The sequence below is a fragment of the Orbicella faveolata genome, unplaced genomic scaffold (assembly GCF_042242905.1).
Source record: "Orbicella faveolata isolate gen_17 unplaced genomic scaffold, um_ofav_v1 contig_14, whole genome shotgun sequence".
NCBI lineage: Eukaryota > Metazoa > Cnidaria > Anthozoa > Scleractinia > Merulinidae > Orbicella > Orbicella faveolata.
The window spans coordinates 10317501-10376694 of record NW_028301541.1 but is presented as its reverse complement, the minus strand read 5'-3'; the positions used below and the strand labels follow the sequence as shown (position 1 = coordinate 10376694).

Below are 59194 nucleotides of genomic sequence, written 5' to 3'. Positions count from 1 at the left end.
TTAATGCCATGCCGTGGTATATTTCCACTAAGTTTCCCCCAAAAGTCAACCTAATTAAATGCAAATTACGCATCGTGGAAAAGTTTGGCGTGCCGGAGGGCGTCCGTAGGCACTAAATGAATTATTTCCTGTCCAAAAATGGGTAATTATAGAGCCTTTCATGTCTTGATATGGAGAGCGGACATAGCCACGTTTCTTTAAAGAGTCATTAACTACAACTTGTTTGTCTTATCTAAATTAATACGCATCCGCTGTGTTTGGCTAATGGTGGACTGCTATAAAGTTATAAAGTAACTCCTCTTTTGTGCCTTTTCACATAATTTAAAGATCAGATCACGCGAAGCTTTGGCAAGTTAAGACCAAACTGAAAGAAGGTAGGAACGTCTGAACATTCTGAAATCTGCTGTACGCCAGATTCCGCTTGATGGAACTTTCATTCCTCTAAAACGCTCTCAAACTTTTGAACGTTATTTTATGATCCTTCCTTTCTTGTGATGACTACTAATTTAGGGACGTCTAGGGTTTGTGGATTTATAAAAAGTTTAACAGAAAAGTCCAAAATTAAATCGTTTTCAGACAACTCAGCTAACAATAGAATTACTTTGATATTCTTAGAAGATCATTTTCTTCGGTTGTAACTGTTTCTTTTTTTTTTTTTTGGTTTTGTTTTTGTTTTTGTTTTTTTCTTTACGAAATGTCAACGACCAAACATTGTCAAAATAATCCAAGGAAAATTTCATGCACTGGCACTGATCTGGCTAATTTTAAATATTCCTGACTCTCCCTCGCAAATAATTCACTTAAAGAATATTTTACGTCTTGACTATCCGTAAGTTTGTTCTCTTTTTTTATGTAGAACTTTCACTGACTAGCATTTAAAGGAGCTACGTCACGGTTTGCTCATGTTGACAAGTTTAGCCTAAATTTTTCAAGTTCGTCGTTTGTAATCGGTGTTAATCTTCTCCATCCTTAACCATCCCTGTTCCTTTTTGGTTTATTATTATCTCTTTGGTGTTTTTCTATCTTAGTAAACTATTATTTTCGGGTTTCCTTCAATTTAAAGGTAATTTTGTACGTGGCCAAAATAACTCAAAATACTGTTACTGAGCTCGGCCTTTAAGCTTTCCTTTCTTCACACAGTCTCTGGTAAGGTCAATATCGTATGAGCGACTCAGTTCTGTTTAGACTTTTCTCGTCTTCGTAGAATTGGCACATATTGAATGACTGTACGCGGTTTCTTTGCGAATTGTTAAGGTTAGGTCAACTCTTCGACAAGGTTTGATTAATTGTGTGTTTGTTGAAAATAGATTAGACACCTCACGCGAAACAAGATGACAAAGAAAATGTCGTCAAACAAAAGGCGTATTGAGCTCAATAATGGGTTAATACTCGCAGTATGCATCTTTGTACATTTCGTAGCCGTCCTTTGCAAATCAACAACTTGAAACGACCAGTTTGCAAGATTTTGACGTGAATCACTTCAGCTAATTGTTCGTATTGCTATTTTGGAACTGAACACATTTGCAGCATATTCAGCAGGGGCAATTTTTCAGTTATACCGACAGGCATACTAAATAGATCTAGGTAACTGCGAAATTCAGAAATTTCGAAGTAGAATAGAAATACATTTTCTGATAGGCGTTGTCCGTGTCATCGCCGTCGTATAAGCGAAGGTCCCCAAAATATGTTTAGCACGACGGTTGATTAGTTTCTAGGCGGTCGTCTTTTGCTTTTGTAATTTTCAAAATCGGTATACACCTTTCTCAAACTCATTAATAATTCATCAAGTTTAAACAAAGGAAATCATGACGACGTTTGGATATCTGATCTTCATAAGCATAGATTTTTGCGAATTTCTCCGTTTTCTTCTTAGTATTAGTTTTGATTGAGAAGATGTATCAAAATTCAAGACAGTGTTCACTACATTTCCAAACACCTCGAAGTTCGTCAAAAATACGGATTCCGCTACGCGTCGTATTTTCAACTCTCTTTTCTGTGTTTGGAAACGTGGTCAAACACGGTCTTTCATGTTTGATATATTACGTAAAAAGAGAACAGCCAAAACTGAAAGTAACCGTCTTTTTTGAATGTGGCGCCACGCTTCTAATATGCCGTACATATTTAGGATCTAAAAACCAGCCCAGTCAAATTCTTATACCACAAATACGGTAATGAGCTAAGGCTGGCGACTTGTCACGAATCACAACTGATTAGAATGTAAGGCCAACTTGATATTCATAATTATATTGTCATAGCACTAATCAAAATATCTCCTCGCTTTGTCGGCCCTCCGATCAACCACTGAGCTATAGCTAAGGCAGCCTTAAGGCCACGGTATCTTACTTTGAGCATGAATGGCAAAGCGGCAAATTTTGCCCGGTAAACTATTGTACATTGTTGATCATGGCTTTAAAACTTAGCTGCAGGTGAAGTTTAGGGAGGGAGAGTTAATAACCTGTTCCATAAAACGACATGTTCCCGTCTACGGCACTCAAAGCTTTTGCATTGATTTCCTATCCGACACTCAATCCTCGAAAACGTCGATTTGCTGCGGCCGAAAACACCCCCCAAAAAGCGGCAACACCACAATACAAGAAGAACAACGACAACAATGAAAAACCAACTAAAATCCAAGATCGGATCAGAGAAATCAACACAAAACGAGGCAAAACACAGACACGCTGTCCTTGCGGAGAATGAGAGTAGATTACTTGAGCAGGCCAGCTGGTAGATCAAATTAATTGCTCCGTTATTAGTATACTTATCTTGACAAAGGCTGTTTGGTCCTCTTTTCAATTATCTTGACACAGCTGTAGACAAATACCGTGACAGGAAAGCAAAAAGATTTGTCAGTGTCAGAAGGAAATTCAGCTCTTTGTTTGAACATTGGACAAAGGTTGGACCGTGTATCATTTCTGCAAGTCTGTGAATTAAAACGATATAGCATAATTGCGTTTTCTTTAACACCGAACAATGTTTTTTGTCAGCGAATTTTTCTTTAATATAGATGCTTCATTAGCAAATCTGAACACTAGATCTTAACAGAGGAAAAACAAGAAAAAATTGTTCGCGCAGTTGTCATTAATTCCTTCAACATCCCTGGCCGGTCATTCACCATTTCAGCTCGGCCATTCCGCTTGAGCCTGGCCTTTCGGTTTTCGCACTGCATGCCTTTAGGACCACAAAATGACCTGCAAAGACAAGGTCTTACCAGACGACAGAGAGAAAATGATACTCAATACGAGAGCTGAGTTCGATTCAGGCCCACAGGCCAATATGACGTAATGCGAATGTGCCTTCAGGGATGAAAACCGCGAGTTTAATTACTAGGCCATTTCCGAGTTACCTTGTGCCTCTGTTCCAAAACGAGTCGTCGTGCCAAACCTGTCATATGGAAATGAGTTTGATTTGCATGAGAATAAACGCGTGGATGGAACGCATTTTCATATGAATGGTTTCGCAAAACGATTCTTTTTGAAACAGAGACAAAGGGCAACTCGAAAATCGCCTATTCTTGGAGCACAATGTTGCCATTAGCTCATACTTGTCAACTCGAGTATCTCGATCGAGGTGTATAAATAATTACTGGTAACAACGGCCTATTTTCAAACATTTTAGTATTGAATGAGTTTTTGTGATAGGAAGATAAAGGTTGAGTTAAGCTGCTACCGCTTACTTTATTTAATCTGGATATCATAGATATGGAACCAGGCCTTCAAATAATTGTCTAATAGCTATAGATTAGATTAAAAGAAAATACAATGGACATAAAATCTAACAATTGTTTTCTTCTCTCGCCAGCTTAGACTTCCTCTTTACCATGACCAAAGCACTTCTTACTGTTCTTTTGATCGTGCTTGTTACTGGCGATTTCATAAATGAAATTGACGGGCTACTCCGTGCGGGCAGGGACCGTATTGAGAACCTACCACGTGGCCTGGATCAGTACGAAAGAGAGGCTGACGAAATACGTGGACCCTCAGCTTACTTTAGACGAGGTCAGTGCAAAAGAGTTCCCACCTATAATTTCTTTAAGTAGTCTACAGGCTAACTTTAACGGCCAATATTGACTTAACGAGTCGACAAGGTTAAAAAGCTTTAAAAATCTGGGAATTCTTTGTTAATAATGAAATTAGGCAGGCCGGATGGCACTGTGATCTATTAAATCGCTATTATTATCTTCTTAATTAGTAACAAATCTACCAGCGTTAAATCACGAATAACCTTCTCACTTTACTCACTATCTATCCTGTTAAACTGAGAGCGCGTAGCTTAAGGCCCAGTTCAGACGCCGAACTTTGAACCAAATACATTGAATTAAGTACATGAAAAGTTCGGCGTTTGAATCAATTAAGAACGACTATTTGAATTTGGAACGGCCCAGCCATTCTTCCCACCTAGCTCAGCCGAGAATTTCGGGTTTGGAACAGCTTTGATTTAGACGTCGAACTTTTTATGAGCCGAACCTAACGCATAAATTATTATAACGTATTTTACAAGCAGTTTTCACTTTGCCTGAAAATCGCTGACATTCCGATGTGATTTGGTTTAAACTAAATAAAGTTCGGCGAATTAAGTTCGACGTATGAATCAACAGGTGTAGTTTTGATAATTTGGGTCGGTCCACATTCGAATTAAGTTCGGTTCATAAAAAGTTCGGCGTCTGAACTGGGCTTAACTGTGTGCTGTGCGGTTGTTAACAACTGAAATGGTGGCGGCTTCTTTCCTTTTTCATAATCTCGTCTCAGCCGTTATTCTATCGCCGCGTAAAATCCTTTCCCAAATGAAATTAATCTTACAGAACTAAGCTTTTTATTACATAATTGAACCTTCTGCAACGAAAAACACTCGCACGTGTGTGTAAAGTGACCTTCTACAAATTATTCCCTTCTCTTCCATACAGCCAACTTACTTTCAACAAAAACATCAGTAAATGGCTTCCTTGCACTAATAGGCAAACATGCCCAGTTGACCAATTTGTCAAAACGGGTGGAAGATCTTCGACTGGTTTTGTTCAAATTTTTTATTGATTTTCACTCTTAGCTTGGATCTTCACGTTTAGCATATGGGAGGGCTAATCTGTTGTTTGATTGATCGATTAACTTTAATAAAAACTTTTAGTAGGGGCAGGGGTGGGGCAGTTGTGAGAGAGCTCGCAACTCACCTGTCCAGTTTTCCGCCGTGTGGCTCGGGTTCGAGTTCTCGACCCGGCGTCATGAGAGGGTTGAGTTTGTTTTTGGTACTCGTTCTTGACCAAGGTTTTTTTCGGGGTTCTCCGGTTTTCCTCCCATCCGCAAAACCACTTTATAATGAATTCAAGAGAGCTGTTCCGTGTTTTGTGGGTAAATAACTAAATACATTTTTAGTTTTACATTTTAATTTTACATTTCATTTCCTGAAGAAGTGTACATATATGCGATACACATCTAAATTTCCACACAGGTTAATTAATCATACAGAAAGTAATTTATCAAGAACATCCAAAATATGAAGCAGTGTTACACTGTAGTATTCCCTTTGCGGCTTACCTTTTTCGAGCGAAATGACAGGCAAGGAGAATGACGGGAATAGTAAATCCCTAATTAATGATTGAACAGGTAATACAGGTGACCTTTTAGTCGTTTCTGCAGTTCAAGGAAACTAATAAAATGTCTTTCCGTTTGGATTACATAACTTTTCAATTAAGTGCCTGTATTTTGTTTTTCTTCACAGACAGGGTCGAAAGGCATCAGAAGTGAACAACAACTCAAATGAAAATCCAGCAAAAGAAGTAAAATGGGTGTGCTTGCAATTGTTTCGTTTGCATGTACTTTAAAGTTTAAAAATCAGAAATACGAAAGATGTATCAGAAATACGAAAATAGTAAAGACAACGAGATCTTCGCCATGACACTAAATGTGTGTTTGAAAGGCCATTTTTAGCTAAATAAAAGCTTTTAGCTGAATAAAAAGCTTTTGAAGAATATTTATATTTTAAGTTATTGATTTCATTGAATGACTGACGGACTGACTGACTGACTGATTGATTGATTGATTGATTGATTGATTGATTGATTGATTGATTGATTGATTGATTGGAATCGTTCGCAGCTTTATAGACATACTGATTGTCAGATGATGCCGAAAACAATCCTATTAGTCAAAGTAACTTACCATTGCTGTTGTCGCAATATTGTCTATTCTATGACTAACACCCTGTCAAACTGCCCTGTGATTAAGGCAAAATATCATATATCGGGGATGTTATCATTTTGATGAACATAATACCCTTACACAGGCAAACATTCAGTTGTTAAATTTAGTTGCATCCACACAAAACAGCTAGATTGACAATATATAAGTACGGTAACTCATAGCCAGAAATTCCGAACCATAGCAGGCGTGACATACGTCATTATATCCAATGTGCTGATTGGCTCACGGCTGTCAAGAAAACAAGTCACGCCAGCGCGGGCGCTGACAAGCCAACTTTCAGCCAAGAAAATAAAGATTATCCGGCAAATATCATCTCTTTTCTAAGAAGATTTCACTGAAATAATCTCTTTAGAAACTCTACTGATACGTTTCTGTTTTCACCGGTCCGATTTCGTACAATGAGAAGCCTTTGCAAGCGGTTTTGAGCCGCCGTAAATCACATCGAGAATAATTTTCGATCCGTGGCCGATATGTCACGCAGCACGAAATTCAAGTCCCAGGCGCTAAAAATCGTCCTTAAAAACGCCGAAAAGAGCCTGGAGAACAGCTTGAACTATTTTTCAAAATGGTGGCTAGATTTTGTGATGAAAACAACACATACGGTGAAGAAAACAGCTCGCGTTCGTCAAGAGTTTCATCCGAGCGATTTTGAAAGTGTGCAGTCAAAGATGGACAATTTTTGGGAGATTTCGGGAGTTTTATAAAGCAAAAACCGCAATGAATTCAACTCGAAGAGAACCAAAAATTGTCGAAAACAAAAGTATTGGATGTGGTCTTCAAGTTCCGCATGGGGATGGAGATTCTAATCTTCAGCAGGAGAGAGCAACCCAAAGCAAAGGTCAGTGGTTTGCGTAAACAAGACATAATATACAAAGGTTAGTATGGCAGATCCTTGTTAGCATTCGTAAAATTTTCAAGTGGAAAAAGCCGCAAGAATTTTACTTCGCTAAGCTACAAAACCCTTTCCAATTCAAAACTATTACCACAACTGAAGAAATTTTCATCGGGACAGTGAAATTCAAGTACCTCGTTCTTTGCAGCGATCGACTGAAATACGACATCTATACATTTTTCTTTTAGAGACCTGAGAGCACATGCAAACACAATTGTCACGCCTCGTGGGGGGTCGTGGTTCGGAATTTCTGGCTATGTTCAAAATAATTGACACACGTCACAAACCTCAGGGCAGGGCACGCATTGGTTCTGCTCCTTGAAATACATGAATCTGCTTCTCAGCCAATTTCTTACTGACTGGGAAACCCAGTACACCGTCATTAACCGAACCCCAATTTTGATGGTGAGGTTGATTTTCTGGGAAGCAGCTAGGAAAAAGGGACAGATCTAAATTTGCCAGTAAAGTTAACTTGAAAAAAGCTTTAAAAAAGGTTATCTTTTCGTTACTTTTTGACCCCTAACGAATGCTGTCAAATTGTCTCGTGGTATTCTCTTAGTACAGGTTCTCCTCTATCAACATGAAAACTAAATTACATTCTTGCAAGTTTCCGATTAAAGTTGGTATTTTTGGACATTGATTAGACATGGTCCTTAACGAGTTGTTATTGTCATCTTTTCATTTGCCTTCTCCTTCAGCATAGTAATAGAGACTGGGCATAATGAATTCTTGTAAACATTAACTGCTGAAAGACGAAAGATTGGCTGTTAAAAGTCTGACTTTTTTCTAACAATCCTAAATATTTTTTTCCGTTTTGAAGAAGATTAACGTTTTTACAGTTCTAAAACAAATTGGTCGTTTATGTTCACAATAAAAAGAACAGCGAAAACAGAAAACTTATGATTAATATTTCTTAATCAAGTTTATCCTTTTCAGAACTAGTCAATCGTGACCATTTGCACTGTTATCTTGAGGTTTCTGTATTTGAAGGCAAATTTGGCATCGAAAAAAACACCCTTATCACTCTCATGGTTTAGCACCTTTAAAGGTTTAAGGAGTATTTAGAGTTCCGTAGAGATTGCCGCAGACCTGTGCACCCTCTGTAGTTGCCATGAGCACTGGACTGGACCTCAGGATTAGAGGAGAGTAGCAAGACCGAGGAAAAGTTACATCTGTGGAGTAAGACTGAGCGCAAGGAGCCAAACATCAACTGGAAGGCGAATCCTGCTTTATACTTGGCGTGTTTTGGGACAGCAACTCCTGCGTTTTTCTGCTCTTTCACAATACAAAGGGATAACGGGTGACTGTTATAAGATATATCATTCAATATCATGCTTAACGTGTAGTGTGTCTCACTGATGTAGCAAAATCTATTTAGCTGACAGACAGTAATTGTTCTTTTTTAGTGCAAATATGAAGGAATCAGGCAGGTCAGCACGTCTGAAAAAGACCAAAGAGGGCCAAAGGGAAAATGAGTGGCACACAATTTCCTGATCTTTGGTGGCAGCTCAGGAACATATAAGAGGTATTTTTCAGTTTCTAATAACACACAGTTTGTTGTTCTGACTGCTGCTCAGATTTTGCATCCAAGAGCTGTTAAAATATATACGAGGAAATTCGATGAACCTTTGCAAGACCACAACATGACACCAGGTTTACCGACGCCAATGCAATTTCATTTTTGGTGTGTGTTTACTTGAAACTATTAACATAGCGCGTTTAGAAATCATACTGTTATTCACAAAAACTTCAGTTCTCTGCCAAACATCATTCGAAGAGTTTCCTAACTATAGATCACCAAACGTTCACGAAAGAAATTGGAATATATCCAGAAGTTAGTTAACATTTTCAGAATGGTTTTACAAGGTTCATCAGTCTCCTTAGTTATTGTATAGCCTGTAAACAGTTCATCATTGGATGTGCATTATCAGTAGGCAATCTCATAATTTTTCTTGCAATAAGAAATAAACGGGTCACTTTCGATATATTAAAATTCAGCTTGATAGTGAGACCTAGAGGATACAATCAAAAGAAATGAATAAACATGGTCATTCAACTCCCTTTGTTTGTGTCCTCCAGGCCTCACTGCCAAGCTAAATGTTACTATATCGAAAACAGTCTATTGCTCACAGGTACCTTTGCTCCTGAATATTTATTTCAAATTTTATGTTATTATCTACGCTGACATGTATTCCAGAAAAAAATATACAATACCTACATTTTAGCCTGATTGAAAATTTATCAAAACGAAACAACTATCTTCTTGTCAATTTTCTGACCACTGTGTTCACTTATCTGATAATCAGAGATTCAATATTTGCTGATGTCACGCTGCCGCACATTTTACGAGATTTGACAAGTTTGCAAGTGATAAATAGGTCATTCAGCGTGGGCTCTTAAACCTAAACCAACGAGAAGATCGAGAAGAATACACCCTTCCGTCCCTTTTACATTGACTCCATTTTATTCAAAAAATCGTGGGGAAACCTGGCTGTATTTAAAAAAGGCTACATCGGAATTTATCAACAGATGTTGCATAAAACCCTGTTCAAATCAAAATCATAATATCAGAAGTGTTTATACAGTAAGCTGTTAATTAAAAACTGCATGTTATAACGAAATATGCTTTATATTTCTAAAAGTGTTTTACTGATTTTGTTGGCTTGAGGACTTCTTAAGTAGTGTTACAAATGAGAGCTAATGTTCACTTCGAGTACAATTCTAAATAGTCGCCGATCGACGTCTATGTAAGTCTTAAATAATCGATTCTAGATTATTGAAATGGTTTGAGAACGGTGCACTGTACGTACACTGAACGAAAATTTTAACGATACAGGAAAAGCGCTATCTAGGAGGCAAAACCGAACGAGTGCAGGGATGGTTTTCACTCAAAGTGCTGTGGAAGACGTAGAACGTCATTATGAAATATTCTAAGCTTAAATTTTCAAGATGCTGTAACGTAAATGCCTTCTACAATAAGGAACAATAGAACCATGAACTCTTTAATTTTTGGGGGGTGCTCATAGAACGACGGTTCTTTAGATAATGTACAAGGCTGGCATTTTTACAATGTAAAAACAGTAAACACTCTTGTTAATATGAAGAACCTTCATTATATTGACATTGAAAAATATTTTTAAAAAATGGTTAAAGTGTTCACGGTTCGAGTGCCCTCACTATAAGATATTATTATTATAATCATTGCGTTTCTAAACACAACTCACATTGAGAATGAAATCAGCTACCTCTTTTGCTTCACGCCATGTTGTTTTATATGTATTAATTTTGGCAGCTTCTAAACGCGTTTCCAAGATCACAATATCATTGTTAGCTCTTATTTCGAATCAAGCTGTTTGAGAATAATTGTAGCATACATTGCACAATGGAACAAACTGTTTCCAATTTTGTTGATAAATTAAGCAAATGGTACATTCCCGAAAAAAGATAAAAAATGTGTTACGAATCAGCTATGAGTAGTTGGTGTAAATTTACGGGAAGTAAATGGTCACTAAAACTTTAGATTGACCTGCTATCTTTTTTCTTCTAAGTGTGAAAAAAAAAAGAACCTGACGGCTTAAAAATAGTGGCATGCATATAAACAATCATAATGTCTCCTCGGAAAAAAAAAAGTTCAATCAATCAAGAGACACATTTTTCAGATTAAGTCAACTGTGCTATTCCACCAAAATATTGAAAGACTAATACTGATAATAATAAAGAGTACAAAGTCACTTTACTAGCGTAAAGTGAACTGAAAGTGGTTTTAATTAGAGTAGTTATCGTTTGTGAGACAAATTTGTTTTAAATCTCGCTAGTTAGTCAGTGCACGGTATACTGGGGCGTGATGTTTTTCAGAAGGCAAAATTCAATGTAGTTTTCGCTGTCATTTTGATTGGCAAAACCAAAAGTTCCCAAATCTTTCAGATTTTAAGAAAACGTCGCTTTCAACAAACTAATTGTCATATGATAACTGTTTGAAAGAATATGAAAACACCCATGAAGTCTCCTTGTCTCACGAAGTATAACCTTTGAATATCTCAATTACAAAAAATACTTTTATTCGTGTAAAACACCATGATGAACTTTTAAGGAAGAATTAGAAAATTAAGTTGACAGGAAATTGAAAATTTGAGCCATGTTTCGGTTTCACGATACGTCTTCATAGCTTGGACCCAGTTTGACTCGGCTAAGTGGTCATAAGCAAAGCTATTGACCAACCGCTGTCATCTCATCAAGAGACCAATCAAAACTTCTTTATTCCTATTGCAATATTGTTTACTGGCTACTTATTGATGTCATACATTAATTGTAACTTGACACCAAATCGTGAAGGTATTGGATCACTTAAGGTGAAGAGGTCTTTGCAAAGGGAATCAAACGAATCATAATGGCTGAAATGTGATGTATACAATAATTTGTTTAACACATGAATAAATACAGCGATATTTATAGATTTTTGGTAAAACCCCTTATCACGTTCAAAGTTGTTCGATTTTTTTTATTGATCATTATCTGTGACAAAGTCTCAGCTACGCTGAACAATGAATAGTCAAACAAGGTGGATAGTTCGGAAAATTTTACAAATTTCAAGCTGGAATTGAGATTAAGAATGTCCCCTGGCTTGGTAAACGGAAATATGTATTTGGAGAACAGTTTAATAAATTGCTGTAAATCTTTTTGGTAGATGTTTTAAAATCGTGGCGTAAGACGCGTATTAAGAATTTTGTACGTCGCACTCTCGTCTACTGTAACAAAAGTACAATTCTTTAATTCAGCCCGATGAAAGCTTACTTTCTTTTCAAGAAGGAATTAAATGTAAGATTGTCGAAGATTCCTGCAATAACTTCATGTTACTATACATTAATATCAGCATAGAAATACTTCCTCTTATTCTGTCGAACTGTATAGATTTCATTGTTGTAACTGAGAAAATATAAAAACACATTTTTAGTCATTATCATGTCTTTACAGTTAATAGCTTAAAGCCGTAAGGTAGGATAAGCAGTTCTAAAATTGACGCGCAAGTATTAGGAAGGATGTATTTTGACAAATCTCTTAATTCACCAAAGCCTTTTTAATACAAGCCATTTGCACCTCTCATCCTGTCCTTCTGTAGATGAATAATACTTTAATGTAGCCCAAGTTTAAGTTTTATTCCATACCTTCGTTTCAGCTTACCCGCTTTGCGAAAACAAGTGAAGTAAGGTTGATTTTATTTTATTTACTTATTTTTTTTCTAACGCACAATGAATTTCATCCTTTATTCACTGGAAGTTTTTCCTCAATTTCCGATGGGAAAAATCTGCTCTTAAGTTTAATATCCGTCACACCTCTGTCTGGCACAAAGGACTAAGCTAAAGATTAATGGAGGATGTTATCAAAACGGCAAAACCTAATTAGAGCATCCAAGTTTTGATTAATCATGTCGCGACGTTGAAAAACATTTCTCAGCCATTTCTTCAATTGCATTGAAGTTTAAACTTTACAAAATTATAGTTCGAAACGGTTTCTTTCTGTCAAAAAAGTGAGTATCTTAATCAAGTACTTGGCGAAGAGTTTGTCCAAATAACAAAACGTGGAGGAACACAAAATTATTTCGAATGAAACTTAGATTTATCTTGAACTCAGTGAGTTAGTTCCGCTCAACGATTTTCGTTCATGTTGCGCTGAGCGGAATAAATCGTAATATTATAATGATGTCTGCAATAAAAAACTGACATTATCTTCTCTTTTTGTCGTAAAATCAAAGAAGACTTATCTTATCAAAATTGAGCCTTGGCCTCATTTTGGGCTGCAAGAAACCGACGAGAATATCATTAACAGCTTAGCGAAACCCATTTATTTGAAAAGAAAGAAAACAGGGAAGATTATAGAAAAATAGCAAAAAGGAACCTGTTAAAACGTTAACTCTATCTGATTTAAAGACATTATCCACGATAAAGTTCTAAAAATTGATGAAGAAATGAAAATATTTCATATGACATAATGCAGAAACTTTTAACATGTATATTTTTCGCCAGTGGGGCGTCTGCAATAATATGAAAAATAAATTTTAAAATTCCTGTTCAAGAGATAGCAGAGCAGCAAACTTTTGCATGTTTGGATATGGAAAGTGATCAGATTCTTAAAAACCTTTTATGCGTCTTATCTAAATTTGTATCATTCGCTCTACGTATGCATCCGTTTGTTTTCAGCAATGATGCAGTGCTGTGTGGCTATAAATTAAGTCTGCTTGTTGCTTTTCATACCTTACAGATTACAGAACTCTTTGGAGAGGACCGAATTCGCAGAAGGTAGGATAATGTCGACACTTAAGCATCTATTGCTTGCTGAATTGAGTTTAAAGTGGTCTTTCATTTGTAGAAGTGGTTATTTTTTATGACAGTTTCAAACCTGTATGACGTTTTTCAATCTTGAAAAGGAAAAAAAAAGGCTTTGCCATACTGTTTAATATCGAAAAAAAGACTGAAATTAACCTTAAAACTAAACGTGATACATGGTTGGTGGTTCTAAAAGGCTACACCATTTCTGCTAATCTAGCAAATGCTATATGGTAAACTCACTTTGGACATCGCGCAGTAAAATCTTAGCACCTTTGTTTTATCTTTTAATTTGTTTTTTCGGTTATGTGATATATATATTGGCATTAAAACCCTTGAGCAGTTTTACGCTTTTGCTAATCGTGAACGTTTTGTAGCGAAACTTTTCATCTCATTATTCATGTGCTCAAAATAAACTTAACATCAAAGTTCAGACGAGTTCAAAATGTAAACATCCATTAGCCATTTCCTTTGACTTAAGAAAACAAAACTTGACCTCTATATGATACTAATAATTGTAATTCAACGATCGGAAGTAACAGTTCATTTATATTGGAGTAAATATAGTATATGTTTAATTTTTCTTTACAATAACATCTAAAATATGCTGTGTATAACTAAGCGTTTTGCGTCTAATTTTCACTAAGTCTCATTTTCTTCATTAATTTTGGAATCCATCCCGAACTCTAAAACTAACGCCCCCCTTTTTCTACTCTTCATAAATATCTTCAACAATCCAAAGAAAGGACAAAAAAAAAATGATGAAAAACAAATGCATATTTAGGCTGCTTGAAAAGAGACGAAAGGCGAATAACGCTAATCATATTGACCGCATTTGAAAAAGAAAATAGTCAAGTATAACACCCCATTAATATCAAAGCTCAAAGTAGATTAAGTCATTCCTTCGACTGATTTTGACGGTTAATGTTAAATTACCGCCTTTATTAAATTTGTTATTCGTTAATGGTTATTTCTTTTCCATGGTTAAAAAGACAAAACTCCGTTGCTCGCTTATTAACAGATAACGTGGGCCATTTCAGTTTAGGTAGACTTTATGTTGCTTTTAATAAATTTAACCCATTATCTTGTTCAAAGAAGTCATAGAATCCTGTACAATATTTTGAAGTGTTAGTAAAAGTGGGGGCTGACTTTGTGCACAGTTTTTCTGCTGAGCTCTTTTTTAACTCATTTGATTTATTCTCCATTGCTTTTATACTCGTTGATGCAGCCCAAGATAACAAGCAATATAGTCTGCGCTAAATTGATTAATATATATTTTATGACTTCTGAAGGTCGAAAATTAATTTTTATTCAGAATTAGGCAGACATTAATTCTACAATCATCCTAACCCAAATTTAGCACGCAATTCAAAGAGTATATCGAGCTAAGACAAAAGCGGGAAGTAGCAATCCAAATTACTTTGTTCTTTGTTCAATTCGATGGGGTTTGTAGCAAGTTTGTCTAGCTCAACAGCAAAATATGAATGGACAAAATTGAAACAGCTTTACCGTAAAAATCCTATGGTGTTGGGCGAGTCAATGCTCAATAGATGCTGAATGAAACACGAAACTTCGGCTTCGTTTTTAAAAGTCAACAGAAATCTTTCTTTCATTTTCCTGACAATGATTGTATTGTTTTAAGCTTGAGGCCAAGAATTTATCACGTTTCTTTTTTATATATGCAACTTTCAGATGTTATTCTCATAAGATGGTATTTAAGTAGATTGCCCTAGATTCGATTTAAAGCTGACTAATGTTAAAATTTGAAAAAGCCGTGAAGAGAAGCGTAATAACATAAGAGGCGCTTTCGTTCTGATCAAAACATTGCGGTTTGAATTTCTGGAAATTTCCATTGGCGAATGGAACAGCATTTCTCGGAATTTCCGGGGGAAAATGGACAGTCTCGCGAGGTATACCTAAACTACCAGGAATTTCCCTCCCATTTAATTTTCCTATCTGAATTTTCGTAATTCATGATTAAATGGTTAGAATAGAATGAATGGGAAGCGCGCCAAATTATTAACTTGTGCGCCATTCTAACTTTGGTCCCTCAGATCTGACACAGAAATCCATTCACCTTCACGATGAACAAGACACTTCTTACAGTCCTAGTGATCGTGCTAGTCGTTGGTGTTTTCACGGAGCAAGGTGACGCTATACTTCGTGCTGGCAGGGATCGAATCGAGAAGGCACCAAGTGACTCTAAAATGCAGCAAAGGGAGACAGAAGATGTGGTTGACGTACCTTACTGCATTATGCCAAGTAAGGAGATTTGAGATGTAACGTAGGAATATTTCCGTTTTATGTCATTTGTATAGCTAACGATATAACAAAAGCTGGTTCTGTGTGAGGTCAGTATAATAGCACGTAGAAAGAGACAGCCCTACATTACGTTTACGGCTTCGTCAATTAGCGGTCATTTGTCGAGTCCCATATCCCATATTGTTATGTAAAACAAGCGAGGTATATATTTTTTTAAATTGATCTTTGAAAGGGAATAAACGTACTATAACATAATAATTTCCCTGATAGACTTTTCATTCTGTAATATTATGACCGGATTTCAATTCGAGGAGAAAGACACGCTTATTGCAGACTTTTTAACCAAAAATATAAATCTTATATTTAATAAGGGTATCCTGGCCTGCCATCCAGCAAAATATCTCAAGCATATAATCCTCCGATCATGGTGTTTCAAAGGAACCAAGTAATCCTTGCCCAGAGTCCATTCATCGGTTCCTTTGATGCACCATGATCCGAGGGATCTTGTATTGATCTGTTTAGTAAAGAAAAGCAAAATCTGTTTTTCAGTTTAAGAAGCCAATCTTGGATACCGCACCCCCCCCCCCCCCCTTCCCTCCCCTCCTAAGAAACACTCCTTTGGACGATGGCATCAAACCCCGGCCTTTGCTCCTCCACAATATTATAGTTTTGTGGTTGATGTCAATTGTGAACGTATATGCGTATAAGGATAAATCTACAGGTTTCGAGTCTGTTTACTAAGGAACTATATGTCACAATAATCAGTTAATGCCACAATGCTGTTCTTTCAAGAATTTTCTATTTGTTTTAAATTTGTTTTATTTCGCCTATTTTTTTCGTAGACGGTGAGTGGAGAAAGAAGTGAAAAATCTCAACGATGATAACCAATGCCCAAAGACGAAGAAGCTAACTATCGTAGTCGCTAGCTCGATGGTTCAGGAGAAGAATCATGTAAAAGTAGTGATTAACTGATAAAAAATTAGAAAATCTGAATAAAATATGTGGCTATGACAACATGCACATGCGAAATGATTATTGATTAATGATAGATTAATTGATCTGCTTTCTTTCCTATCTTTCTTCCTTCCCTGCCTCCTTAAATATCTATTATTTCTTCATAGCTTGATTGGCTATTGCCCAAATCGTCACCTCAGTAATGTTCTGTATGTCGTCCAACTGTGTATTGTAAATGAGAGATAAACAGGTAGGTAGACCACAAATTATTAGGAACACATTCAATTTTTTTTTGGTTATCCTCCGATATCTTCGGGCCTCTTCTGCTTCGGAAATGCTTAGAAATTGATCGAAAACATTCAGAAAACTTTGGCAAAAAATTTTATGAATCTTTGAAAATTTTAGGTAGATCAAACTTATACTCTAGAAGCTGTGTTCACATTAAAGCCGAAACATGATTAGAGTAAACATGTTTCAAGGAAAAATGTTTCGCCTAAACATGTTTGTTATTGCATTGCTCACATCAGTTGTCAGTTTCAAACACGTTTCATGCATGGTTGTATAATTTATGCTGTTCAGTTCATGGTACTCGCATAAATTTTTTACACTTCATTAAGTTTTGCGGCAATGTTCTCCCAAATATTCTGCTTTCTACCCATCGCCGATAATTGCCAGTTGTATTTCTTTATCGGTTCGTATTTCAACTAGACATTTGGCCTCATAGCCACAATTTTGGTTCTTTTGGGCAATCGCCTCCTCTCTGCATCCAACCGCCATCTTTAACGTGTCTGGTCTGATCATGATTAAAACTACCTCGCGAGGTTGTTTTAATCATGGTCAGAATAATCATATTTCAACCATGATTCGCGCAATGGACTGTCTGATGTGAACACTTTCCATAACGAAACATGTTTCATTCGTGATCAGACTAATCATGTTTCGGCCTGGTGCGAACACAGCTTAGAATACTCCCCTCGTGTTCGGTTATAAGTAAGAGGTTAATTGCTGGTTTTCACTGTCATGCCATCAAAAATAAAATCGTAACCCTTCAAAACATGAATTAAAGAATCTGGGATGTGGTAGATTATTGATATATAGGCAAGCTCGCAAAGAGTTCGGAATGCGTGATTTTTCATAGGTACGTTATTCGGAGAAATGTAACTGAATTGTCTCACCCTGATTTATAGAGTTTTGCAAGGTGACGCCATGTTGTCGGAGGGGCGCCAAATTGGCGGCCACAAAGTAGCACAAACATCTGTCACTGATTTTTGCAATTAAAACGACAAGTTATAACTCTAGAGCTCCGACACGTTGAATCAGTCAGCAGAAGATTTAAGGTCCGGTAATACGGGCAGCATTTTTCTTCAACTTGTCTCGCAACATTGTTGCATTGCAAGTTGAAAACCTCTGTTGCGCGTATGATATATAATACCAATGACATCACATTCTTACTAAACGTAAGTTCGTTGTAATTAACGTACACGTTTATACAACATAGCGGCTTTTCTATGCAGTATAGTTCGCCAAACTGAGATAAACTATGATTTAATTTTATAGCATCGAGCGTCCTTTATGAATTTAACAGCCGACATTGGCTACAATGTGAAATTTTCTCTCTCCCTCTCCGTCTCCTATTTACACAACTATCTGACAGTGATTTTATTGCATATAATAATCTGCTTATGCGTAGTTGCTTTCACTTCTGTGATAAAAATGGCAGCTCAATTTCCAGCGTTGTCGGCCGGAAAGCAAATATGCCTACTAGACCAAAACAGCGAGAAAGCAACTGGACTCCAGGCCCTTACACATTCTGCCGGTAAAATTTCGAGCCTCAGGAGCACAAAATATAATACAAGGGGCATTAAATGTTTCATTCACAAGGAAAGTCAATTTTGAGAACATATCCGGTCCTTCCCATGGAGAAATTTCCCTCTCTTGCAATACCCAGAAGTGCGATAATGTTGCAACAACTTATTATCCAATTTTCGCTCTATTATCTGTCAAGTGGTCGCTAACGGGAGGTTAAAAAACAAAAGGATTTTCAAACTTTTAGCTCTAAAAGTGGTCGCAGTCGCTTACGAGAGGTGGTCGCTTACAAGAGATTCCAAATATAGTGATTTGACTTGGAAACTTTCGGTATCTTGGAAAACTGGTCGTCGGAGTGGTGGTCGCCTACGAGAGGTGGCCGCGACTGGACCTTCGACTGTAGGCCATTTTTGGCCCTTTTGCATATTCTGGGGCCTGGGAACGAGTCTGAGAGGGAGCTGGCACGGGCATCCGAGCAAAACAAGATGGCGGAACCAAACCCGGAACTGGTAGAAGTCACTGACCACGAGGAAAGAAAGACAGGTCATCAATGCTCTATCTTTGTTAAGGGCTCCAGAAAAGTATGACCTTGCCCGTAAACGAAAAATTAGTTCTAATGATTCTTGCAAAAATAGGAATACTCGGTTTGTACACGCTAAGACTGCAACTGACCCACATGCCTCTCCAGCAGCAAGAATCCGGGAATTTCCAGATGAATGCTTTCTGTCTCAGGCTCTTTAGATTATTACAAGTTATTACCCATGTTAATTTTAAGGATTAAATAATAAATGCGCATATGTTGGTTTGGCCTCAACCACAAGTTGCTCGGCATCTTTTTTGCAACTTTTGCTGTTTGGAGCATCTTTCTGGCAACTTTTCTTATTTAGAGCAACTTTTGAATTTGGGGCAACTTGATGAAATTTTGAGCAACTCATAGGAATTACCAAGTCCTATTATACTGTTTAAGCCTTGTTAGGTATCCTTATAAGAAAATTTCAGTTCTTTAATATTATAGATAACATTTTACAACGCGCTAATTCAATCTTGTGCCCTTCCCCTCAGTTGGACTACCCGCAGTTTGAGGTCAGCGGTTGGCAAATAAGACCACGTTTTTCAAAATGGCGACGAACAACGAAACTGAGGAAGAAATTTCCATCTCTTCCTCGAATGAAAACGACCCTATCAGAGAAGCCAAACAGCTCGGAGCAAATGTTAATAAACCTATTGCCTCTGTCAATATTTGTATGTTTGAAATGTTATAGTATGTATTCTGATTTTGCAGGAAAACAAATGAAATTACACAGTTGTACATTTGAAAGTCACCCGCAGTTGTTGCGTTGCCAAGAAAAAAGGCAAACAAGACATTAGTTTTAAATTGCATTATTGTACTTCACAGTGGCACTTGGAAAGTAAATAAAGGCAAAACTGGTTGTCATTTTGATTTTATTTTACGAGCAACTTTTAAGCAACTTCAGGCAACTTGTAAAGAGTTTTGGGGCAACTTTTTAGATATTTTGGAGCAGCTTGTGGCTGAGGCTACCCTAGATGGGTGAAACAATGTCTCATTTTTCATGTTTGAGTATTTTGAACCCAGGAATATTAATTTTTATAGAAGCATAATTCGAGCATAGCAGTACTTTTGGAGCATAATTTCGAGCAGAATAGTCTCTTTTGGGGACAATTCTTTTAAGCAGAATAGTCTTTTTTCGAACAGAAAAAGCTAGTGGAGTTAAATCCTTAATTTAATAGGGCAATATTCAATAAAAGGAGAAAAAGACGAGGACCAGCCCGAATCAGGGAAGGAGAAGTTGTGATTTCCTCGAAATAATATACTGCCGTGAAACAGCGCGCACTTAATTCCCTCTTTATAAAATTAGTTACGAAAAAAAATTCAGTGACAAAGCAATTGTTGATCTCGGTTTCCTTCAGATTTGGTGATTTGTTGGTATTTATATCCTGCAAGTATATGCCTCGGCCTTCAACTTTGGTAATTGACTGAGCAGCTCGCCACTGACGAATCACGATATTTTGCTCAGCCTGGTGCGATGATAATTAATTGAACGCACGTGAGTCGAAGGTCGCGCGTATATGTCGTCTGACAGGTGTGGGTTTATTTTTTTTTACATTTTTGAGTACCTGCTACTCTGAAAGAAAACTGTTGTTTCTTTATATTTGACGAAAAATTGCATACAAAATGTAAAAAGGATCTGTGGGAAAATATTTCACTCGAGGTCTTTTTAGTGGAATTAAATCAAAGGCTCCCTGAGCCAGCTCATGGATGAATAGTTGATTTTTGCCTCTGTGACTAAACGAGTTTTTGTGCAAAACTATTCATATGAAAATGCATGTCACCTGTACGTTCATTCTCTACAAAATCAAGTTATTATCATGTGAAATGTTTTGCACGAGCATTCGTTCTAAAAAAGAGGCAAACAGCAACTCCGAAGTGGAAGTAAAGTGGTCCATCAGGTCAGGACTTATCCCAGTTTCTGTAGCATGAAGCAACTAGGAGTATTTCTACTACCCCCAGATGGGATGCTAGTCGATCGCAGGGTTACCCTGCAATATTAAATTTGCCAATACTTATTTATACACCTGAGTAGCAAAGGCACTGTGAGAGTTAAGTGTCTTGGTCAAGAACACAATACACAATGTTCACAGCCAGGGCTCGAGGCCAGACTGCTCGAAATAGGAAAGAAATACAAAAATCAAATAACAGGTTGTTTACACAGACAGCATATAAATTTTAAAATGGATAATAATTAATTTTAACTGGAATTATTTTAAAATGGATAATAATTAATTTTAATTGGAATTGGAACATTGTTACCATATTAACTTGTACATGATGTAGTGTCAAAGAATAACAACAGCCTGTTTCAAAATGAAATCATTAAATGAGAGTTCACCATATTTAAGAATCAGTCGAAAATTGACAATATAATTATGTATATGAGTCAGCAGTGCACTTAGGGTCAAGGTAAATTGGTTATGGTTCTTGTTCAGTTAACATTATGAAACAGCTGTATAACAATGATTACTATTATGCAAAAATTACAATACATGATTTTGAAATTTATTTTCGACAATCAACTTGAGAATGCGAGGACGACCAAGATTATTTTGCCCAATTTCACTTAAGTGAGACATGGATATTGGCAAAATCTTGTTTACTATAAGCTACGTCGAACATAAACAGTTTGATTGTATTTTGCAGGTAAACAGGAAATCTATAGAAAAAAAGTATTTCCTTCAATATTATAAGAATGATTTCAGACACTTTTGTTTCAATCATGAACCTGAAGTGAAGGGAATGTTTTTATTTACAATTTATAAGGTTTTTTTTTCCTATAGAACTATGTCCATGGAGAGGAGGAAGGGAAGTAACAAAGTTTTATACAAGGAGGCTCTGGTCCAAGGTCAAAGACCTATCCATTTAACAGTGTTCTTGACAGGAAAGGCTTTCCTTTCATATACATGTAGCTTCTAGCCTGAAACCCCTTTCACAAACCTAATGTGGCCCACTAGATCTTATTTGTGGGATAAATAATCAATTAATGTTTGAAATCCCTGTCCTATTAAGTCTTATCATACCTCCAGCCTGAAGAAAGTGCACCTTTAGTTAACTGTAGGAAAAAGTCCCCGACTTGATGCAATGCAATAATAAGGGTACTACATATTGTAGTGCATGAAAGTAAAATAACAATAATTTTCTTTCTTTGAAAAAAAAATCACAGTATTTTATTCCTATATATCTTGGTAATTGTTTGTGCTAGTCTCACTAGCAATGCAGTGATATTGAAAAGGATTGCAGATATGTCTCTGCTAACAGATTTTTGCAATGTTTACAAAACATACTTATGTTGACAAGTATCAAGCATTCTCTTCTCCATAATTCAAGTTTTGATGTCAATTTGTTTAAATCTCTCATTTCTAGGAGCAAAAAAAAAAAAACTCTACATCACCAGCCACCATGCGTCCGGCTTTTTGACACAATTGGACAGCATATCTTTCTTGCAAAAAAAAAAATATATAGATCTACACAGTCTCTTGGACTTAATTTGTTCATCCATCACTAAAATATTGCAGTGTATATTTACTCAATCGTACATGTAGATTGTCTTGCATATCATCCGTGAAGAAATTTTCACTCTGGTCGAACTGCATGGAATATAAAAGAAATGTAGTGTGAACGACAACAAAACTAAAAGATATGGCAATTCGAAATTTTTTTCCCCTTGGTGTTTAAAAACAAGCTTACAAATTTCGAGCTTGCGATACTAACACAGGCAGAATTTCAATGTGTGCGTACAAAATAAAACAATAAAGAAACAATGAAATCAAAACCTAACAAGAAGTTATGCTTACTTTGGACTCCACAACGAGAGAAAGCGAGTGGAAACCATCAAATTCCCTTACCAAGAAAAAAAGGTACGAGCTTAACTTCCCCGATATGTTAATCACGATCGCACTTTCTGGCTTTGTCTTCCCGGGTGTCATGTATCAATTCTTTGACCTCGCCGACCGTGCTGTTGTGAACGATGCTTGACCACAGTCATAAATACCTCTACCAGCTTTCAGCTAGGTGTGAGGAAAGAAAATCACATGAAACCAAAATGGCCGACCTCAATCTTCGAGGTGTTCGACAAACTCGTACCCAGGCTCTCGATTTATCGGGCAAAAATGTACGCCTTTCTAGTCCCCACTCGTCAAAGAACCTTTCCCGAAGTCGACCGAACACTCTTGGACAAAAACAACACTTAGCAGGGGAGGCAGGAGAAAATTGTTTAATCCAGGTTTAATGAATAAATTAATTAGAATGGAGTGAGTGAGTGAGCGCCATCCGACTGCCCTAAGCTCATGGATGTTACTTCATCCATGAGCAAAAAGGACGTAAAATATCTCTGTAAAATAGCTCAAGAATGTAGGAAAGTGCAAAAGTGCAAATCAAGCATAAAGTTGAATCTAACAGGCGAGCTTAAATGAAGTGTAAGCCTACTCATGCAGAGACACAAAGTACATGTAGTCTCATTTGCTAGTATGCACACAATTAAACTTCGTCCAGTCATGACGTAACTTATACCCTTTGGGCTGGCGGGGGCGTAAAACAGTACACCCAGACTGTTTTCAAACCTTTGTAACTTAGTCCTATTTAGCCTGGGGTCCGCGCTGATTTCAATCTTTTATCACAAAAACAGCGTTGACGCTCTAGCAGTGAAACGTCCGTCAAGATAATGGACATCTTGACTTTTGTGACGTCATGTGTGGCGTTCTGTGACGTCATGATTAACACATGGTAACCAATACATTACAGAAGTTCAGATGCTTTACAAGCACTAAGTGTGATTATCATTTAGTGTATACATACTTTTGTAACTGGAGATATTTAGGTGGGGCAGTTTTGTCCCTCCCAGGCTCACGAATTAAAAATGTTTGGTCATTAAATTAACTTTTTTATTGCAAGCAATAATGCAAAGGGTGTCTGACCGAAATTTTGTGTTTTTTTTTTTAAAGCGAAAATTTATGATTTTATTGCGAATTAGGATTACACGAAGACTCTTTTTCCAATTTCTTTATATTTTTGTTACATTTACTTTTCTATTGTTCTAAATCGATCTTTGAGGACAAAAAGAGACCCCCAGGGCTAACCAAAGGAAAAAAAAAGATACATTTCATAGTTTCATTTTATCTCTCTTCATGTCCTCTCCCTGCCGTAAAGATAAGTTTTTGATTCTATTGATTATTTCAGCATTTGTACTGATCGTAGTCTTAATAGATCCGACGCTCCTCACTGGTTTGATGCCCTGGTTTTGCTGCAATTAAAAAAAAAAACGCCAAGCTAAGATAAACTTTGTTTATATAAACGAAAAAGCTGACCAAAACTTGGCCCGGAACATAGAAAATACAAATACAAATACTTTATTAGAGTATAAAATTACAGAACACATGTTACCAAAAAGCAATTGATATTGAAACTATAACCATAACTGTTAAAAGTACTCATGGCTTTCTTAAATATCTATGGACATTCAGTCAAAAACTCTTCAAAGAGTAAGGCTTGGAGTTTCGTGAACGTGACTTTCTTAACTTGATCTACAATCCATTTAACTAATCGGTCCTTAATAAATTACTCATGGGAAATAAAACACGAAAGCGTTATGCTACAGTTCAGCTTTATTTTTTCCCTTGGCACCAGCGTCAACAATCGTGTTTAAAATTCGCCCAAAGAAACGGCCTCCGAGATAGCACTGATCACTTAAAGATACTTTCACTTAAAAATCTCAACAAAAACTAGGGATCAGCTATCTGCTCAAATCCTGCGAATTTTCATTTCCTAAAAACAATTGATTGATGGTTCAAATCCATGCAGTTAAAGAAAAGAATTAATAATACTGAGATACTGTCTGTGGGAATCGACGCTAATCACTGTACCACTCATCAATTAGGAAGAACGGATATACAGTACCTCCGATGCTAATTTGTAGGATAGATAACATCAGCCATCGCCTATCGCTAAATTCAAAGCTAAAACCAAATCAAAATGCCAACTTCGAAATTTATTAGTTGTGAAATATTCACACAGGACCAGAAACACTTTCTTTTAGCCGAAAAAGCGAATAGTTCATTAGGGTTTGGCATTATTAACAAAGTTTTATTGAAAAAAAGAGTCTCACTTAATAATCTAGTCTAAGCAAAGAAGAACAAAGCTATTAAAATATGTATGCCAGAAACTTTATTTTGAACATTTATTAGGGAACAGAGAGCTACTTGTTTATCGTTAACTTTTTCATCTTTCTGGCTACCTGGCTTGATGTTTTTTGATTAATATTCCAAATCGGTTTCATTTGAAAGCGGAACTGAAGTAATGAATTATTGTCTCCTTTGGAGCAAATATTTTTAATTGACATTAAGGTCTTTCTTAGTGTCGATATTTTTTTTTCGGAAATAGCTTAACAATCATATTGTATCATATCTTTTGGAACTATAAGAGTAATTGATTTTAGGCTCATTAGCCAAATGGCAGTTATGCTGCGTTTCCCCTCTTTTGAATTCTACAATAGCCCAGAGATAAAATTCCCCGTTAAATCTAATCATTGAAACCTTTCACAAATTTAACATTTCGGAAAAAGACTCCTTGACCATTTTTTCCCATAACAAAATAGGTTTTAAAGTTTCCTTTAAAAAAAAAACAATTGCTTAGGATAAACGTGAGTTGATGAAATAATGGAAATGTCAAATTTTAAACTTACATTACATAAATTAAGTAATTGTGAAGTCTGACGACATGGCGGCTTTTGTTTGGCATTACATGAGAGCCTTCCACAAAGCTATTATCTCTTTTCGGAGATCTGATATTTATAAGTGGTCAATATCCTTTCACGTAAGAAGAAAGATGATGTAGATATATACAACGGATATATCTTTCCCACTGAATCCTGATTTTACTTCAGGTTTAGCTGCTGCAGCACCCAGACAATTCACAAACTAAAACTCGTTCGCTGACTGAAATGTAAGTAGTGCTTTTTCTATTTGCTCATATTTTTTTATTATTTCTATGGGTTTGTTACAATCGAAAAAATGTCCTGGTATTGTTTCCCTGCCATTTCGTTTGATCTAGCTTAGTTTTCATGAAATTTCAATTATTTGATCATCTCCGCGCCCTCTTTGAAGTGTACTAAACGATTTTAGGTGCAAAAGGGTTTACTGAAGGCAAAAATGTATGATTACAATACTAGATCGAGGCAAATAATTACAGTCCTTTGTCAGAGCTTTAGTCGACCTTAAGTTACTTCCAGTTTATTTTTTATATAGTATTTGATCAAGGCAAGGCTTTTTATCTTGTTTTTAACGTAATTTTCTCTATTCAGCCTTTCTCTAAAACAGTTAACTCATTGATACTTTTGAGTCGACGGATCTCTTCATTATTCGGGTGAAGTCAATTGTCACATCCACCACACATTTTCCCAATAAGTTTACCCCATACCCTGATTACGAACAATAATTCTCCGATCTTATTTCAATCACCCTTTTTTATAGAAGTTTCCTGATATTTCCCCAGTTCATGGAGGAAATGTTTGTTTAAAAACTGAGGGAATTTGGAATTGTTCTCGATTGGTCTGTCATCCTCGGTGTTCTGAGAAGGAACAACAAAGCAAAGTCGCGCGTTCCTAATCTTCCGTCAGCTTTTCTTCCTCGCAAAAAAATATTCCAGTGAAAGGAAAACATTCGATTCACAATCGTTGACGCAAAATTTCGTCACTTTTAATTTTTTTCTTATAAACATACGAATTTGTGTGAGAAGGCATCATGCTAAATACGAATTGACTTAAACGATTTAAAGAGTTTGTGAAACTTGGTAATTGGCAAAGTAACTTTTGAGATTTTAGACCACTCCCCACAAAGAGAATTCAATACATCAGGCTCAAATTCCTTAGGATAGTTAATCGTGACATGCCCTTTCAAAACTCGGAGCATGTATTTTGGTACTTCAATCGAAAACTGAGTTTCGCATGCTAATGAGGTTAATACATTGTAAACAAAGATTCACCTAAGTCAGGCTTAACCAGTCTTGACAACTTCAAAGAGGAAGGCCGCGGAAACAAATACTACATGTTGGCGAAATAGGTTGAAAAAAGTAAGATTCATTTCATGATTATCCTACGATGAAGAAGTAAAATATTAGCAGCCTTTCATCGCTCTAAAGTTCTAAGATTTGAAGCGTTTGTGACAAACCCATTTCAGTGCCGCAATGTCAATAGCTCTTATTGCAGTTGAGCCTGCAGTCAAATATTCCTTTGTTTAAAAAGGCATACAAACGAGGCGACCTGGTCAATACAAAGCAAAATTGACCCTTTCGCCACGTTTGTATGTCAAACCGCTGATAACTTCAATAACAGCTATTTCAAGTTTTGAACCTATCACGGCGGCCAAAGTTAAATCAGTGGCATTACTGTGTTGTAATGTCGTCTCTCTTGTGAGAAAAATTATGAGATGCTCGCGATTCTTAAATATAGTGAGGTATATTAATAAACAAATAAATAAATAAATAAATAATTAAAATATATGTATAGCGCTAAATCCAATAATTGTCAATGGCACTTTACATTAAAGGTTATTAAAAATCTTAAAGAAAGGGGGAAAAAATAAAGGGGAAAAATAATAGGAATAAACTTCTAAGATCTTTAATTTATATTCTGTAAATTCTATATTTATATTCCGTAAATTCAGTATAACGATTACGTGGAATGGCCACAGCGGGGATGAGCCAATCGAAAGTCTCAAACAGAGCTCAATAAAATCTGTTTGTTGCTATTCCTACTAGCCTTATATGTTTGAAATAGTTTTTTCACTCTTTAATCCTTTCCGATTGTTAAGCTATATATGGAAGCAGCAGAGCGCAGTTGTGCCACCGGTACTCATAAAACTATAGTTGCTTTTGCCTGCGCCTCCAGTGCTTCATAGATGTCTCTCGTGCTGTTCAAACTTCTCGCTTTCATTCATACCTGGCCACACTCTCTGTACTCAAAGCATCCACCTTATGGAACTGAATGAGTATAGTGGTTTGTTTGGGGGCTATTCCAAGGATGTTTGAAGAAAAGCAGTTTGACCGGTCAAGCTTGATTCTAACTTGCCTGAGTGAGGTAATAGCCGGAAGGGTTTTCCAGCCTTTAGACCGAAAATGGCGTTTAGGCTACGAATTTCCAGTTACATATTCAGTCGCTGATAATAGAATTGTCGTTGAATCGCTAGTCAATCTTTCTTTTTCTTTCAATCTTTAAGTTAACCCAAGAAATTCACCATGAGGAAGGTATTGGCCACAGCGCTGTTTCTTGGGCTATTGGTGGGGACATTCTTTGGGTCAGGGCAGGCCCTTATTCGTGGTGGGAGAAATATGATTCCAAATCAGCCCGCTGAAGAAGACGCTGACATAATCTACGAAATGTACGACAGAGCTCAAAAAGTACCTCGTTATTCCAAACGAGGTAACTAGTTGTTAAACTATTACTTTACAGTAAATAGTGTTATTCGGGTTGTCACAAAGTCCTTCCGAATACAAGCTTTGGAAGTCCTCGGCATTGCCTGGAGTTTTTGAACTTTGACCTGCATTTCCTGAAAATACTGCTTCTGATTTACACAAAGATCTTTTCTCCGGACTTCATGCCCACAGCAGTAAGGCTATTTAAAAAACTAGTTTCAAACCCCCGTAGGACAATGATGACAGATCTGAGACAATCTTTTCGCTACCCTTTCCTAGTGTCCTTCGCAGCATCTAAGTCACCGATTGAGATCCACACTTTTCAACAAATGAACTGGAAGTTTCAACACATAATTAATCTGAGTTATAAAAAACTACTCAATTTGAACTAACAGTTCCATTCTTAGCGCAACCGTTACGTTACACATTGTCCTAGAGATGTCAAATGATACACTGATGTATATAAACATACTGTAGTTGTAGTCAGGCATAGTAATAAAATCTTAAAAATTGTTGTCACTGACTTAAAAATCTTAAAAATAGACGTTTCGGCTTAAATACTATAACCTTCTTCAGTGATGAAATGAATGTTAACGGCGTCTAAATGTAAATGAGATGTTTATAAGGATGTGAGGAACTCGCTAGGGATTAACTTAGCATTTTGTAAATGTCTAGAATATGCGCGTGGTCATTAATTGAGTACAACACGTGGTGGACGCACTCAAAACCAATGGTTACACGGACCAATTCTTAAATAGCTGCCAAAGAACCAAACCCCCTAAAGCATTAAATCAGCCCCAAAATAATCAGCCTCAAAGCCACAGAGGCTTTGTTACTTTGCCATATTTTCAAGGAATCTCTGAAAAAACTGCAAGAACTTTGGGACAATTCGACGTAAATGTTGCTCATAAACCCATCAAAACGGTTGGTTCGATCCTGAAGAAACCGAAGGACAAATTCGATCAAGACCTGTCAACTGGTGTCGTGTATAAAATCAATTGTAAAAACTGTGAAAAACTTTACATCGGTCAAACATCCAGAGCACTGAGATCCAGAACAAAAGAACATAAAAGAGCCGTCCTCACATGTGACAAGAACTCTCTTTTGGCGCAACACTGTATGAAAAACAACCGCGAATTTGATTTTAATAATGTCAAGATCATAGACCGCTGTCCCTTGTGGTCGCGTAGATTGTTCTTGGAAGCGTGGCATTCCATTCGCGAACCGAACTCAATTAATGACCACGCGCATATTCCAGACATTTACAAAATGCTAAGTTAATCCCTAGCGAGTTCCTCGCATTCTTATAAACATCTCATTTACATTTAGACGCCGTTAACATTCATTTCATCACTGAAGAAGGTTATAGTATTTTAGCCGAAACGTCTATTTTTAAGATTTTTATGTCAGTGACAACAATTTTTAAGATTTTTTTACTGATGTATATGCGACCCCAAAACAGCGGAATTGTGAAAAAAAAGTTAACAGTTTAATGACCAACCCTAAATTGGCATACTCTAACCCCGGCTACAGCGCAAACTTGCTTACGTAACTTACGACTTAAAAAGTAACTCTCTAACAAGTCAGTTGTTTTCTGTTTAATTGTTGCTCTTTCACTAATGTTACAGAGAAATGGAGACGGGAGGAAAGTGAATCCTAAACAGTAAATAGTGACTACTACAATCCTGTCAGCAAAACGGATCAACTACTGGCTAAATTGTCTAAACAATGATTAACTAAGAAAACTGAAACTGTGAAAACAATTTGAAATAAATTTATACATCATGGGGGAATAATGATCATGTTTATTTATGGAGAATTATTTCATTCGTAAATTCAGTTGTTGTTTTTTTGTTGCTGTTGTTGTTTATTAAGTGATGACTGCATTTTAAATGTTACTGAAACGTCTCAATTTTAGTTTACTGTTTCTTTAGATGTTTGCCGCATTCTATTTTCTCTGCTGGTTATGTTTTGGTTGGAATTTACAAGATATTAATTTTTTGGCTCTCACTCAACCTATCACATGTTAATCACCTAAATGTTGTGTCCTGCCCGGTCTTCTCACGCATTTTCATTCCCTTCAGATATTTCCACAAGAAATTGCAACGAAGTGGTCGGATTGTTCTGGAACTAGTTCATGTTTTCCGTGGGGAATCGCGGGAATGTGCATGATTTATAATTTTAGCCCTAGAGGGGAACTGAGCGGTGTGGGACAAACACCATCCCTTCCAGAAATGTAGGTACGAGAAACAAGTTAAAGCAAATTGGATAAGCGAAATTAAGAAAAGATATCAGTTAGGAGTGAGAATATTTACATACTGATTGCAGTGATCCTCAACTGAAAATATTTCAAGTGGGGATTTGACAAAAAGATCATTTTCTTCAAAGGATTCAAGTTTATTCTCTGCAGTTGAATAAAATATTAACCCTGTACAATCTTCCCCAGCGAAAAAAAAGTAGTTCTTCACATCCTAATTTCAACTAGCTTCAGGTCTGTGTAAGTGACAACTATACATCTCAAAGTACTTTGACGGTTTTTTTGGTCGAATTACAGGGTTGAGGAGGGCTATTCTTTGCTTTGCTTTTTATTTTTGTCTGTCTTTTCTTCTCAAAAGACATCCTGATGCCCTTTTTTCTGCCGTGATAAAGTTTCTGTCGAATCTTCAGCAAAAATCGAAGCTAGTGTAGTTTACATAAGCCCTGAGAAACCAAAGTCATCAGAAACAATGAAATACATCAAGTTTCCATACCGTAAAATCGCACTATAAAGCCCTGGGCTTATATAACTTCATAAGGGGATTTGGGTGGGCTTATAGACGGGAAGGGGGGGGGGGCATATATCCGGGGGACATATCTGCGAAATAAAAAATATATTTCGCAACGACGAGATGAAACGTATCTGAGAAACGAATTAAAGCTGAGCTGACATACTATTACTATTACCCTATTACCCTATTAGCCTGTAACTTTCGACTCAAAATTTTGATGTTTGTAAAGAAAAGCAAAAGGAACGCATTTATACATTAGATGGGCTTATATCCGGAATATTATCCTTGTTCAACAAATAGAGAAGCCTTAGCCGCGTGTATTACACTGTGATAAGACACGATTGGCATTTGAGAACACGAAGGAAGTGTAGAAAACACGAGCCGCAGGCGATTTTTTTCTGCAATTCTCGAGCGTTCTCAAATGTCCGGAGTGTTTTATCACAGTGTAATACACGGCTTAGGCTTCTTCATTTTCTTTATGATAGAGAGGTTATGTAGCCAAAAACAATAAAACACGCTTTTTCTACGTTTTATACTCTGACAAAAAAAGGGTTTTTGACCAATCAGAGCGCGTGCAGGGTCCTTATTTATATTATAATAGCAAATAGAAGGGCCTATATCTGGGGCTTATAACCGGGGGTCCTTAACGTGGGATTTTGTTACAAGCTATGTCATGAAGGGCGTTTGGGTGCCTGACAGGTACTACTTCATCAAATAACATGTTAAATGTCAAGATGGAGACTAAATGTCTCAATGCAACTGAGAATTTTTCCATTTTCATTATTTACCTGGCAGTAAATAAGTCGCGTTGAGTCACATTGGGTCAGATCAGGAGCCATAATCGGGGACGGAGACCGTAAGCGCGCGCCATTTCTAGTATTGGGGTTGTCCCCATGATATGGGACAATAATTCTATTTTTAGAACAAATTGCGCCATCGCCTGAGGCACACGCGCGTACATGCTGCGAGGATTTTTGCGGATGTCGCGCGGGGAAAATGGCGTCCGAAATTCCCGAAATTTTGTCATGTTTTTTGCCCACAACTCAACGCGTTTACATCTGTTGGACTTTTTCGTAAGTATTTTCATCGTAAGCTGCTCCAGTTTGAGTGAAGTAAAACAGTATCGAATTTAGGTATGTTCCGCTTTAAGCTTAGATATGATATCGCTGACCAAGTTGTGTTCCGACGGATGCTTCTTTTACATGAGCTGTACATTACTCCACTCTAAGTTTCACATATCTTGAATATTAACAGCTCTTCCAAACCACAGCAAAAAACTAGTTGGGTATATTTGGATATAGCAGCGTTTCAGGACTTCAAAATTTCCCTCCTCTTGCCACAGCCTTGCGAGGATTTCGCCAGAGTCTATCTCGACCGAAAAGTAAAACAAGAAAAAATAATTGCAAGTTTGAGTTTCGCCTGAATTGTAAGCAACGCTTGATGTTTTATCAAGGCCCAATAAGCGACAATAAAGTTTATGTCTGTAGATGCTGCTCAGTTTTGTTTGTGTAAAAATAATTGTCTGTTGTCAATGAATAAGAGCGCCCGCCGATGCGTGTTTTGTACAGTCAGTAAAACATGACAAATTGGACATATAATATCTCTAGCTTTTAAATATGTTTAAGGTTGATAAATGTTTGAGAACATATTAAAAGCTTAGCTGAAAATATGTGAATACAGCAGAAATAATCAGCAAAATTACGACGACGCTTTCTTTAATCAACTCGAATAACGATTTTGATTTTTTTTGGTTGAGTTATCAAAACTCCTTGTTTCTTTTATTTTCGCCGCGTAAAATTTCACTATGTTAAAGAAACACACATGATATTAGTAGCCTTTTGGCGTTCGTGAAAACTGTTGCAGCATCTCGGCACAAAAGACCACGAAATAAGTCTTTGTCAAGGTTTGTTGACAATTGAAAACACCGACTCGGACTTGAAAGAGCGCGCGCTGCACTATGCAAATGAGCTACTGAATGTACGCGTCAGACTTTCCTTTCAAGAACTTTTGCAAACTCGCCAAACAAACAGAAACCATAAGAAACTATCAAAAACAGGGTTTGGTTATGATTAAGCATTTTTTGGGAAACTCACAAATCAACTCGATACCAGAGTAAAGAGTTTTCTTACATAACTTTTCTTCACAGAACAAACGAAAAACTTACGCGTACAACTAGCGTGAGCAGATATTATTCATTCACTGCGCGAAAAAAAAAAAAAAAAAACCTCACCTTTTCCATTAGCTCAGAGCATAAAACTACATATAAGAGTCCTGGTTCTTATTCCCTGCCTTATTCCCTGCCATCGCTGTGAAAAATCTGCAAGAGAATCTCGGAGCTCTCACCATTTGATCACTCAACGTGACAACATCCACGCGAGAGCCCCCGACACGTGCGCGGATCCGCGCGCATATATGACGTCAGGATGGCGCAATTTGTTCTAAAAATAGAAAAATTGTCCCATATCATAGGTGCGCGCGGATCCCAAGACTTACGGTCTCCGTCCCCGATTATGGCTCCTGGTCAGATATGAACTCTTTGTTAGACCGAGAAGTCTATGAAAACGACGTAAATTAAATTTGAAAACACATCTGTCTTAACAAATGCTGCTCTAGTGTGTTCACCTCAGTCAGACGCGTAGCCCGAATCCAATTATCTTAAACACAAATATTGTTCAAAGTTTCCCTTGAAAACTTGTCATCGGTGGTTTCCTTGAAACTCGGAGGTTTAGACTTCCCCACAGTGCATCATTGCAGATGTCTCTGCGGGTACAATATTAATTATAGAGACAATAAACCTTTTACGCAACCTGTTATTTCATTGATATTATATTTACAATGTAAATGTTTTGCATCAAATGGTTAATGTAGAAAAAGAGTTGTAAGAAACCGGAGTTTTTACAACTCCAAGCTTTTTATCAAATAGGCCACCTTCTAAATGATATATAATAAAGAAGTAAAAACATTCCACTCATTTACCTGCTGACTTTCTAGAAAATTTGTGGGTTAAAAGTACAACTCATTAGTCTGAAATAAATTGCTCCAAACATTTTTCCTTGGCCGAAAGGTAATTTCGGATACCGCAGGCTTTTAGTTCCCTTTCAAAACGAGAATAGACAGCTGCAAAACTGTTATAATGAAAATGAATTGGATTTCCATGTGAATGAAGCCCAGATATGAATAAAGTAAGGTTCTGCGCCAAGCAAAAACGAAACTCAGAAATTGCCTTAATTTACGAAAGCTATACGAATTATCAAATCTTTTGGTACAGAATATTCTTTACTTTAACCATAGTTTTGAAACATTTAGCCCCCAGTAGTAAAAAAAAGGGAATTAAAACCTACACCCCCGTACGTTTTAAATTGGCGGCGTTATTAGAAGACGCAATTCGGAAAATATGTTGTCATGTGTGACATATCACTTAAAGTAGAACTAATTTAGGACATGGTTTTGTTTTCAGCTAAAATGCCAAGGAAAATAGTTTTCCTCCTTCTTCTGTAGTAATAGTAAAAAAAAAAAATAATAAAAATTACTCATCCCTAAATTATATTCTAGCGTTTGAAGATACTTGTATAGAGATCGTAGCGCCAGCAGGAATCGTCAGTAACAATCACATCAATACCATTCGTGTCAAAATACCATAATACCAGCTAAAGCTAAAGTTTTTATCAATAAAAATACCAATTTATGATCATTCATTTAAGGAGTTGTTGAATTAAAATCTGGTTCTATTCAGTTTCCACCTATGTACGAGAATGCAAAACTACGCTTCCGCAAATAAAATTCTTCTAGGTCGGACCATTATCGTCCAAAATTGAAATGAGCTACAAGGAGTGTTCAGTTAGAAGAAATTAAATTTGGAGAGTACGACTGCGAATTACACCAGCTGGGTTTTTGTCATGCGAAGTAAACAGTGGCTACGTGTCACGCAGCACTAGTATCTGTCTTAAAGAAGAAGTTAAAGAGATCCTTAAATGAACTTTTTCACTCCGTTTATCTCGCTAAAATGCAGAAATTCTAGAAGAAGTGAAGAACTACAACTACGTAAAGTGATTCCTTAGTATTGCATCGCGCATCCCTACCGCGCACGATTTTCGCGTCATTAGGGCGCGCACATGAGCGCGTGCGCGTACAAAACGTAGGAGATTTCCCTCAAACTAAGCTCGATAGCGAAATAAATGCTCCTTTACTTTTAAACGCGTACGGTGGCCCCCACTTTTTATTTCTTAATTTTTAATGAGAATAATACCCTCAATAACTGAGAAAAAAATTAGCAGAAATCTATGGCTACTTTTTTGGCAAATGAAATATATGCTACAGAGGGAGACATAACTGGCCCAACAGCGCATGTCCAAACTATGTTTCCTTTAAAGGACAAAAAAATGCAAGGTATTTGAAGACATTTTTTCTGGGACGTAGATGAATGAACAATCAAAGAAAGTCAAACTCTGTGTTATATAACACGCTGCATTGAAAAATAATCGAGCTTTTTTGTTGCGCACAGAGATTACCAAAAGTCACCTAAATAACCGTATTTGTCAGCATTGTGGCGTGAAAACAAGTACGGTTACTTCCTCTTTTTTCTACGTTTTTAATATCTCCTTGTCCTGTAACAACAGCATACCAAGTTTCATCGGAAATCTCTGGCGGGTTCTTTTACTAGAGGATCAACGTAATTTCTAGTCAACAAAAGACTCCTCCGTGGCTAAGTCATCTCAGTTCAGAATTAGGACTATTAGCCCCTAAAGACATCACATAAATTCGATCCTATAAAGCGTGCAAAAATGGTGCAGGATATCGCTGCAATTTCGGCATTTTGATATGATCTAATTACGCATCTGTAGTTTATCGTCTACTTACTCTTCTTTTTTTTCTTCCTTTCCGCGCTAGTTGCTTTCCAGACAAAAATTGTAGTAAATTTAAAAGATGACTTTGCTTTATAAAAGTCACCAATTTAACTAGCTGGATTAAAAGCCATTTCATGTAAAACAGGCCGTTGGTAGTCATTACCAGTGAAATCCAATTCTCTCTCTCTCTCTCTCTCTCTCTCTCTCTCTCTCTCTCTCTCTCTCTCTCTCTCTCTCTCTGCCAAATGTTTTTTTTGCTTGTATTGTCCTTATTGTATTTTCAGGTTATTTTTGGAGACTCTGACGCGTATATTGTTACCAACGTAAATGTTTGAAGTACAAAACTTGATTTTTAAATTGAGATGTCTATATAGGAGAAAATGTGTTTTCTCTGCATCTTTATAGTGCCGTTTACCAAAACTCTATCGATTCAACGCCCCCAGTCTTTCTTGTAACCTTGGGCCGGTGAAGGCGCGCTTAATTATCAGTGACTCTTGCAATTTTTTCTTTTTTCCCTTTGTTTCATTACTTTTGACCGCAATGTTTCTTACCATTATACCTTATGTAAATTGTACTTCAAAAATTACCCTTAGGGGCTTGTTTACAACTCTACCTTAGAGACCCGGTATTTATTCGGCAACAGGCGTTCAATCAAAAACATATTGACAATACCTACAAAAACAGATATGGACCTGTCAAGTTACTGTAACTAGTGGCTATAATTTGTTTTGATTATAACGGCCCTTCTACCATCAAGAGGGCTCTACTAACAGGTAATCAAATGATTTCTCTCAGACAATTTGTAATAAATAAGCTCTTACAAATTTCTCAAAGACTGCAAATTGCACTCGCCCTATGGGTTCGAGCAATTTTTATTTAGGTTTTGAAAAATTTACTTGTGTTATTAAACCAAGCTGCTCTTAGAATCATTTGATTACCTGTACACATTGAGTAAAATCTGAACGGTAAAATCGAAGGAATTTTTGGTTTTCATTTTCTACAGGGAAATATATTTTAATGACTCTATAAATCGTAAGAAAAACATCAAATAAAGTGAACCCAACAATCTAGTGTTTACGAATGTCACTTTATTTACCTTGAAACATACATGAATCATTTATATCTTAGACGGTCTTAAATAAACAGTGTTAATTTGAAAGATAATTTATTGTTGTTAAATTATTTTAAGTTTAAGATTTTTAGACTTCTTTTCTATCTTTGATGTCTTATTTTTGAGGCGATCCTCTTCCCTGTGGATAGCAAAATAGAGATCATTGTAAATAACCTTAAAGGTGATTTCCAGTCCGAAGTGCGCACTCTCGTGAGTTTGTTTACGTTTTTTGTTTTGATTCATGTAAGACGTCACAATAATGTAACATTTCGCAACTAGTTACATGAAAAGAATTCAATGTTTCATGTCAACCGTCATTATGGATACGAAGCTTTATGCTTGGTTCTTTCTTACATCACTTGATGAAACGAATTTATAGCTGTGAGCATCAAAGAAACTGCTGGAAAAATAATTTAAAATGCCTCAAAGATAAGGTAAGCGGTTCGTAACGAAATAAACATGTTATTTGCCGGCTTAGGGTCGGTCCGTATAGTAAAAAACTGTGACCTCGGGCTTGAAAATGCTGTCCGAGGCGGTTTCGGGCGGCATTTTCAAGACCTCACAGTTTTGATTCGTATTCCTTCGAGTGAGACTCACAAAAATTTGGGTGCTGAGACCACGCAATACAGACTGAAAATTATCTTTGATAAAGGTACGGATAAGAAAGTGGTATTTGGAAATTCTCTTAATTAAAATTGCCGGAGCCCTTGAGCAGGTACAAAAGAATTTCCAAATACAGCGAGTAGAGTTTGCAGATGTCATGATTAGTTAATTATTGAATGACTGAAAAAACTCACGAATGCAAGCTCTCAGCCAATCCACAATGAAGCAGTTTTCCAAGTCATATAATAATATCTTTTTTGCAACTATACATTGTAAACATAACGGTCCTTCACTCGGTTAAGCCTTTTTAACAACATTAAAGCCTAAACGTTTTCCTATTTTGAAATCATGAATACGTTAACTTTATTCCATGGGGACAGCATAGAATTTCAGAAAAGTCCTTCGTCTTGTTTATTCAAAAAGCCTTAAACCTTGCAACTCGCCTCGCTCGCTTAGCTATTCTACCCTGAAACTCATGAGGTCAAAAAGGGGCAAGTCTAAGGGCAGCATTTCCTTTTTAACCATGTATTGTAAAGCGCTTTCGATAATTCATCCCACATTTACTCAAAAAAAAAAAAGAAGTAAATTTTAAGGTTCTTCAAAGTGTATTTGTGGTGTGTGCATAGCTCATCCTATCAAACATACTTCCGTCCCGGGTGACTCCCATACAAAAAGGGAGGAGGTGCGTGCCTCTTCCCCAGGGTCTCCTCGCGAACGAGGTTGCAACCTCCTCAACCTGGGTGCTCGTTAGAAATTTTGAAAAGAACCTCTAAAAGGTACCCCACCCTGGGTCTTGCGTGTCTTCATGCTAACTACGTTTCTGAGTTCATTTCACACGACAATAGCAATTGATATTTTCGGTATTAATAACGAATGTGTATGAAAATTAAAGTTTAAATGTACCTGGCCGGGGAGGCCAAAGCTTGATTTACATATGGATAAACAAAATAGATAGATAGTTTATTGAGTTTGAACCGTTGCAGCGCACTATTGAATGGTTACTTACCTCAGACACAACCACATTGGTAGCGACAGTTTTCTCTCATGTATTCGCCATTTTGATCGCTACTTGCACAGAATTTCCTAAAACGTCTGCAGAATGTTTTGGAATTTTTATTATAGCAACCTGTAATAAAAACATGATTACAATTTAGTCGAAAATGAAGAAATTTTTCGTTGAAAATGTCATTCTGTTCTTTGAGTCCCGATGAAATCATCATATACAAATATACGATTTGTCTTTCATTTACCAACAACTGTTGAATTTATTTTACTGCCTCCTCAATGTGCAGCATACTGAACTGACAATAATGATTCCTTAATGCTCTGCGTAGCTATGACACTGGCATTTTTCGGCTTCCTGCGACTAGGCGAACTTACCTGCAACCAAACTTTTGATCCTAAACACCTTCTCATGAACAGAGACAAGTTTTATGCCAAGGAGTTCACCCAAGTATATGTTAGTGCGCTTAAAGGTGTCCAAGACAGACCCTTTTAGACAGGGACAGACCATCGTTATTGGAAAGACAAATTCACCCTTTTTTCCATCTCAGCAATGGTGGCCTACCTGAACTCCAGGCCCTCCTTTTTTGACTCTGGACCCCTTTTCATCTATATATATTTCTGGTGCATTCCTAACCCGGGAAAAGCTAACAAGGGAAACAAGGCTCCTAATCAGTAAGGGGGGTCTGGAATCAAGTGAATTTGCTGGGCACAGTTTCCGGATAGGTGCAGCTACGACACCTGCTTCAGCCAATTTACCCCCATTGACGAGCCACTGGAAAAATCTAGTTAGGCCAAGAATAACAATATCGGGTATAATAATCTTCATTTCATTTTAAAACATTTAGGTGAATTTAGGTTATGGGTCGTTGGTCCTCTGACTGTTTTGAAAGGTACATAAAAACCCCACCCTCTGTTCTGGCACAGGTCCCCCAACAGCTAATTAGCCCGTTATAAGTTGGCCAGCCTGTTATTCCAAGTGACACAAATGCCTTTTGTTTTGGGGGGCTTACCCCTTTATACGTCACCAGCAGCTCTGACAAAATGTACTCTTTAGCTCAATTCCACTCCCCCCCCCCCCCCACCCCCCCTCCTCTTGCGGACCTATCTCCCAAATATATTTCTGACATAGTGTAAACTTCCTCAATCCTTGCAAAATAAAAGGCACCATATTGTTTTAAAATGAAATGAAGATTATTATACCTGATATTGTTATTCTTGGCCTAACTAGATTTTTCCAGTGGCCCGTCAATGGGGGAATGCTTTGCATTTTGTGAGGGTGAAGTGCTCCTCTCGTCACACTCTTGCCCCCATAGACTCGATTTTCGGAGGCAAACTCCCTCCAGTTTTACCCCCTGGAGTTAGGTTAGTAGAGGCCCACTCCCTCCAGTCAGAGAGGAGGCCCACTCCCTCCTCTCTACCCGGGAATGTTTACAGTGGCCCTGAGTGAAGGCCTACTCCCTTCTCTCCATCCACTGTCTACATCTCCTTGGGCTGTAGGTTTTGTTTTCTTGACACTCCAGGGGTTCATGGGGCTAAAATATTAACTGAGCACTCTGTCACCCACTTCCCCATTTTCAGCCACACAGAGTTGTTGTTGTCCTTATTTTAAGAGAAGCAAAGGGAGGCTGATTAAACTTGAACACACTGAATGCAAACCCACAATTCTTTGAAATTTTGGAATTTTTTTCTGCTTCTAGATACAGTTCTTGGCTTCGTCTTGAATGATAATCAATCTTAGGCGATTTTTTCTTCAAAATATTTTTCATTCGGTCATCTTTCGTTGAGAATTATGCTTTAAACGTGAACAGGATTTCCTATTTTACACTCGCGCGTGGTGGTTTGTATCTTGTGTTTATGAAAATTTCCTCGTTTTGCTTGTTCAATTCCTTCGGTTTCGTGAAATGCTTATCGATGAATTTCTTCAAAAGTTATTGGCTCAAGTAAACGATTAGTATGTTAAAGGAGCTCCGCTTTTAGGCCTGGCTAAATCTATATATATATTATTGAAATTTCGCGCGCTTTGGTGCAAGTGACCTTTACTTTACAATTTTCTTGAGTCAAATATTTTTTTAATACATAAGAGAAATTATGTTATTGATTAAATCGGCTTTGGGTATTTGCCCTCAGCCATTTTATTCAATTTCACATTGTTTATGCGAACGCCCAGTAAACAAGCGCGGGGGATGCAGCCCTACTAAGAAGCGAGTCCATTAACTTGGGGAGAGGAGAAAGGCATAAATTAGCTTACTTTAGAAGCTTTAAAAGTATCTCAGCTTATCCGATAAACATTTTGGGGACGTATGGTGCTTAACTTATAAACAATGTGAAATTTGAAAAGTTAGGCAATAGTGGATGTGCGCACTGGCAGAAACAAAAGTTTGCATTCCTCTACTATCAAATTGTCCTAACATAAATTTTGGCAGTAGTTTCCTAAGCTAAGCGGTCTGTGTGGATAAATTCCATTTCGAGGCTAAAATTTGCCAACGATACATAAAAATCGGGATCAAATCATTGTTCGTGTTTTGACTACATTTAGAACGTAAAATACCAAAGTAAGGGTGTTGTGAAAGTTGAGATCTACATATGGGTAGAAAATAACTATCACTGGTAACATCGATGTCGATCAAACCAACATTATATTTAAAACTTACAATCAATTTACGGCACATATTTGAAGCAGTTTTCCCGACTGAGTTCAGACAGTTAAACTGATCATCGCCCCACTTTCACTATACTAGCTCGTGTCTCTAAGGATTTCTCTTACATTTATATTCGCACACAATTTTATTCATCTTTGACTTGATAATGACGGCGAACGTCGAAAAGTGGTCAATTATTTTTACTTTTAAACTTTTAACCAGATGGTTGTAAGGTTGTCAACAACGTTTTCGCAATTTTTTATACTTAAATAACATAGCAAACCACTTCTTCTAAGAATTTCATATATCACATACCCGGAATACCCCGAGGTGAGTTGGAATCGGAGAAAGGTTCTTCTCCTTCAACAAAGCAGAAGGCGATGGCCACGAGGACGAGCAATGCGCAAGCGAACTTCATCGTGAAGGGTGGACTGTACTTCACTGATCTAAAATTACTGCTTAGCTGATTTGATTCAGGTAATGTGATACACTAAGCGAAACTCTGCGTCCTGCAACCCTTTTATAGTTCCCCTAATCACCGCGGATAGCTGATTAATGGTGGGCGAATTTAATAGCATAAATGTTTATTAGTTTTACTACCTCAAGGCGTCTGCATGTCTAAAATCAAGTAATTTGGAGAATTAATCTTTGCGCGTGGACGTTAATGCAGCAAACGAACAAGTTATCCGAAGTCGTCAGAAAGTAGAGAGAAAAGAGAGAAAAAAAATTGAGAAGAGCGATAAAAACAGCAGTGTCAGCAGCTTGTTTAATGTAGAATAAAACTCACGATAACCAGTTTCTTATTTTTCGTGGGTTTAATTCATTGAATGAGGAAAAAACGTGCTTGGCTTGTTTGGCTTTTATTGAAGAAAGCCATCTGTTTATTCGATCACTACTTTTGATCGGCAGACAACTGGCAGAAGCGAAATTGAGCTGACGTAGACTTAATAGACAATTTCTTGATCATTTGAGGTTTAATTACAGGAAAACGCTACTTTGACCTTGAAATTAAATTTTACGGGTTTTTCTCCGCGTTTGAGCAAACTACAGGAAATCCATAGTGATGGCTGTATATTATTCCGGAGGACCACGTAAAGAGGCGTGATATCTTAAATTTTCGTAAAACTTTGTTTTCTTAAGGTAATCAGTGAATAGTGTATGGAAAATTTTCATAAGAGTGTTTAAATCTCTTCCAGCGATTCGTCAATTAGCTTCCAATACGAAAGCACGCCCATTCCAAAGTTCGATTCCTGCCCCTATCTGCATTCAAGTTAAGTAATCTAAACATTTAAAATTCCTCTTTACTGAAGGCTACTCTAAAGATCCTCCGACATTATTAAAAGACAAACATAATAAAATAAGTGCCTTGCACAAAGCAGTTAGTTTTGACTTCGTACCCCCCAAAAAACGACACAAATAATTCGGTGATCTTATAATCCCGGTTTTATTTCCAAACACGCCTCTTTTACTGAATTTTTAGACCTTACAGAGTTCGGTCTGGCATAATTGGTATTATTTTTGCTTTTACAGCTGATAGCAAAGTCTTCATTTATAGTTATACGAGGAATAATTCGTGTACTGATCCGTTCAATATGTATCAGGTTTTTTAACCTCCAATTTCGCGATGTTGCCAATGTGTACCTCGTTTTGTAGCGTGCTTCTAACAGCTGTATCCAAGATTATTTAGCTATCACTATAGCAAGCGTACAAAACGCTAAAAAAAAAAAAAATAAATTTAAGGAGTCCTGTGGAGGAACTCGTTAAAGCGGTGCACTTTGAATTCAATTTTCTTTCGTGGATGAAATCCCACGAAAGTGCTTTTGTCGCCTCACTGTCGGTGTTAATTTAACTTTATCGACGAAATTTCGTTGAATTGCATGTCAGGCTAAATTTTTTTTTTTTTGAAAAAAAAAAAAACTTAATCGGAACCAATAAAAGCGGCAAATTTAATAAATCGGACGCAATTCGTTTATCATGAAAATTGATCAAAAAAGCGCTTAGTTTTTTTGTCTGTATTTGAAGGATTTTATAGATATTTGCGGACAAGCCTGTAGACTGGAAGAATCGGCACGCTCTAGCAACCGAACACATGGAAACATTTAGGCATTACTTTTACTTTTTTCGAGAACTTGCGCTACTCCAAACAAGAAAGATCAGTTGCAGATTGTCTGACAATGTCGGCAGTGACCATGTGACTGACTGATTGACCGACAGACTGACAACTGGACCGATGCAGAGAAATTCATTTTTTCTAGCAAACTGCTTAAAATTGAGCGAAACAGTATCAGCATCACAGAAAACTGAGAAAATGTTATAAGCTTGTTATTTGAACCATAGATATGATCCATATTCTGATTCCAGCTAATTTGTCTCGCTTGAGGTCATATGCAACAACAAAATATATTACTGTCTGTAACTTATCAATTTCGGAACTTTTTGATGTTACCAATTGAAATGTGCGTGTATAGGTTGTTAATCACTCTTCAGCAACATGTCCATATTGCAAACAAAAAGATCCTGCCGTGCACGTGTATATATAGCGTTCTTTTACACTTTATGATATCCCGACCTTAGTTTTCGCTTGTGAACTGAAACCAAAACCTGTTTCTAATTTACACCAGCTTGGATTAATTTGTCACAACGCGAAATATCGAGAGTGACTTAAATTCCTGATTTCGTGATATTTTTTTAGTCGTTAAAAGAATTGTGTAGGTTTTTAACCGGCTGCACGTGATAATGTTCTTGTTAATTACATCTAAACCATGTTCTACCCAAAACAACGTTCTTAAAATTGAGACATTTCCTGTCATTTTTTTTCCTTGGTGCAAAATCTTTTATATCAAAGTAGACTTTATACACAGGTTCATTTACATGCCAATGAAACTCATATTCGTTTCTAAGGTTTTGCACTAGCTATAGCCTATTGTGTTGCTCTGTAGCGCAAAGTTTTGAAGAAAGTACCCAGTCGATCAATGGTTTGAAATTTTCATTTTATACGCTTCAGCCTATCTTTTTTTTTTTTTTTTCATAGAAGATGGGCATTATTAGAAAAAGCTTATATTTGTTACTTCAGTTTTGTACCAAACGCTTGTTGCAAGACAAAGTTTACTTTGTTAATTGAAATGAAACGGCAAATCGTGTAAACACTTTTATGATCTCGTTGATTACCAACATATCGATCCAGGAATGTCTGGCAAAGAAGCTGCTAAAGAAAAAGGAATACTTTGTTGAAAACTTTTAACCGCCTCTAGCTGACGATTTGCGCTAAGAAACTAAAGTGGGAACAGTATCATGAAACCATTTAACTGTGGTGACTTAAAAGAAGCGGCAATGAAACGGAAAGTTACTGTAAAGTAACAGTTTTTTTGTTTTTTTTTTTTGGTTGTTTCCGATTGGGAAACATTTATCTATGCCCCGACTTAAAAGAAGCGGTAATGAAACAGAAAGTTACTGCACAGTAACAGTTTTTGTTTGGTTGTTTCCGATTGGGAAACATATATTTATCTATGCCCTGACATTCAACATTTCATTATGATGAAATAGTGCCTTTTAATTCTGATGAAACCCATTAATGAGATGATTCACGAAAAATAAACCTTAATGTTTTCTTCTGATGATTTGGGTCCATAGAACTTGGATTTTTTGGATTTTGTCCAAAACACACCTTGGTGGTCACTAGGAACATTACATAAGCTGGCCTCATAAGAGCAGGCAAAATTTTATCAGGGTGTTTCTTAATCCCCAAATAGACGCTAAGAAGAGAAAATCTCAAATATTTTTTAAGACCGGCAATAATTTATAAGGTATTATTCGAAATACTTTCAGCTGAGGATCACTATGTTGAGGCTGAAACCTCAATACAGGTGTTCGAATCATTGTACCAATTTTTCACCCATAAACGCCTTGCTGCTTTTTTTAAATTTGATTTCTTCTCCTTGTCTTGATATTTTGTCTCTATCTGTCCTTTTTTCCTTCCCATTTCTATCCTCGATAAGCTTTTGCTATTTACGTGCCGTGAATATACTTTTAGGAATCAAAGTGCTACTGTGTAGCAACTCGTGATTGCATCAGAAGTCTTAGCTGGTCGTTCATAACCGTTCATAAATTAGCTTTGAGGACTCATGTGAGTTTCGTAAGGCACTTTAACTTGATTTTGGACAAGTAACCATTGACTCGGGATCGATTACCCGTGCAGAGTATATACAAAATATTTCAGGTTTGAAAATGGAAGTATTGACAGCATTCATTTATCAAGGCTTCGGCTCACAGCCATCAAAGGTATCCTTCGATCTACTTATAAACTACACCCGCGTTTGTTTGTATACGAAGTCATTATGTATTGGTCGTGCGATTCCTAACCCGAAAGATTTTAATCTTGAGTAAAAGTTCCTTGCTCGCTTATATCCGTCTGTGTACCACGCTTTAAACCCTTTATAATACACATTTACGCTTTGTACATTGGTCAGCTGATGTTTTAAAAAATAGTAACGACCGACCAGGGATTTTTTAGTAGCATTTATCCCCTGCAGACCAGGGGAAGAATCTCTTCTCCCCCTCTCCACTGAGTTCTGGAATTTATAGGCTATATTGAATGCACAAAATAAAAATATTTCATTTGACGTGAGCAAAAAGGGAAAGAAGAAACGAAAGTAATTCTGGTAGTTGTAGTCAAATGACGGTATGGTAGAAATCTGCTATTGAGATCCACTTTTGGCTTGAAGTTGATAATTCCAACTTTTCTTGGTTTCCATCTCTCGTCTTAGATTGCCTCGATCTGCACCCACGCGTGCGCACATTTGGGAACTCGTAGATTTCCATAATTCAACACCTGCTTGCCACAAAGGCCGCTAGTAGAACCACTAACATTAATTTAAAAGAAGAGTTCAGTTTGCCTGGTAGGACGAGTCTTAGATAACCCCTTCCTCCAATCACTAAGTAAACAGACTCAAGAACGTTTAGAGCATAACGTAAATGTACAGCACCACAAATCATCCCCGACAGCTAATTAAATGATCGCCAGACCGGAAATAATCCCCATATTGGACCGCGAATGATCCCGAACCGCAAATCATCCCCTCCGGAAAATAAAGAATGGCATGGATTTTCTTCCTCGGGTCGAGGTTGCAATTTTTAACCTAAAGAGAAACAAGTCATACCTGACCATATTCCATATAGATAAAATTTTCAGGATAAATAGTTCTTCAGATAGATTGCCGTGTGAAAAAGTTCTGCGGAATGCCTTGTAATCGGCTTTGCCTATATAAAAACTATCACATTTCATAACAATTTAACCGAAGCGAAAATTGTGAACGGATAACCATAGTCAGATCAGTCACTCAAATTTTGCATCTCAAATTACTGAATCGTGTCTAGTTTTCTCGCCTGTACGTTGGTCGTACCCTGGGTGCTAGAGACTTTTCAAGTCAAGTGCGGTTTCCGGTTTTGTTTAATTACGCGAAATAATAAAACCTCTGATACAAAGGGTACTCTTGTTATCGATTTTGAAAATCGGTAGCACGAAATTTTAGCGGATGGTGTAACCTATGTATCAGGTTGAGGTTGCTTATGAAGCAAGACTTCTTTGGTCTGGAAATCTAATACGAAAACTGCTGCCATTCTACTTTAGTTCATAATGATATCCGGTTTCTCGGTTATCCGCATGTTTCCCACGGGTAATAAAGGTAAGTGTTAGTTCGCTCAACAAGATACTATGCAAGTTGACCGATCACCGCTCCTGTCCAGATTCAGTACACGTTTATATCATCAGTATGGAATTTCTGGCTGTAAATTGCAGACGCGGAAGCCAAACCAGCTTGGAGTGTTGAGATGCGGACTTTCTAGCTTACGACTTAAAGGGCATGAATATGTCATGATCGCTCTTACTGGTGATATCAACACAAATGTATACAAGTTGTTTATGTCTTCGTTATGGTAGCATTAAGCTATTATTGTTGTAGATCGAGCCAACTGAGAAATGGTGTTGCTGTTTACGACCTTTTTTCGCCGTGATTTTTCAGAAGAATTGTCAAGAGAAAATGAGATGGAATTATTTATCATGAGAACTATATTTAAATTGCAGTTTACGTTGTAAGTATCTTTTCTTTACATTTATCGTTTGGATGATGATAATAAAATGAATAAATAAAGCATGGAAACAAACTCCGGGCCATTTCGGCGGGATCATTTGTGGTCCACATCGGGGATCATTTGCGGTTCGGGATCATTTGTGGTCCAATTTTGGGATCATTTCCGGTCTGGGGATCATTTGCGGTCGGGGATCATTTGCGGTGCTGTACAGTAATCTTGATCTCAGATCGCAGTTATTTAGATTTTGGATGGATAAACCATTTGAACGTAAAAGACAATTTGCCGAAAGGAAAACCACATGGCTAGGAGTCTTGACGTTTGCTAAGAAAGCACCCTTAACCACGGGGTGCATACTTGAAAGGTAGGCTTTCTCCTAAGGCATACCTTGGTTACGTCAGGTGGCTAGCTCATTGATTGTTTGAAGGAAAAATTCAAGTTATATATCAAATACGAGTGACAGTGTTTAGTCGGGATATCCAAACACCGAGAAGAGAGTTGAAAATACGACGCACAGCGAATTATTTTTGACGAAATTCGAGGTGTTTGGATAGCCAATGAAACACTGTCTCGAGTGTCTGATATATCTCCTCAATCGAAACAAAAAATAAGGAGTAAACGGAGAAGTAAAATCGTCAAAATCTGCGCAAATTAAGACCGGGTATCCAAACCTTCACGGTTGTGATAATCTTTGTTTTAACTTGATGAATTATTAATGAGTTTGAGAAGGAAAAGAGAAAACACCTTACATAATGAAATGAAACTACTAGCTCGCTTGAGAAATGGTTCACTTTTTTCTCAAGAGCGAGATAAAAACTTAGTTTACCATTTCGTTCAGGTTTTGTTAGCAAGTGACCATGCACCCCACTACAAGTTGCTTTTTTTGCTTTCATTATGTTTTCACTAGGATCTCTCAAGAGAGTCTGCTTGTGGGCTATAATTATTTGTTATACATCAACATTCATCTTATATAGAGGATATTACACGGTGGCAAGAAGATATGGATTTTATGTTCCCGTGACAAGAACAATATCTCACGAGTGAGCGCAACGTGTAATGTTCTTTTTATTATTTAGACATACTGATGACGGCGTTTTTGACGATTTTTTGAAGATTTCCGACTACTTTCCGAAGAACGCCGAAGACTTTCGAGGAAGACTCGAAGATATTTCGATGATACACCAGCGAATTTGAGTACAATTTGAGAGACAAACTTGATATCAGTGAAATCATCGATATCTTTACTAGTGAGGATATGGAAAATACGCCACTCGAGTTGCGGATGTGGCTTCGTGTGAATTTTACGAGTGGGGTATTTTCCAGTAAAACACCCGTGTCTATGTGATAAAATGTCCTATTTTCAACGCGAAGCAAAAGAATACTTGTCTTTTTTTAAAAAACGAATAATTGTTTTATCATAAATATCGTTTCTAGTTGTTAGCCATGCTTTAGATCATCAAAACAGTAGTAAGAATGGTATGTTTTACCGCTGTTTTATTTGGGCTATTAACAGAAAACTCGTAAATTAACAAAACAAAACAAAAAATTTACGAGAGATAAATGTTATTTGCATCGAATAATTGTATTCTTTATTTTCACTAAGTTGAAATAGCAAATGCAATTATAGAAAAATAGCATAAAAGGAAGAACGGAGCATTTTATTTACTCTGAAAAAACTTTTCCATTGGCTATACAAACTGAAAAGGTTTAGGTCAATATTCTTGAAAGACTTACCGCTTTGAAAAAACTGAGCCGTCAAATATGCTAAATTATTTGACGCAGGTTAAAACACTTGACATGAAAACCACAAGGAAGTTAAGGAGCTTCCTCAAACGAAAGATAAACATTACTTAGATAACGAAACTACTTCTCTATGCCGGAACATACTGTATTGTTCTAAACTAACTTATTAGCGAGTTTTGAATTTTGCTTCATCCTTTGAATGATATGTGGTTTCCTTGAGTCTTAGCTAATCTTATCTCTGAGAAAATTTCTTCTGTAGCCATTTGCCTTTAAAATAATTGGATTAACTTTTAATATATTCATACGTGTGTACGTTCCGGTGCAAGTTGTAGAAGTGTAATCGTTCATTCGTTCGACTTGAAAAACGCCGAAATATTTACATTCTTTTTAAACGAGACTTCGTCTTTGACAGGATTTTTTTTTTCGTCTGGCATTATAAAGAGCAAGAGGTTTTCAAAGTACTTTCAAAATCTCTAATTGTAATTTGTTTTTGATTTTATCGCACAGAACTGAAGTAGTTGTCTCCTCTTTAAATCGCATATTGATAGCGACTTTCTTGGCTAAGGTGAGAAAATGACAGATAATAATTGAAAGCACACAAAATTTGTCTTCCAATTTCGGTGTGTGAAGGATTTTTCTCACGCTTTCGGAAAGAAATTGCATTGATCTGTGACAAATTCGTTTCCTTAGCTCGAACTGAAATCAGGGACCTTTTGTTTCCTTATCGATCTAAGTAATAATCCTACGTTAATACATCCGTTCTCTTGATTCAGTGTTATGAATAGTATCTGTCTATAAATTAACAACCCTGGCATCTCATCTTAGTGTTATTAACTAAAGACAGCTCGTTGAACAAGCTGCTCGGGAGCACAGAAAAAAAGTAGGTAAGTTCCTTTAAACTGACCACTTGTCTTTGACACAAGTGAACTTTAACAGAATGTAAATAATAACGGTTCAATCTTTTTGTAATAAATATTTGAAATGGTCGAATCTACACATTCTTGAAATTAATAGGGACTCCAATTTGTGGTATTGCGCTGGGCTGTTGTCGGTAAACTATAAACTGCACCCTAACAACATATTCAAGTTCGTGTTAAAATGCCTGAATATTATTTAAATGTTCTGCAACGTTATTTAGGTTTGACACTTGAAGTCAAAGTTTACGTTATTTAGAACTTTTCATTTTTAAATGTTTTCCTAGAATTGTCCTCTCTTAAAACGGCTTAGCCATAGAACAACACTGAAAATAGAAACCTAACGTCCATTTTCATACCCAGATTTTCTTCATTATAATTTCCTTGCGCGTTATTTTAAGTTTCTCTCGCGTAAGCTCTTGGGCTATTTTTTCTTCATGATCAAGAACATTTGCAGATTATATTTGCACTAGTAAACTAATTTCTAAAATACAGCCTTTGAAGTTCGTAGAAAGGCTGGTTCGAACAAGTCATCGCCACTTTGATGCATATTTCTCACCTCACATTTGTATTTTATTTAACGGTATTAAAAAACGCACACGGGGGAATTAAATAAGTAAATGTTCTTCCCAGCAATGGACTAAGATTGTCATGATCAAATAGCTAGGTTTTTTGTTCTTCAGACACAGTTCGTTCTTATTATAGGCAATATTGGTCCCTAAATTGGCGAAAAGAAGGACAATTATCCTTCTTAGAATTAGATTACACTCCGGAAACGTTGCGAAACAAACTTTGGTCCAAAGCAATACTTAAATTCAGAATTAAGTTGATTCCAAAGTTTCGTTTTCATTTCAGTGCACCGTGTTATTGCCATGGAAAAACAAATTGTATTGTGTTGCACCGCATGTAATCCGAGATTAAACTGATCATTTAAATCATTTTCAATCTGGACACCAAGGCCGTCAGATTGGAATCTGAACCATCCATGGGAAATCTCAGAAAGAACAATATGATAAGATGAGAAAATAAATATCTTAGTCTCGTGGCTACGTAATTTGGAAAGTGATCATTTTAATTTCTTTAAAACAAAAACAATGGCATACTGTTAGCAATTTGCTATAAGCGCTTTAAGACTCATGGAATTAAAAACAACATTCAGTTCTGAATCCAGAGCTAAAATTGGTCAATGTCGAGAACAATTCTCGACTGAATTACGGTTTTGGTCTGGATGTTGAATGATAATCCCGTAATTATACCTAATTTCTGGTATAAGATCTTCATTGGTTGAAATGTTATCGTTTACTCGTATAATTTAGCACTTTTGAGACCTGCAACAAAAGAGCTTTGAAAAAACGTTCTTCCGACAGAAGAAAGCAAAAATTAGGACGATATATCCTTACATGAAAACAGCTGGAATATTGACTTGGAACTGAAAATAAATAATCGGTTCTTAGGGCCCGATAACAACAAACAACTGCTTCCTCTGTGGCAATACCAAATACGTGTATTCTCAAATGACAAAAAAAGCAAAAACACAAAAAAGCGCACGCTTGGAAATGTTTTCTATAAAATTATTTTCTCTCTTTAGTTTATTATAATAGATGTTTCTTTTTTCTTATACTTCATCGCTGAGATTTTTCGGCATCACTTTAAATTCAGCCCATGCTTTAACAATAAGTTACCATCGCCGAAGATACAATGTACCTTAAAATTGTTTAATATTCGATACTAGATCTGTCATCAAGAAAAAAAACACTGTGTTCAGTTCTGTTTTATTCTAAGGATGGTAAGAGCTATTTTCGTGATTCGTAAAGGCCTATTTTTTTCCTGGGAATTGGTACTTTTTTCTCGTGAATTGTGATTTCGTTAGTAATCGTGAGCCATGAGTTTTTTTGAAACAATTTTCGGTAAAATGAGAAATAAACCTTCAATTCTTCGTGAAGCCTTCAAGTTTTGACTATGTTTTCTATTAATTTTGACACCCTTCATTACGTAATAAACATTGCCTTGTCGTGTAAGGAAATCTCTTCGATCCTTCTGTATTCGTCTTCAGTAGAATGGGGTTTTCCTTTCTTTTACCTCTACCTGTGGAAAACATTTCACTGCTTTTGGTAATCCTTGAAATATTTCTTTTCTTTCATGTGAATTATGAAAAATACTTTTATATTTTCCGTGGACATGATCTAGATACCCCTCAACCACCTTATATTCTATCTTAGATAGTTATGATGGCAAGATTTACCCTTAAAGGCATCGCATCAGTACCAAAAACTGTACTTATTATACTTTCCCAGGATACTAGCCATTGACACATTGATAAAGTTTCTATATCTATATAAGGTTTCTATCTAGTTATTTGAAGGCTGGCATTAGCCTACTTGCATATATATCATATCGATATCCAAATTCTGCGTAGTCTAGAGAAAGGCAGCCATGATGGCCAATTTTTAAATTCATTTTTCGAATTCAACGCTGGCTTACATATTCAGCTTTTAGATAGCTCTGATAGCCATAGACAAACTGAGTGACGCAAGATTATCGCAGGATTCGTAGGTTAAATATATATTTTTTTTCAACCGAAGATGTCCTCACCGTCGCCGTCGTGGTTGCTTAACTTCCTTTTGACTCTACATGACTCACCCTCCTTAGTACTTCTGGCAGTATTGTGCCTTGAAACGTGAACAGGTTTTGAAAATTATGGCTTGATATCAGTCTTCAGGTTTATATCAATAACAATGCGTACTTTTATTTCCATTTTTTCCCTAGAGAAACAAAAAATTATTTATCATGAAAAACGGCATTGTAACAGCATTCGCTATCTTGCTTGTTATGGGCGCGGTTGTGCAGAAAGGTGATTCATTCATCAGAGCCGGAAGAGAAATGATCTACAATAAAGAAAGAGAACCTCAGCAGCCTATCGAAGACTTCTATGACAGAGTCGCAGCGCCGCCCCCACAGGTGCTATTTAAGAAAGGTTAGCAGATATTACACGGTGAAGAGAGTTGTGGGACGGAGTGTGCAAAACAGCAACAACAAAAACAACATTAGACAAACAAACAAACCGCTACGCCGGCAGACGACGTGTACTTTGCACTCTTTCGCTAGCCGTAACGTTTACTGCAAACTTCTAGGCTTGAGTTATTTAATTTTAATATATCCTTCCTTTAAGTTATACCAACACGAACGACGGCACCGGAAGAAAGAAACACTGGTTCTTTTTCCCAAGTCATTTTCGTTACCGTAATTACATATCTGTGCAGGAGCTGTAATTTTGAGGACGTTCTTTCACTGCTGATTGGCATTTACTGATAAAAAAGGAAATACCTACGATTAGGAGTTGCGTTTTTGATTGCTCGACAACATTCGGGCACCCGCCAAGGGGTTATGGGACTAAATTAGAAAATTAAATCAAATTAGAAAATAACAAAATCTAAGTTTTTTTGTGTCATTCGCTTCATTGACTAGCTGGGGAGAAATTTCATTGAAGATTGAAAAGCCATTATTCTATTAAAGTGGCCATGGGGTTTAGTTCATAGCCATTTAATTCCGACTTGGTGTTTTCCCAATACTTTATCTCAGCCCAGTTAACAAGCTTCAAGTTATGCAGTACTACCCCACATGTAGTATGATCCAAAAATATTTGGCTCAGGCAGTTTAGATCATCAAACCGGCTAGTTTAAAGAATAAAGAAAATGCTGGAATTTTGCTGCAAAAAATTAAATCATGACTTTATCTTTTTTTGCAGGTTATGGCATGAAGCACGAAAGAGAAGACATCGCCTTGAAGCGAAACTGAACAAGAACCTCGTTGTAATTAGATAAAAGTATTAATTTCTTGCTGAAACTATTTTCATTTAAGTATACTTATTAACTGATAACTGTTGTAATAAACATAAGCCGATTGCTTAATGAATTGTTAACAAAATGAACGTAAATTAAACGTCTTACATCATAACTCTTGGATTTTGTTCCTGAGTAAATCTTAGTCGTTTCTTTACTTTTAATTTCTTTCGTTTTTATTCTTCTTCGATGCGATTTCGTTTATTTATTGTTAATATTTTCCTTTCCTCCCCTCCCTTCTCATCTGAGCTCTATTCCCTTCTCCTCTCTTCCCGTGTGTCCTCCTCCTGCCCTTGCCCCGCCCTCTCCTCTATTTTCGTCTTTCCTTTCCTCTCCTCTCATCTTTTTTCTATTTCCTCTAAACAATGGTTCTAACCAAATGACTGTAAATCAAAGTCTATGTACCTCCGTAGAAGGTTCTTTTACCCGTGTTACCTAAAGATTTGAAAAAGTTGAGATCTAATTAAGCAAATAGCACTTTTTTGGAGATGGGCTATTGCATTGTTTAGTTATATCTTACCAGTCGAATGTAGAATTACGAATAAATGATATTCTAACAGGAGCCATAATCGGGGACGGAGACCGTAAGTCTCGGGATTCGCGCGCACCTATGATATGGGACAATTTTTCTATTTTTAGAACAAATTGCGCCATCCTGACGTCATATATCCGCGCGGATTCACGCACATGTCTGGGACTCTCGCGTGGATGTTGTCACGTTGCGTGAACAAATGGTGAGAGTTGAGAGATTCTCTTGCGTATTTTACACAGCGATGGCAGGGAATAAGGCATGGAATACGAACCAGGATGCTTATATGTAGTTTTCTGATCTGAGCTAACGGAAAAGGTGGGTTTTTCAGGGTCGAAAACAAGACTTCAATCTCGCGCTGGGAATGAATAATAAGATCTGCTCACGCTAGTTGTAAGCTTACGCGTATGTTTTTGCGTTTGTTCTGACTTAAGAATATAGCAAGAAAACTCTCTACTCTGGTATCGAGTTAATTTGTGAGTTTCTCAGACAATGGTTCATCATAACCAAAACCTGTTTTGACGGTTTCTTATTGTTTCTGCTTGTTTGGTGAGTTTGCAAAAGGTTTTGAAAGGAAAGTCTGACGCGTGCAGTTAGCTCATTTGCATAGTGCAGCTCGTGCACTTTCAAGTCCGAGTCGTTGTTTTCAATTGTCAACAAATCTTGACAAAGATTTCTTTCGTTATCTTTTGTGCTGAGATACTGTAACAAATTTCACGAACGCAAAAAAGGCTACTAACATCATGTGTGTTTCTTCAACATAAGCATAGTGAAGTTTTACACTGCGAAAATGAAAATAGACAAGGAGTTTTGATAGCTCGATCAACAAACTCGAAATCGTTATTCCAAGTTGATTAAAGAAAGCGTCATCGTAACTTTGCTGATTATTTCTGCTTTATTCACACATTTTCAGCTTAGCTTTAATATGTTCTCAAACATTTATCAATCTTAAACATATTTAAAAACTATAGAGTTATTGTTTGAGTTCGATGTACGCTTTCACACGAAAGTGCGGCGGAAGTACAATTTGTCATGTTTACTGACTGTACTGAAAACACGCATCGGCGGGCGCTCTCATTCATTGACAACAGAGAATTTACTTGATTTTTACACGAATAAAACTGAGCAGTATCTACGGAGGTAAAGTTATTGGGCCTTGATGAAACATCAAGCGTTGCTTAAAATTCAAGCGAAACTCAAACTAGCAATTATTTTGTTTTACTTTTCGGTCGCGATAGACTGACAAATTCCTCGCAAGCGTGTGGCAAGAGGAGCTAGGAAACTATGAAGCCCTGAAGCTCTACTAAATCTAAATATATCCAACTAGTTTTTTGCTGTGTAGTGGAAAAGCTGTTAATCTTCAACATATGTGAAATTTAAAGTGGAGTAATGTACAGCTCATGCAAAAGAAGTATCCGTCGGAACACAACTTGATCAGCGATATATATAAGCTTACAGCGGAACATGCCTAAATTCGACACTGTCTTACTTCACTCAAACTGGAGCAGCTTACGACGAAAATATTTAAGCAAAATTCCAACAGACGTGAACGCGTTGAGTTGTGGGCCAAAACCATGAAAATTTTCGGGAATTTCGGACGCCATTTCCCCCGCGCGACATCCGCAAAAATCCTCGCAGCATGTACGCGCGTGTGCTGCAGGCGATGGCGCAATTTGTTCTAAAAATAGAATTATTGTCCCATGTCATGGGGACAACCCCAATACTAGAAATGGCGCGCGCTTACGGTCTCCGTCCCCGATTATGGCTCCTGATTCTAACCGATAGGAGAGAAAATTCTTCATTGTGTCGACGCAGACTATTTTTAGTTGTTATTTTTAGGTATAGGTTCGGCAAGCTTTGTGTTACACGAGATTTAAAAAGACACCACGTGAAAGTAACCCCCGTGCTAAAGGTTGTTTATATTTCAGACATGACATGGAATACGGGTCTTTTATTGGTTACCAGGCTTCCAAAAAGAGTCGCTCGTGAAAATTACCCCTTGTCTAAATATTTGACACTATTAAGGTGGCTCCATAGGCTTTATAGTGTTGCGCATTTTAGTATTATGTTTTAAAAGCTACATACTTCGGTTTTCGTTTTTACTCTCGGTTCACTCACACCTATAAAATGTCATAAGCAATACAATCATCTCTGTCAAAACAATGGCTTTAAGAGGCATTGCCTGTAAATATGGAGAATCCGACGACAGGTCGGAAAATTCGGATTTTCTTTTATTGCGTCAAAAAGACCTTTTTGGTGAACTATTTTCAGAAATATACTCTCAAAGTTCCAGCGAGTTCACATTTTTGTGAAATCTAGGAAAGTTCGAAATACCACACAATCAACCAAAATGGCCGATGGAATTTATGAAAAATTGCACATTTTCAACAGGCCAGTACAGAAAGAAGGGAACTTGCCTGGATTTCATATTCACACAGTTTGTAATTTGCACTTTGATCATTTTTCTGAGCTAACAGTCATCTTGAAGTAAATACGTTTTGTCTACTTCTCGGCCGTTTGAAAAATACAACTATGGCAATTTAATTTACATGTAAAATTTCAACTGATTTTAGAGGGTCATAACTCTTCTAGTATACAAATCTCTTGACAAATAAAAGGTTGTAAAGAAATAGCTATGTTATGGGTATACCACATCTAAATGGCTAGTTTGGCCCGTGAAAATTAAGCGCGCTAGATGAAAAACTATAAAGGGTATTTTGACTAATCGTGCCACTCTTAGTGGAGCAAGCTGAAAATTTAAGTTCGATTTTGCAGTCATCTTTATGAACATAATTCGACATATTTCACTACACAAATCATTCTTTGACATTGTGTATCACACATGTAAGGAATAATTTAAATCATACCTCAGAAATGGCCTTGGTTAGAGGGCAAAGTCCTGTGGAAATCTGCGTAAGACGACTTGACTCTTGTGACGGCCTATAGTTTCACAATCCAAAATCGCCGTAAATTTGACAGCTAAGGGACAGTTCATTTTTTATAAGGTAGGGGGGGGCTGGTGGGATTTGGGGGGGGGCATGCGAAAAAAAAATGGCTTTCGAGGGGGGCCATCCCAAAAAAAATAAGGGAAAAAGGGGGGTCACGTTAAATATTTTAGTAAAACTTTAAAATGGCATAATATTTGAATATCAAAAAACTGCTATAAAATAAACATAGAAGGCAGGATACAAATTTATTACAAACTTTCCTTCTGCTTTAAAGAAACGTTTGGCGACAAAAAGCATTTGTAGCTACTGAAAAGAAGTATTTAACACTGTTATTTTCAAATGCAACTTTCACTGGCACTTATCTTCATCTTCGCTGTCGTCGAGTTCTTCGTCGCCGCTTGTGCTGCTATGGGAGTCTCTTTCAGCAATGCTGCAAGAAGCAGCAATGCTTTCCGTCAGAGTGTACTCTTCAGGGTACATGAAGGTGTAAATATAATCTCTGACTTCATGCTCAAGGTTGGTGGTGATTCTACTTCTTGCAGCATTGGTGAAATAATTCCCTTCCAAGAGCTGTGCGATGTATGGCCCATCTCTTCTAAATAACGACGTGGCAACATCCTAAACTTTAATACACTCTTCCGGGACGGCCGTTCTAGGAGGGTACACAAGGCATTGTGGAAGATCATTTCCTAGCGGGTTTCCAACACAGATTCCAGAAACTCGTTGGACGTTGTTTTCAGCCCGCTTCCTCTTTCTTTCATTTGACTTTCTGCGGTTTTCTTTTTTCCTTCTCCTTTTGTTGATGTGCTGTTTGAGTATGCCCTTGAATATGCTGTTATAATTGCTCTTCTTATTTTCTAGTGCTTCCATGTCCTGCGTGACCTTCGTCAACTTAGCTTCTATACATTTGATCTGTTTTACATTAAAACTGTGGGCAAATTCTTCGCCCTGCTTAAAAGCAAGCCCATTGGACTGAAAGAGTGTGGAATCTAATCACACATGCTAGAGAAAATAAGCATTATAGCCATCATAGAAAACACAGTGTCAAGCTGTGTACAATAGGATCGAATACTTTATGCTGACCATTCGCTGGTGGCAAAACTACCAATCACAATCAAGAATTCTCGATCCACCGAGCGAGTATATAATACCAAACAAATATGCCAGGTGCGGAGTGTTACCGAGCATTGGTCTCTACCACTCCCTGTTATCGGCAACTGATGAGATCCAGAAGGATCGAAACCGCGGTATTGCCTGATCTACAAGGCTCAAGCCTCCTAACAAAAGAGGGACTATTAACAGTCTCAAGAAAACCTGACAACATCGCAAATAAAAGTAATGACAACCACAACGTGGAGCTGGATGAACAATCATAGGAAAAACTCCTAAATTCAGAGCTTTTGCCTGAACAAAACCACACAATATCATAAACAACACGTAAAACCGTCCACAGACTTGAGCGTGAACATCTACATTTGCAGTTCCAGAACGAACAAACTGGAAGGACAAAAAGCTCGATGAAATGGCAAGAAACATAAGAACGTCTCTCTAAGACAGACTCATAGCTTTCAACAAAGAAAGCTACAGCTATCTCTGGCGAAGTCGGACAAAGATAAATGTGACACCCGTGATAAGAAGCAGCATAACTTGCAACAGTTAATCAAACAGCCGGACCCGGCGTAATAATACAAAATGCAAGTAACCAACATGTTCACGGAATATTTCAAACTTTGTCACTCCAGAGCTAATATTTAGAGAGCTTA

At 37.1% G+C, this 59194-nt stretch overlaps 1 protein-coding gene and 4 long non-coding RNA genes across 8 annotated transcripts; 4 read left to right on the top strand and 1 right to left on the bottom strand.

Moving 5' to 3' along the window:
* Positions 1-276: 276 nt before the first annotated feature.
* On the top strand, positions 277-8541 carry LOC110041396 (uncharacterized). Of its 3 annotated transcripts, none has more exons than XR_016206365.1 (4): positions 277-374; positions 3802-3998; positions 5713-7032; positions 8493-8541. It is a non-coding gene; the product is annotated as an uncharacterized LOC110041396 (long non-coding RNA). The 3 variants fall into 3 exon arrangements; XR_016206366.1 differs by having other exon boundaries at positions 5713-7069; XR_002295760.2 differs by lacking the exon at positions 8493-8541 and having other exon boundaries at positions 5713-5964.
* Positions 8542-13331: 4790 nt separating this feature from the next.
* Positions 13332-16684, top strand: LOC110041397 (uncharacterized). Its single transcript, XR_002295761.2, has 3 exons — positions 13332-13379; positions 15461-15668; positions 16511-16684. It is a non-coding gene; the product is annotated as an uncharacterized LOC110041397 (long non-coding RNA).
* Positions 16685-25792: 9108 nt separating this feature from the next.
* Positions 25793-30200, top strand: LOC110041345 (uncharacterized). Its single transcript, XR_002295750.2, has 3 exons — positions 25793-25938; positions 28209-28411; positions 30033-30200. It is a non-coding gene; the product is annotated as an uncharacterized LOC110041345 (long non-coding RNA).
* A 6884-nt stretch (positions 30201-37084) lies between these two features.
* LOC110041350 (antimicrobial peptide damicornin-like) lies at positions 37085-41895 on the bottom strand. Its single transcript, XM_089286562.1, has 3 exons — positions 41690-41895; positions 38737-38856; positions 37085-37266 (listed from the first exon to the last, which is right to left on the bottom strand). Exons 1-2 carry the CDS (start codon positions 41790-41792, stop codon positions 38738-38740), a joined length of 222 nt encoding a protein of 73 aa, XP_089142688.1. The 5' UTR covers positions 41793-41895; the 3' UTR covers positions 37085-37266; position 38737.
* Positions 41896-49991: 8096 nt separating this feature from the next.
* Positions 49992-54069, top strand: LOC110041392 (uncharacterized). Of its 2 annotated transcripts, none has more exons than XR_002295757.2 (3): positions 49992-50085; positions 52882-53089; positions 53861-54069. It is a non-coding gene; the product is annotated as an uncharacterized LOC110041392 (long non-coding RNA). The 2 variants fall into 2 exon arrangements; XR_002295758.2 differs by having other exon boundaries at positions 49993-50081.
* Positions 54070-59194: the final 5125 nt, after the last annotated feature.

Bases quoted from the DNA above. Each gene is read 5' to 3' on its own strand.
- LOC110041350 (XM_089286562.1), bottom strand. From the start codon at position 41,792: ATGAAGTTCGCTTGCGCATTGCTCGTCCTCGTGGCCATCGCCTTCTGC. The intron at 38,857-41,689 runs GTATGTGATATA...TTTTTATTACAG, and splicing joins CTCACCTCGGGGTATTCCGG to GTTGCTATAATAAAAATTCC.